The 72,089-nt window shown below is 37.9% G+C and overlaps 2 protein-coding genes across 2 annotated transcripts in view; both read left to right on the top strand.

Annotated features, from left to right (window-relative positions):
* Positions 1-14,880: 14,880 nt before the first annotated feature.
* Positions 14,881-50,509, top strand: SPTLC1 (serine palmitoyltransferase long chain base subunit 1). The gene is made up of 15 exons (XM_084224559.1): positions 14,881-14,960; positions 16,604-16,711; positions 26,000-26,094; positions 30,793-30,886; positions 31,341-31,413; positions 35,752-35,884; positions 37,564-37,693; positions 39,513-39,602; positions 40,263-40,370; positions 41,749-41,844; positions 42,126-42,222; positions 43,717-43,771; positions 45,230-45,347; positions 46,197-46,270; positions 46,765-50,509. The coding sequence occupies exons 1-15, from the start codon at positions 14,892-14,894 to the stop codon at positions 46,856-46,858; spliced, it is 1,434 nt and encodes a 477-aa protein (XP_084080685.1). The 5' UTR covers positions 14,881-14,891; the 3' UTR covers positions 46,859-50,509.
* A 19,576-nt stretch (positions 50,510-70,085) lies between these two features.
* Positions 70,086-72,089, top strand: part of ROR2 (receptor tyrosine kinase like orphan receptor 2) — a 139,084-nt gene continuing 137,080 nt past the window's right edge. The window contains exon 1 of the mRNA XM_084224912.1: positions 70,086-70,290. Coding sequence (XP_084081038.1) covers positions 70,197-70,290 — 94 coding nt within the window. The 5' untranslated portion in view covers positions 70,086-70,196. The remainder of the gene's footprint in view (positions 70,291-72,089) is intronic.

Genomic DNA, 72,089 nt, shown 5'->3' with positions numbered 1-72,089 from the left:
CCCATACATTAGGGAAGATAAAGAAGACCAACAGCTTTTGGAAGTTCTCCTTTTAAGTACTGCAGTAAAAGGTTTATATCATCGGAAGTCCTGGCATTTGTTTTGCAAAAGAGAAACTAATTTCTCATTTACATGTGTAAAGGCACACAGATGCCGAATCTGTGCAACTGTCTACCAAGAACAGCTATAAATAGCTGATCCTTTAGCACTTTCCCCTTGATATATTTCTGCACTACAATACTGCACACAGTCCTTTGCTGCACGCTCCTTATAATATAATTAGAGAAGATACCCAAATAAAGCCAGCTGATCCCTGCCCCAAACAGGTAGCTGTGTCAACCGCTGAACATAATTACAAGGGTGAGGGAGACAGACAGATTGTTCTCTATAACCAAAATCATCACAGAGCAGCAGCTGCCTAACTACCAAAAACATGATATGCTGACACAGTATAGAAGATGTTCTCCATGAAGACTTAGAGAGGGCAATAAAATTGCTTTTTGTTTGCATAAAACTCCTTGCATTTTGCAGTACTTGCAGATTTCTGCTATGACAAGGCTCATCAGAGGCCTGTGTGAAGTAGACACAGGTATTTTGTTTCGTGTTAAGAAAAAAAAGTAGTTATGGCAAACTAGGTTCTGGGGAAACGAACTGTTCAACTGTGTAAGAACCAGACACCTTGCTGTTCTCCCCCAGATATATCTTAGATGGCCCCTGTCCAAGTGTCTGTTGCTATTTCCCACAATATTATATTCCAGCAGGAAAAAAATACCAGCAGCACTAAATTTAAGTTTATCTTGGCTCAAAGTTATACTGTAATGCCAAAGGATACCAATTAAATGCAGAAATATTTACATGAGGATGGATGTTAAATTCAAAGACACAAACTTTTAATACAGTTTGAGACTTGAAATTTTAAAAAAATCTGGAGTTTACTTCCTGTGGAATCACTGCTACAAAACAGTTCAGAAAAGTACCTGAATTTTCTGATTGGAGTACCCAGGACAGTTAAGTGGTAAGGAAATATATGTATTTGCAGTTCCCTGGCTGATCTGTTTACATACACATGGTAAGTGTACAAGGAAACCTAATGCTCTGCCTTCATAAACTGACAGTGTAGCTCAGATCTGAGTTATACACATCACCTTTTGTAATTAACCAAGGATTTCCACTGCTACTCACACTCTCTGACAATGGGATATTACTACTTTGTAATCTTTCTTTTGTACAGTATTGTTTAAAAGCACTTGCACAGCAATAAAAGATTTGCATTAAGCATAAAAGGCTGCCCTTAGCTAACCATTCTGAAGTTAATATATTTTTAAGTCACTGCTTTGCATATGTAGTATCCCATAACTGTAAGATTAGTACTAATATAACTTGATGTTTTTAGGAAACATTGGGTCAGACACACTTGCAGCACTTCCTAAGGACTTGAAAAATAGTCACAGCACTGTTGCTGACAGCATAATTGAGTCCAAAAATTGCTATCATCCTGGGCTAATGTTTTGCAGGAGGTCAAAGAGAAGGAAGCTGGAAGACATACATATATGCAAACTAAGGTTTTCACAGGGGAGTCAAGTTGTAGTAAGACGTTTGTATTAAACCTGAGAAGGTGAGTGGTGATCACAAAAAGTAGAAACATTGAACATCAAACAGTGGAGAAGTGAGGGGAGACCTCATGGTTAAGACAACATTTTTCACATTTTTTCCAGTGAAGTAGTGTCAACATTCAAACCTTTCTGGCTTGGTATTTTTCCATGAATTTGTTGTTTTTTGTTTTTAAAGTCTCATAGAAAAATTGCTCAGCAGCATAATATAATTGGCAGTTTGAGCAATAACAAGAGATAATCTTTTGAGGGATATTAATTGCTTTAGGACTTGCATGTTTACTGACTTATAAGAAAATATAAAGCATGTTTCATAAGAATGAAAAACTGTCTTTACTGTCTAAGCCCCCAAAACTGGGCCCAGAATTATAATCTGGCTTTTCTTCTGGCATCCACTCAGTTTCATTAAAAATGAAATTTGACAACTGCAATCTTTTCCCCACTAGCTAAAATATTTACTAATCCCTTGACTTGAACATAGATCAATAATGCTAAAAGAGAAAATATCCAACCTCTTCTGTTCCTGTAAAAACTCACAAACTCCTCCCTCAAAAAGACCAGCAATGAAAACCAAGAAAAACCTTTCATTTATATTAAATTTAAGCACATTAAACAGCTAATAAACATTTGAGGGCCAACTGTGTAACTTGAATAATAAAAACCAGGTAATGGATTATTCACCACATGTTAAGCTCTCCATTCGACAGTCTATTTCCCTATAATCCTAGCAAAAATGTTTTCTGCAACATCAGTGTGTCTTTCCATTTCAGCACTTGCAACCCCCCTCAGAAATTACCTAAAGATCACTGTTCTACTGTTCATTCTCACTCAGCACCTATTCCCATGCTGTCTGAGCTTAAACAGCATGGATAACATCAACCATATGTTGTTTGTACTTTCATCCTTCCCCCAGGGAGGAAATGTACTGTAAAGAGTTCTGTTTTCAAGGTGGTTTGCTTTTATTGTTGGGGTGGGTTTTTTGTAGCCCAGGTGAAAAATTATCTTAGCCAAGATTTGGTCCAAAAAATGGAAATTTGTTCAGACTCATCCTGACAAACTGCGTTAGCAGTGTTCCCTTGGTGGGCGGCAGAGCATATCTCACGGGTCTTCCAGGTGCAACTCCAGTATTCCCTTGTGGGTGGGAGATGGTCTAACCCCATTCACTGCACTGTCAGGGTCAGAGATAAAGCTCCAATAGACAGAGTTTCAGGTGGAAACCAGAGACACAACTACTATGGACTTTGTGGAAGGCACCAAGCAGGGAAATGGTAAATTGCTGAGCACGATTAAGGCTAAGATCTATGTACCATGTGTATGGTAGTCTAAATTTGTGATGTATGCATATTTTTTCAGTCATTAACACACTAAATCATAGATGCAGTCTAGAAAATAGGGCTATTCTGAGCCTTTTCTTACACTCCTTTGTGTTTTGTGGGGTCTTTTAAGGTTGATTTTTTTTTTGGTTAGTTTTTGTTTTGTTGGATTTCTTTAAACAGAGCCAGTCAATATTGTTCAGAACTCTGGTATATTTTTCACTTTTTTTTCTGATCCCCATGATTATTTTGGTTTCCCTTCTCTGAAATTGCTTTAACTTGCTGAGCTTGAGCAGCTCCCAACTGCTACAATATTTTCATCAACAAAGCACGAGATAGTGTTTAGAGTTGTTTATAGTGAACATACTGACAATGTGCTGCACTCAGAAGTCAAAAGATGTTTGAAAAATCCTTTTGACAGATATGAGCAACACAATTGTATTTAACATTTCAGTTTTGTCTTTACGGTACATTGTCTGTTTCTTGACTTTTAGGCTAAATGCTCCAAATTAATAGGGATACTCTTACTGATCAGAAAGGCCTTTTCTTAGCCTCCTAATTAATAAAACACCATAAAAAATAGATAAATGTATGTTTGAAAGAAGATTCAGCAGCTGTTTAATGTGTGGTACAGATTTTCCAAATGAAAAACTAACATAACAGTGTTTTATTAAAATTACACTACTAAAAATAGACAAAATATCAAGAATAAATAGTAAATAATTTTTTTTACAGTGAAATATCACTTTGCCCCAATCTAAAATTTCCCTGACAATTGCTCTGACACACTTTCCAAATTGAACAGAATTTTAAGAAGTATGTTAGTATTGCTCTTGCCTTTTATCCATTGATGTATTTTCTTGGTACTGGATCAAATCTGCTAACCAATCCTACACAAGTTCCATTTACATGAAAAATAATTTAGTTACAATGGTTGATGACATCTGTAACTTTTACTTTCCTTCAACATTGTTGCATGAACTCAATGTTCAAATGCCTTGAGTGCACTCCCTCTTGCGGGCAGCAGATGTCCTCTTGTGCCCAACATTTTGCATTTGTAAAAAAGGCTAGTTGCAAAATGGCATGAACAGTTGCGCAACATAATGTTTTTACTTCATTCATTTCCACAAAGGTCTGGGAATAGGCAAAATGTGTTCCTTCTATGTTTGTGTAAATGTAAGACTGAAGGATCGGGAGAAAATACCAAAATTCCGTAAATCTCAATTCAGTTTTCACTTTATGCTTTGAAACAAACAAACATACAAACAAACAAACAAACAAACAAAAAAGGAGGAGGATTATTCATAGGTAACTTTTCCAATTTGCCACAAAAATAATAAGTCAATATTCTTCCCTAGGATTCCTTGGTTGGTATATTTCATCTCTAACACAGAACCTGAATTTTTGTATTTGATCCCCTAGATACCCATCCTTACAACCTGATTTTGGCAGATGAGGGATCCAAATCAGAAAGCAAGTCCAAAAATTGGAAAATTTTGGATTTTATGTCTTTTACTTAATCCTGCATTTTTGAGAGTAGCTGTATTTCCAAGTGTGTGCCACTTAAGTAAGCATAAGCTTGCTGCTTTGGATACCAGGACACTATGGCTCGTCTAAGATAGTGAGAGCAAGAGTAATCCTCCTGAGTCAGTGATTGCAGACAACTGGCTGCTAGAGCTACTGCTAGCTGCTAGAGCTACTTCAGTGAGGTTATAGAAGTCTATAGTACTCATCAAGAATTGCTTTGTTGGTGAGATTTCAGGATCTACCTAGCAATGCTATTCTTTCAAACCTTGCTTATTCTTTCAAACCCTTAAACATATGTGTGGTTAAGGGCAGGGAAGGGGGGCAGTGACAAGCCTTGTTTCTGTAGCTAGCCACATATGTCTGATTTTGGTTAAAATATTTAACAGAAAAATCACTTGGAAAATGTACTGTAATTTTCCAAATGTTTTAAAGCATTTTTTTCTCCATATGGAATAAAGAAATGTGTCTGGGAATGCTGGTGCCACAATTTCAAATTCTTATTGTCTCATTCACTTCCTGATGAGATCCATATACAAAAGCCCTGAAATATGAAATGACTGTAACAGCTCCTATTGCAAAAGCCACCCATTTCATGATAAGACTATTGACAATTAAACAATGTGCTATTCTTCTTTCACCAGTTGTGCTTAGAGTAGAAAGAAACATGGGTAATGTTACAGCATCACAAAACTGAACACAGAATCTTCAGGCACTACTTAAATGCCACAGAATTTAACAAGTGGCTTTCTTTCCTTTCTACATAACTACAGACACATTCCAATGAATCATGCCAAGACTTTTTACCTACCAGGTACAAAAGGAACTAAGATTTGCTTAGAAGTACCTCTAAAATTTATCAGTTGTTTTCTGGCTTTGATTAAATGTAAATGTTTTATAATTGGAAAAATGTGGCAAGCCTAGGAAGACAGAAAGTGACTGTGTTGCTTTACTTCCTGGTTTTGATAGCAATTAACTGAGATGGTAGAGTTGATCAGCTTCTTTGTATGGAAATTTAGTAAAAAGTATCTTTTCCAAGGGTAAATAATTTACCAGACTTTTCTCCAAATTTTGATTCTCCAAATTTTGATCCAAATGATCAACTATTTGCATTTGAATCCGTCAGTGTTCTCTGTTACAGATACTAGTTGAAGAAAGGAAGCTCTCATCTCACACTCTTTTCTACTTGTGAATTGCCCTGAGAGTGAATATGTTTGTCCTTTCCTGTCCTCTGGAAAAATCAATCATTATATTTGGAGTTGTTCCATTTACTATGTTTAGGCGAAGACCAACTGATTATAAGATGCTTTTTCATCTTACATATTAATTAAGACTACTGTTGTATTTTAAAATAATCACTGAGAATTTAACTCAGCAGCATAGAAATAAAATTTGCAAAGAAGAATTAGCAACTGAAAATCAGCTTTTTGTTTTTAAAACCAAAAAGGCACAAGCTAGGTGAGCTGCAGTCCACTGCATTTCTCAGAACACTATTCTAAGACATCAGCAGTCCTATTTGTAGTGTGAATTTTAAAGTGAAACAATGGTATAAATGGGAATTTATATTTAAAAAATCCTACCATTAGAACAACAAAATCGAAGCCATTTTCTTCAAGAGAAGGGGTAAAATAATCTGTTAGGGTAATTCAGGAATAATCACGAGAATATTCAGATGGAGCACAAGCTATGTTATGGCAATTTTTTCACTTGAAATTGTTCACTAGCTTCAACTACTGGCATAAATAATTGCATACAGCAAACTGTTTTCCAAATATCTTACAGAAGTGAAGATGTAAACCCACTGTTTTGTGATGCACTTTGAAATTCTGAAAAGCTTCAAAAACCAAGATATTCTTTTTTGATTTCAGCAGACGTAGGTTTTCAGAGGTGTCAGAAAGGTAAGATTCTGTCTTATAAGGGCACCAACATTCACCCATTAACAAGGACTTCATTGTTGTCTCAATACCCTGTTCAGGTCTCTCTGAAAGCTGTATTTCAGCAATTACCCTATGTTTGGGAAGTCTTTGGAGAGGTTCTCAGTCACTTTATTACCCAATATTATAATTTTCCCTAGTTATTTTATCTTTTAGATGTTAACTGCTTACAGTTACTTAGTTTTGTGAAATACTTGGGATGACTATGGAGAACAGCGATTGTATTCCACTAATTCGCTACAAAACAGTTGAATGCAGGACTGTGCTTTTACTCAGGCCTTTCTCAAGTAAAATCATATTATTTAAAAGCCAGGTAAAAATTTCAGTGCTTGATAGGGCATGGGTCTATCAATTAAAAAATGGTTTTAGCCACACCTGATCTGAATTTGTAGATGTGGCAACTCTCTGAGTAACAAATATATGAAAGGTGTTGCCTGTCAGACTAGACTAGCTCTGCCAACACATGCACACACGTTTTACCTATAACCACAAAGAATTTAGCTAGTGCTCTGGTATGCATTACGTGGATCTGCAAACAATACAGTGCTTTTTTGTGCTTCAGTATATTGGCAAGAATGATGATCTGGCAAAGGAATTCTTTGTATTTTTCTGGATGAAATTTAGTTGCCTCTTCCACAGGCATTTTTACATATGTACCTTCAGGGAAGCAAACTCTGTGGTGGAACACCATGCATTAAAAAGCTGGTTTCCATGACTTTTCAAACTTCTCTCTATTCTGATAATATCACATGAATGCTGTTACTTCTAAAATCAAGTATGCTAATAAGGCACACTGCAGACAGCAAATTGACCATTAAAATACAGAGCCACCTAAACAGCAAAGGAGCTGAACTAAAGAAGACACAAAGACAAAAAGTCCCACCATCTGTAGAAGGTGTCAGGGAATGCATTAGTAATCAATGCTTCCTTAAGTCAGCACAATGGTGTTACTGGGAGCATGTTATTCTGCCTACATCAGTGGTGAAACCCAGTCATTATGGGGAAAAAGACTGTGTTATCATGGACAGCTTTATCCACTCTAAAGCTCCTGGAAAGAGTTTGTGAAGATTTACAGTTTGCTTAAATGCTTAACTTAAAACAAACATTCAGACTGAGGTGGTTAAGAGAGAATGGGATTCTAAAACGCTTCAATGCCCTGCAGTGTTACATGGATCTAAGAAGCTACCAGATATTGAGCCACAATGAACGTATGATCAAAAGCTGATTTTGCTTTCAGCAAAATCTGCAACTATCTGCCATCTTTATATTTTTTCCCAAAGCTGACAAAAACAGTCACTGCACAGAGCACAATTTCATCCTGGTTTTGATCCAAGTTCTGCAATATTGTAGACCTCAAGAAGTTCAATAGTTCTTCTATTTTTCATCACAAAGATTTGCTGTCAACTAACTGCGGCAGAATGAGAAGGCTAAATCTGTTGCTAATATTTAAATATTATCAGCTTACTGAATGAATTTAACATGCATGTCTGTGATTCCTGAGCCAAACCAATTCATTAACACTGGTTATGGAAGATAGGTATCTATTGCATTTCTGTGTATTAAGAGGACAAAATCACCATTTTAATCTTAAAAATTCAGCTTTAAACCCACACACGGTTCCCATGAGATTTGCTACATCTGAACCTAAATTTGCTACTCAAAACCTAATTTTGGGGAACACTTACAATCACAGTCCAGTACAGGAAAGAGCTTGTCTCTCATATGGATACCACCTTTCACAGATTCTGCAAGTTCTCTTGTAACTGTAGTAGGATGTAGCCACTACCTATAATATTATGATTGTATAGTCAACTATTCATCTTCCTATTATTTGTAGGCAAATGAAATCTACAATACACACTGCAGCATTTTTGAAAAAAAAATTATCTTGCTTCAGAAGATACCTGTATCTGATAACAACAACAAAACTCTCACTTCATCTCACCTTATTTTTAGTGTATCCTTCTCTATCTAGCTGCAACTATGTGAAGACTGCATGCATCACATTTTCATGTTTCTCAGTACAGAAATTACAGTGTCTATGCCTCATAAAACCTTCTGTTCCACTGTTTGTTGCTGCAGAAGAAGTCATTAGAGACCCCACTTTTATACAAGACAACAAGTGGATAGCAGTGCTGTAAAAGTAGAGGGGTTTGTATAAACCCGTGTGACCTCCATGTAAACACACAGAGGATAAAGGTCTATTTGGGTTCCATTAGCACACGGCCTTTACCTAGTCAGAGCATCAGCAGATGAAATACTCCCTTGAAATTTCTACATCAAAACAGTAAATATGAAAAACACTGATGACAAGAGAGTTTCTAAGACGCTTTGTATGAGGCTGGAGTCCGATTCTTCATGTAAATAAGTGTAATTGACACAGGATTGCTATCCCTTTGCTTCTCTTCCAGTTTCAGTCTTACGAGAGGAGGCCTGTATGGCAATAGCTAGAAGACATGTAGAATATGAACCTTTGGAGCCAAACCTCATAAGCTTCTGTTGGACACCTAACTGTCAGTTAGAATTCATGCCAATTGTGGTTTTATTTCTCATCTTGCAGTTCTCAAGCTCTACCTTGCCTACAATGCATGTTGTACGTGTTACCCAAAATTAATATCCGATTAGTCCATTATACCACTTCCAAAAAGCATAGTGTCGTGGTTTGAGAGGAAGTAGGTTCTTTTAGGATGCTGTGGTCAAACCAAGAGGTGCTCAGATTTGAATATTGGCATCTGGTGTGGCTACTGAGGATATGGATACCCCTCTGAGAACACAGGGGGTTAAAAGCTGAGAACTCCTGGAAGAAAATTCTCTTGGTTCTGTGAAAGAGCTCAAACCTCCCCTGCCCGGCTCCAAGCTGGGTGGGGGAGGGGAAGCCACGAGGCCTGAGTGAGGTAGGCTGGGCCTTGGACAGAGAAGGGAGGAGAAGGCCCTGCAGGATGGAAGGTGGAGGAACCCGGAGAGCCATTGGACAGCCCCCCCTCTGCCGGAGATATGAGAGAGAGAGAGAGAGCTGGAGTCTGTGCCTGTGCCACCTTGAGATTTGATAGCACGGCCAGCCGAGAAGGAGAAGGGGGGCGGGTGGTGAGAAGGTGCCTGGCAGGGCAGCGTGGGAGTTCTGCACAGGCCGAGCCTGAGACTTTTAACCCTTTTTTTGGATAATAGGAACCATACAAATGCTGATTCCTCCTGGAGTTGAATGAGAAGAGAGATCGAGATGAAATAACAGGAAATGGGCAAGTTTGATGAAAGTCCGTGCAAGTGAAAGATGTCAGAAGAGTTGAGAAGAATCCTAGGTGGGAGGAGCTGATGGAGTGGCCTTTGGCTGTACTTTTCTTGTATAGCCATGGACAGAACCATTTCTCCTGTGACACAGAGACTGCATTTAGGGGGAGGCAGTGACTCGGAGCCAAGAAAGTGCAGTGATGTGATGTGAAGGAGTGTGTGAACAGAGATGACAGGTGAGGAGGGTAGTGGGTGGTGGTGCCCTCCAGGAAGAAGAAGAGGATCTCTGTTCTTGAGACCCCTCGGCCCCAGGGGGTGAAATGTGGGGAGGACATGTGCCCCAAAAGTGAGGGACTGTACTTTTTGGAACTGGGCAAAGCATCCTTGAAAAGGAAAACCCTAGAAGCAGCTCTGGTCCATGCACAGTGGTGAGAGCACTGGGTATGGAGGAAAGAGGTCACGCTGGCAGATGATCTCTGGGTGGTGCCACCTGTGACATGGAAACACAAGAGGTTTCAACTGTGTTTCCAGGGGAAGCCCGTGGTGCAAGAGAGACTCCTTTCTCCTTGATGATTTGAGAATTGATTATCTAAAGGGTGGTGACAGATCGAGAGTTGATGATTTGAAGGGTGGATGTATGGGAAATCTGGTGGGGGGAGGAGGAGGAACAAGACATGTAAGGTTTTCATTCCAAATTGTGTGTGTTTCTCTTTATGTAGAGTTGTAGGTTAATAAAGTTTTCCCTTTTTTATTCCTAGGCTGGAGCCTGCTTTGCTCTATTTCTGATCACATCTCACAGCAGACACTAGGGAGGAAGTATTTTCATGGGGGCACTGGCATTGCGCCAGGCTCAAACCATGACACATATGAAAATCACTTTTCAGCCTATAAAAACCCAGTCTCATGCATACACATGATATTATTACTTATCACTCTGCATATTGAAGTTTGGAGATTTTGTATTTGATGAGATGACAGCATTTCAAAACATGCTGCATTATTTATTTTGGCTGAATTACTCTTGCTGTGGTGATCTTGACTTCATTATGGTCAACTTGTTTTAACTCCATTAAAATGATTTTGAGTATAAGTCTGTTCATAATGTCTGCTATGTTTCTAATTCAAATATGCTAAGAGAAACAACAATTAGTCAATTCAGTATAAGCAAAAAGTAGGACAAGAAGAAGAGAACACAAATTTGAAATATTCTATTAATACAATGCTTATGCTTCTAAAATAAAAAAGATTTAGACTGACACAATTTGGAATAGAAATGTCCTGTTTGGACTAAGGTTTTGAAGTAGAGGGTAGACAGCAGTTCAATTGCATATTGAGGTGAGAGAGAGAAACAAATGAGTCATACATCTAGCTTGTTCTGCAGCAGGGACAACCAACCCAGGTGAAAGTTCTGGGCTGCAAATACCCAATCTGATTATGTCTGAAGGTTTGAATGAGAGATATGTGAGATCTAAATACACAGGATACAAAACATAACTCTGCAACAGAAATACTGCAACACCACACATGGTAATTAGTTCTCTGCAAGGGAAACATTTTCATTTAAATTGTGTATGTTCTGTCAGTGGCCCCCACAGCTCTTGAAACTTCCTAATACAAGTTTTCTTTAGTTATCACAGAGCTAGGCCTACCTGGTGTCAATTCCATTTTAAGATGGTTAGTTCAGCCATGAACTGGAAATTTCGACGCTTAGTCCAGTGCTGCCAAACCCACATGGGGAGCAAGCATTGAGAAAAGAGGAGGCAGACTGCTATGCCTATATCCATCTCTCTGTCAAGTGAGCTGTTCATTGCAAAGGTCCACCTTTGGCTGAAAATAATTTAAAAGGAAGATTCTGGTCACTCTTACATGTTTCCAGTAGTCGTTAAGTCAAAACAGTTGAGGTTAAATTTGGTCCTCAAGGTATGCCAGGAAAACATTACAGCAGTTCCCCCTTATGCCACTTGGTCACTACAGCTGTTCAAGGTGCCGTGGAAGACTTTAAGAACAGCTAGAATGCACCACTGCTTTGAACACTAGGTGCTCCTATTCTTTCACTAATCTTGAGTCAAAGTTTGAAATCTCTAGATGTTTCCCATACAGACCTGAGAGAGGTTTCTGCTTTCTAATTTAATAATTAATTCAGAGCTAATTCACTATAGAACTTGGATTAAGCACATTTCTGAGATGCAATGGTGCACAGATTTAGATAACACAAAGTTTATCCTGTGCTCTGCTTGCCTTGCGCCCAATTGCTCCTCCACATATTGGGTAAATGACAGAACCTGATATTCCAGTTCTTCTTGGCACTTGCACAGTACTCTTGCAACATCTTTGGGCTTCCTATTAGGAGTTGGGACACAATTTCTGGCTTAACAGACAGCTTTTAACTGACTTTGAAAGTTTTCTGTGCTTGCTGCCAGCATCATCTCAATGGAGCATCAAGTTTCAAAGACTAAAAAAGACCAACTAGTATTATCCTGCTACTCCCCTTGCCATTTTGGGATTGCTTTCCCAACACTTTATTTTTTTATAATTTTTTCAGGGTAGTCACAAACCAACATGTTACAACTAGGAACACAAAACCCACAATAATCTAAACTAAGTTTTCATCACCTAGAATGTGTGAGAATAGCAGCAAACACTCCCTTATGTCCTTAATCTCCAACACCATCATCCCCCTTCTGTGTGTGTGGTTGGAGAAGGCAGGGGAGAAGTAAATGACCCTCAGGAACTTTTTCCACCAGTTCCCTGCCACATTTTTCTGCCTACCGCACACATATCTCCAACACAGCAATCTACTAAGATGGCAGCAAGTACCACCATCCCTTCACAGTTATGTGCCACTTCCCAATGCCAGTCTCCCCTTCTCAGTTGATACTGAGCTATACTAAGTCCTATTTCTCAGTTTCTGGAGTTACCAGAGAACTACAGGAGACAGCTGGAATTCCAATGTTGACTCAGGGGAACTGAGCTGGGGATTCAAAGCAGCGTGTGAGAAATGAGTGGGTTGGTGAGGAAGATCCAGAATAAGAGTGATTTAGAAATACTGTGCAAATGGAGAATATGGAGGGAATACAGAATTTGAAACATACAGACCAGGAATTCTTATAGGGCACTATCTCAATAGCTTTCATCAGGTCTTTAATTTCAGAGATATTTTTCCTCTCCCCTTTCTTTCCAGTCATAAACTGCTATTGAGAAGGACTTATCCCTTTACCTCCCTGTCAGGAGTAAAGCAGCCTTAAGCGATTAGCAGCAGTGGCCCTATGTTGAAACAATGAAACTGCTGAGCAATAAGGATAGGCTCATTATTATGAGAGACCCAGCACCATGATAATCCAGACCAGGAACTCTGAATCCACTGCTAGAAGAATTACTGGTTAGTATGTTATTAACTTCACTTCGTTTCATGCTGGAAACAATTCATCCAGTGTTTCACAACATCAATTTCTTAGTCTCCCTATTGTACATATATATGTTAAATACTGAAAGTCACAATCTGATGAGAGCAGAGATGTGACTCAATCTGCTGCCCACCAAGACAACTCATGTGGCCCACTCTTCTGGGGGCAATTTGGGACTGCATACCAGACACATTTTCTGAGGCTGGTACTAGCAGCCTTCTCCCAAGAGTCCAAGACTCCAGCATGACACAATGACAGAAGTATTAAACAGTGAAGACAAGAGTCTTCATGCAGCTAAAAGCCAAAAGACATATTTATTGTCTCCTTTGACTTTTCAGATAGCCTCAAACCACATGTTTCTCTTTATTATGCAGAGATGGGAATTTGACAAGAATACCACTAAGTTCAGAAACTCAGGGAGATTAACTGCTAGGCATTTCAATTGGTGTAAAAGTGAAGTTCACTGATTTTAACTATCCACTACTGTAAAATTGTTAGCTACTGTTTGTCTGTAGTTAGCAACAGCCACAGGTTTTTGCTATCAACTGTTTCATTAACTGTTGCCCCAGGTTTCTCTCATCCAGCCACAGTGAAGACTAGTGAGTGAAAACCCAAGGGGTGTGCTTCCATTTTGTTGTCCAAGATGACCATCAGAGACACTCCACAGTTGTGTAGCTCCACAGAAACCATTCTCAGACATTGCCTTTAACAGCTAGCTCACTTCCCAAGCAGTCTTCTTTCCAGTTGCCCCTCTTCTCCACTGACTTTTAGCCAGTTGCTCAGGTCCTGCACAGCTACGCACAGTCTTACTCATCTCCCCACACCCAGGTGCATCTGTGGGGAGAGTTCAACATTACTCTTTTTCTTCACGGCATTTATGTCTCCCCAACAGTCTTTGGCTTTTAGGGCTGCTCACTTTGGCAAGACTCTTAATGCAGTAATTTCTGCTCTTATTTGAACTTATCCATTATTTCCACTATACTCAGGTTTCACCTTTGCTGCTCCTTTCATTAGCCAAGTATCTGAGCAATTGTTCCTTCCAGCAATGAATTTACTAGTTACAGATACAGAGGTGACAAGTGTAGTATTTGTGGATGAGACACAAAACCACAGGATCTGCCCCTTGCCCCATTCCACCAAGGGCAGCATGGGCTGAGGAGGCCTGTGTGTATGGAGGAAGCAACACCAAGCTAACTCCAGCAAGTTCAACAAATGGGACCAGGTTTGAAATGTTGTGAGGAAGTACGTATTAATACATCCATGTTCGTCTTCTTATGCAAGTCCAGTTTGTGTGTAACTTTGTTTAGTCAACACTGAAGGGTTTATCTATGTATATAAGTGTTTAAAGAAGGTGACAGCATGAGAATGGAGTCTGCCTGTTCTCAGAGGGGCTGAGCAATAGGACAAGAGGCAATGGGTGGAAACGGAAGCACAGGTAGTTCCACCTGAACGTGAAAACTTTACTCTGCAGGTGACTGCACACTGGAACAGGTTGCACAAAGAAGTTGTGAAGCTTCCCTTATTGGAGAGATCCAAGAACTGTCAGACACAACCCCATGCCATGTGCTATGGGTGGCCCAGCTTGAACAGGGAGGTTGGACCAGATGACCGGCTGTGGTCCCTTCCAATCTGACCGATTCTAAGAGTCAGCGATTCTCTGATCTTCCCAGTCTAGCCTCGCTCCCTGACGAAGCTCACCACAGGACACAGCAGGTCGGAGCCATGACGGCCCGGCATGCCCAGAGGAAGGCCGCACACGGACCGACAGACGCCGCCTCCCTGAAGGCAGCCGGGGCCGCGCCGCCCGCAAGGGGGCGCTCTGTGCCGCGCCGGGCCCGCCCTGGCGCGCGTGGGCGGAGAGGCGGAAGCGGCGGTGCGGCCATGGCGGCGGCGGCGGCGGGCGTGGGGCAGCAGTGGGTGCTCGTGGAGATGGTCCAGGCCTTCTACGAGGTTCGGTCGGGCAGGCGCCCCGAGTGGGGCGGCCTGAGAGTGGCTTGGGAGCGGGGAGCAGGGAGGTGTCGCCGGGAACGGCGGCGGTGGGCGGTGCTGGGTGGTGAATCGGGAGCTGGGTGCGGGTCGGTGCTGCGGGGTCGGGCTGCGCAGCCCGAATCGGGAGTACGTGTGAGTGCGCCACGGCTGTATGTTGAAAATATACACTCACGTCTTATTTCACCAGGCTTATAAAACGACATTTAGGGCGTGTAGCAGAGTATTGAGCCTTAAGGTTCACAGGATTTTACTGGGGTCAAGGTTTGTGACTTAGAAATGTTGTTTGCAAAGGAAGAAACGGCGTTTAAATGTTTGAGCTTGAGTTCCCTCCTGGAAGACATCAGCTGTGCGTGTTTGTACCCAGGCTTTGTTTCGTGGTGTTAAAAAGGATGTCCTGATGATAGGCGGTGTTTTTGTCTCCCTTCCTTTGGCAAAGGGTGGTGACTTTTAAAGAACGTATGCAAGATTTGCAGTCCAAATATAGAAGTGCGCAGCTAATGAAGCAGGTAGCACGCTCTAGTGCACTGAATCCAGGATAACTGTAGGCACTGAAAAGCACAGGCACCGTCATGGTAGTGTACTGTGTGTTGCTTAGATGTTGTGTCATACGTGTTGTGTATGTATTCTTAATATGTTTGGTAAACAGAGAAGTACTCTGCAATAGGTAACATTTGTTATTTGCAGTTTGATACGCCATAGGACTCTTTACTCGTTTTAACAGCTTGCATCCAACTTACTTTAGTTTCTGAATGGATGGTAAGTTCTGCTTGTTGGCAGGTCAGATACCACCAAAAATGTTGATGTGTGGGAGCAATTCCCCTGACTTGAACAGGGACTATGCTAGTTTGTGTGCACTTATAGTCTTTTACAAATAATAGACAGGAGCCTTTCTGAAATCACTAAACTCACTGTTAATACTAGGTGTCCAATAAGTCCACATCTACTTCAGACTAGCTGTGGTGCCAGAGCAAACTGATTTTTGTTCCCCAAGCACCCAAAGAAGACAACTTTGACTTGCATTAACTCTGATTTGCTTTGTGTATTCCCACACTTTGTGTCCACACAAGAGAGTAAAGGACACAAGGACAAAACCAGTGGAATTGACTCCGTTGTTTTATACCTGATCAAAGTGCCTGTAAAATGGACAGAAGCTGCCTATAAGAACAGAATTGTCTTTCCTTGTAAATACTGGCTGTCCTTGCTGTCAGACTGTAGGTTTCAAAAATGAAGAGTTGAAGTGGCTTTGTGTGGATGACACAGACTTTCAGGCTCTCAGGATACTTCTGCTTGTTTTGAAGGCTGCCTGTGTTCACGGGGGCTGACTGGTGCAACATGTATGACTTAATGGCTTTACTCTTGGTATTCAAATTATGTGTATGAACAACAGAATAAATCCATTCAAACTTAAGTTAATAGCTACAAGTAATAGTTGAAAAACATTCCACTTTCGTATAGTTAAAATTTTTACTGATTTAGAAATATATCAGCTGATGATCAGCTTTGGGTTTTTTCTGGGTGTGCTAGTAGGGACAAAATGGTTGTGTTGTGTCACACAGCTTCAAATAGAACTCTCTCTAGACTAATTTTTGTACTTTTGTTTTCAGGCTCCAGCTTACCATCTCATTTTAGAAGGAATTCTAATACTATGGATAATCAGACTTCTTTTCTCCAAGACATATAAGCTTCAAGAGCGATCTGATCTAACACTTAAGGTATGATGAAAAAATATTTCTCTTTAGAGAAACAGTTTATAGCAATTGATGTATTGGATGTTGAACCTCTGCTGCATTATAAATGGTCCTGTTTTTTTTCTTTAACTTCCAGGGGTAAGCTTACTTTGGACTCCAGAACTGCTTGTTGCTTAAACATGTCAGTTTGTGCTTTTAAAGTTGCACTGTGTTTGAGAGTCTGAGAAATAGAAAAACTGATATGACAATGACTGTTAAGCTATGAAAAGCTGTCATTAGCTCTACTCAATGGAGGGCTTTATTTTAAAAATGAAAGAGCTATGTTAAAAACGCCCACCAAGTAAAATGAGCTGTAAGATTGTAGATGGTAGGAAAATGCTCAAGCTATATATGTGGTGCCTATGAGCAATAACTCCAAGAGTTTACAATGGGTTCCACAAAAATTGTAGTTTAGCAACAGTTTTCTTCTTTTGCAATGTCATCCCAAGAAAATAAAAAAGCCATACTGGTGAAGACTAGACTTTCTTCCTGACTTCTGGCTGTAGACTATCACAAATGAATAAAGTTTGTTTTGAAGATGTCCCTGGACTAGTTTCAGAGTACTGATATCCCTTATAAATACGATAAAATACTGAAATTTCTTCATGGTCCTAAGAAAGTTTGTGAAAGAGATTTATGGGTATTTGTAATGGGTATATGTAATTCCCTTCCATGTCATGTATTTGCATGCTTTTTGATCTTATTCTCACTAATGATGCACATTAAGGATTTGTGCTTAGTGTAATTCATCAATGGACAGGATGCAAAGACTGCAGGCACAAGTCTATAATTGTGAGCAAAACTGCAGGCAGTGTCCTCATTTGGGGAGCACTTATTAAACGAGCCTAAAGTGTTCTAGAGAGCACTTCAGCAGGTATTTGAGACAGCTGGCATGGCTTCACCAAGGGCAAGTCCTGCCTGACCAACCTAGCCTTCTGTGATGGAGTGACTCCATTGGTGGACAAGGGAAGGGCTACAGGTGTCATTTACCTGGACTTGTGTAAAGCTTTTGACTTGGTCCCCCTCAACATCCTTCTCTCTAAATTAGAGAAAAATGGATGTGATGGTAGGTAGATAAGAAAGCAGTTGAACCATCTCACCCAAAGGGTAGCGGCCATTGTCTCTGACTCCAAGTAGACGGGTGGTGTCTCTCAGGAATCTGTACTGACATCACTGTTATTTAATATCTCAATTAATATCTTAATTTAATATCGTAATTAATGGCTTAGATGATGGGATCTAGTGCATCCTCAGCAAATTTGCACGTGACACCAAACTGAGTGCTGTGGCTGACACACTTGAGGGAACAAGGCAAAGAAGTGAGTCCATGGGAGTCTCATGAGGTTTAACAAGGCAATGTGTGAGGTGCTGCACCTGGGTCAGAGCGACCTCTGGTATCAGCACAGGCTGGGGGATGAACAGATGGAGAGTAGGGGAGAAGGACTTGGGGGTGCTGGTGGGTGAGAGGCTGGACATGACCCAGCCATGGGCACTGCCAGCCCTGAAAGCCAAACGTGTCCTGGGCTGCATCCAGAGCAGCGTGGGCAGCAGGGCCAGGGAGGGGATTCTGCTGCCCCTCTGCTCTGCTCTGGTCAGAGCCCACCTGGAACCTGCATCCAGCTCTGGGGTCCAGCACAGGGAGGACATAGAACTGTTGGAGGTGGTCCAGAGAAGGCCACCAGGATGATGAGAGGGATGAAGCACCTCTATTATGAGAAAATGCTGAGAGAATTATTTGGGATTGACTAGCCTGCAAAAGAGAAGGCTTAGGGGTGACCTAAGTGCAGCCTTCCAGCACCTGAAGGGAGCCTGCAAGAAAGATGGAGGGACACTATTTATAAGAGTGTGTAGTGACAGTACCAGGGGGAATGACTTCGAAAGTGGCAGGTTTAGATTAGATACTAGGAAGGAATTCTTTGCTGTGGGCATGGTGAGGGACTGGCACAGATTGCCCAAAGAAGTGTTGGATGCCCTATCCTTGGAAGATGTTTAACGCTGAATTGCATGAGGCTCTGAGCAGCCTGGTCTAGTGGAAATTGTCCCTGCCAATGGCAAGGATATTGGAATTAGATGTCCTTTCCAACCCACACACTTCTATGACTGGAGGCAGGAAGTGAACTAAGCAGGAATTAAGAATGGCTGGTTCAGTTTTGTGCATGGAAGAGTCTGAATTGATTGTGGGATACTCAAAGTTTGCCATCTTTGATTAGAAAGCAGAGGAGGAATGAATGCAAAGGGAGCTCCAGTGTGGTACAACACTGAATGCTTATATCATCTAGGAAGACATGCTCTGCCTTAAAGCAGGCCCCGATTGTCCATCCAGAAACTAGTACAGTTCACCTACTGCATCAGGTAGTCCTCATTCCTAGAATTTTGGAGGATATGGGTTTTTTTTGGTTTTAAGAGTAATTCTCTCTGCAGTAGAAGGCAGGAAAAGGCTCTTTGCAGCTCTCGGATAATTGGTGAGCCAAAAAAGATGAAATCTGTCTTTTCCTTAAAAAGTAAGAAATTGGCTCATATATCTCTATGTGCGTCTTGGATTTTATCATGCAGTTGCAGGTCATCATCTTAATTTGTGACTGACCATTTTGTTGAAGCTGAGGAAAGTATGCAGACAAATCTCTAGTAATGCTGTGCGGGGAAGAAAATTGTTCTGTGTCTGTTTAACTGAGGGCAGTGAGCAACTGGGAGATAGCGCATGTAGCCAGTCTGCTAGAGTGGAAGAAAGGGTTTAGAAGGGCGTGAGGAAGAAAAATGTGGAAATGGCTTAGGCATAAATAACCTTAGTTTTGCATGATGACATTTATCCGTAGTATTAGTATTAAAATCACTGTCAGGACAGCTATTAACAGGTTTTCTGAAAAATAGAAGCATGCATTGTTGTGATGTTATTGTTATTGTTGTGATACTTTTGTTGAGATTTATAAAAACTTTTCAGAGGTTAAAGGGTGAAAAGGAATGTGAATACTAGCGAAAATGCAACCGGCTGTCAAGAACTACCCTGTATATAGACTAGATACATTGATTCACACTGCAGATTACAGATGCAAAAAGTTGCAGAGTGCTGTGAGCCTTATTGCAGCAAAGGGTTTGGCTGTTACAGACAACTGGCTTGTTACCTTTATCTTGATGGCAAAAAAATATAAATAGCATGGATGAAATGGTCTTTGTTCTGATCCTGTTTTCAAATTGGCTAGCCTTGAAGATGGTGCAAGTTAGAGTAGCTGAGTATCATTGAGTTAGAGTAGCTGACTGTATCATTGACCTTTGAAGATGGAAGCAGTGGTTGCTTTAGGAAGAGCTGTATTTGGAAGGGAAAGTCTTCTCTGCAGGTAGTTCACTGAAAGTATGCATAAACGCAGCAGTGTGAATAGTGTGAATACATCTACAGTTGGAGCAGTTAAGCAAACTGATACATCAGTCACAGAATGATTCTATTTCTCTTTCTACAATGTAGACAATTCTTGTGAAGAGAGCTCATGTATTTTGTGTAGGGGAATAGCTGTGAACACAGAGAGAGACATGCGTTCTCATTAAATGTCCTGAGAAATCTGCACCTAATTGGCACTAAATCTGCACTAGTCTGTGTTGTGGATTAACCCCAGTGGGCTTGAACGCTATTCAGATGCTCACAAAGCAAAGGAAGAATAAAAGCAAGAAAACTTGTGAGTGAATGTAGAATTATTTAATAAACAAAGTGTAAGAAGACAGAAAACAAGACAAGTAATATTGCACTCACCGCCGCCAGTGGATGGACCAATATCAGACAGTTCCCAAACAAAAGGTGACTAAATTACTTGAAACCCCTCTTCTCCTTTTTATTGCTGTGTGGCATCATACAATATGAAATCTATTTCTTGTTAGTACAAGCCTGATTTTTGTCCTTTCCCAGTCTCTTGGGCAGGCACCACTCTTATTCACTGTGGGAACAGAGTGTGAACTGTGCAAAGGCTTTTCAGCAAGAGATACAACTTTAGCATTTTACCAACATTGTTTTGGCCACTGTGTAAGCTGCTGTGAAGGAAATTCCCACCATCACAGCCAGACCCAGTACAGTCTGCTTCATATAATACGGGATCCCATACAGCCAGACTTCTGTATGTGTTCATGTTCAGCCAGACTTCTGTGCGTGTTCGTGTACATGTAGAAACATGCCAGCTGTTCAGTGAGGAGACTGCTAGTGGTTTGCTTTCTGTCTTGTTCTAGTTTGAGTCATGCTGTAGTCTTTACCACACCAGAAAGAAACACTAGCTTACTCAGGTGCAGCCACTGGAGACAGGCCTTCTCAGGTGGTAGAGCACACACTGCCTTTGTGCCAGCCACTCATGTAATGATACCAGAAGTTTCTTTGTGAATTATTGTTGGGAATGCTGCCAGAGCAGAGATGGCTCCATATAATAAATATTAACAAAGAATACAATTACTGCACAGCCATCTTAGTGATCTGTTAGGACAAGTCAGTCCTGGGGAACAAGAAGGAAATTATATATTGTGCAACCTAGTGCACTTAGGAGTCATGCTTCTAAAAGCCTGTAGAACTCCACCCTGAATTCTAGGTTCAGTTGTGTGTAGCAAATGTGTAGCAAGAGTACTGTGAAATCACGGTGCAGAAATCACCATTCAACTGGCTGACTCTCATGCTTTGGCAATAGTGTTTGTAAGTATTCCTACTGCTTCTTTTAGAAAATAGCATCTCCCAGATCTTTAACTAAAAGGTGGAGTACTTCTTTGATACTGTAAGTTCCTGATAGCTCAGTGTTTTAAGAAACATAAATAAGTGTGTGGCCATACAGGGTGCTAGAATAGATTCTTATGGGCTTTCACACAATGTAAAATGTGTGGAAAATGATGAAGTGACAATGAGGACTGGAGTGGGCTGTAGAAGTTTGTATGGCAACATTTAGCTATGTGCGGAAGGAAGGTGCCCTGCAGGTCTATCTGTCTTTTACATTGCAGTAAATGGTATGATACTGAGCTTTTCTCTCAAAATCTGTGAAGTACTAAGAGTCACATCTTGCCATGTGCAAATGGGAGGAATAGTTTTTTTCTTTGGTTTTAGAATTTCCACTAAATTGCTGTAGTAGTGTGGGATGGGATGCATTTTATTTTAGCGATACTAGTGAGGAAGCTGGAAAATTCCTATTGGAGACAAATGTTTAATGTATGGCTGAGAAATAAATTGACCTTGAGAACTCCTTTGCAGGAACAGCATAGACTAATCAGATGCTGTTCTGTAGGGAATAGCAGAGGTAGTCTGCTCTTGTTAAGATTTTCAGTAATTCTGAGCCAAGACTCCTTAGGTAGGTACAATTTCTCTTATGTGTGGCATACATACATACTTTGAAAGAAATTAATTTCTAATTGGCATGCCCATTATTTGCGTCAGTTACATGAGTCTAGAAGTACTGTTAAATTAAAGACGTATATGAGGACCAGTAAATAAAAAGTTTTATTAATCTTTTGATATTAATGTAGAATATATATGTATGACATCGTTTCAGAACACTAGTGCTAGCTAAGAACTGTTTTCATGAACAGAATTGCTACCTTTTCTTAAGAACCTGGGTAAATAAGGCAACTTTTTTAATCATTTGGGTTGAATGTGTTTACACCCAAATAATTTCCTTACCCAAGGTATATGGCAATTAAAAAGTAAAATCCACAATAGGATGCAATCACCCAAAACCATTGTATACATTGTATATGTATGTGTGGATATCTGTGTGTATTTAGATAAACAGATTTTAGATGTTTTTATGTATAACTGTGCACAAATGAATTCAAGATTCTACTACATGTAGGGTTAGGCTTCAGAGAGCCAGAAAGTTCAGAGTCCAAGGGATACTGGGGCTGGAAAAGTCATGCCTAGGAGATCACAGCAAGGTACCAACATTGCTGCCTCCACACCTGTCTAATATGGGACATCCATGGAGGTGAGGACTTCAGCCTCTGCACCAAGCTTCCATTATGGTTAGGGTTCAGAGAGCCAGAAAACCTAAAGCTAAATGTACAAAAAGGTATGTATATTGTAATTTATGAAATATAGTTATAAACATTTTACAGATTATATTTTCATGTTTATTATGTATTAGCCATAAAATAAAATATATACATTTCATAATGTTATGTATATTTTACTTATTGCTTATATAAATAAAAAGTCGTTATTAAAGGGCAAGAGGAAAAGCTGAGGGATGAGTTCACATACACTGCAGTCCAAGAAAGTGGAAACTGAAAGTTTTGAGTTCATTCTCTTCATCAGGTGAATATTTTCAGTGCAGCAAACTAAGGAGATATATGCAAATCAAGTACATATTGAGGATGTTGCAATGTGAATGAAAAAGACGGTTTCTCTGTATGTTTGAAAATTAACTGGTTTTTTTTATATTTGTGTGAAATTTTATCGGTTTAGGAGGTAAAAGATAAAAGTACTCTGATGTTGGGTTACTGCATGACAGTCTGCTTCTGCCCTGTCTTTTTGTTGAGAGGAAGATGGTCATGTTTACCCTGAACACTCAGAAGGGCAGGCCAGTGTACTGAGGTATTTGGTGAATGGAAGGAGGTGTTGGAACCCAGGAAATTCCTCTGACTGCCCTGGAGACTCGAGACCCTGACAGGGGGCTTGGAGACCTTGGCACAGAGCCCAAGACACCTGTGACTTTGATTTTGACCCATGGAGCAAATTACTATCTTTATATGAAGAATTACAAGTCAAGAGAGTTTAAGTAGAATAATAGTTTGTCATGGGGTGAAAAATAGATTTTTGGGGTTTTTAGAATGGGGGTTCAGGAGGCAAGATGGAGGAATCTGGGCGTGTCCAGTCTTTCTTCTTCTACTTGGCCTCCATCTTCTGCTGTGATGGTGGCACTTTTAGGTTGGTTTAGAGCAGAAACTCACTGTCTAACATAGGTAATGGGTATTGGGAAGTTATGGTGAATAATGTGCACGTAGTTTTTAGTGTAAAAAGATAACATTCCCCCAAGGGCGGCCAGTGTGCCTCAACCCGACCTGCCAAACAGACCTCAGCAGGTCAGAAAAAGGATGTTATAGATAAGAAACAATAAACAACCTTGAGACCAAGAACTGAAGAGCTCTGACTCCGTCTTCGACAGCGGGCTGGGAAAAGAGACTTTCTAATGTATCTCAGGGTCACTCTGACCAGCAGAAGACCCGAGAAGGAGGAAAGGGTTTGCAGTGTCTAGTCTGCAGTGGTGGGTGGCTGGTTTAGATTGAGATTGGTGCTTATTTTAATCATCAGTGTCTCCAGTCGCCTCCTCTGCTAAGAGCTTATGGAAACAGACGACATGAGATGTGAGTTTGCAAATGTTTGTCTGTGTCCATGAAAAAGCACAATGCTGTGTAATAGATGAGGAGAATGAATGTGAGCTAGAATTAATGAAATGGTGTTGTTTGAAAGACAATTACTCCTGTATATTCTAAGAGAATATACAGGAGAAGAGAAAAATTAGGATGTTGCCCTGTCTCATCTGTGGCTTGTAACCTATGCTGTTCAGTTTGTGTGCAGCAAAGATTTTAATTAAAGGGAAGAGTAGAAACTTCTTAGAAATGAATGTGGGGTGGGGATAGGAATACTAATTAGGAATTGCTTGTTATCTTTATGTTCATAGATCTTAACTGCAATTGGGATGTGCTAGTTTACTGTAGTTACAGTGTCCATCTATACATAATTTTTTTCTTTCTGCTTAACTCCCTGACAAAAGTATTCTAATTGAGTTTGTGTCCTCAGTAGCTAAGCTGTTTGATGATATTTTGCACACTTAGCTCAAAAAATTGACTTTAATGAAAAAGCTAAGTACATGCTTACACACTTTTAATTTTTGAATAAAATGAATTTTATGTTGCTTGCTCTGCCGTAAAGCTGTTAAAATGTTTTGTATTCAGGTCCCAAACAGAAGAAATACTATGTAGTCCTGAAGGACCTGAAGTCTTTCCCTCTAAGGCATTTGATGTCAAATAAAGCTTTTCTTATTTATTCTTCCATAACTGACAGGCTGCACCCACTTTTCACCTGATTTATTCTGCTGCCTAATAAAAACAAAACCCAATAAACAAAAACCAAAATGAAGCACTACACCAACCAGCAGCCCTGTGCTCCAAAATGAAAGCAAAACTCTTGATTCTAGATACACTATACATTAGGGATTTGGGGCCTTTCAACAACTACTGCAGGAGCAGAGTGAAGGTTGCATGAGCATATGTCCTGCTTTATGATTGTCAGGGGTCTTTTTTGGACTCTTTTGGAAAGGTAAAAGACACTACTAGGCAACTGCAACACAGGATGTATTTTCCCAATAGCATCAGCCAGTCTAGGTTGGGACTGGGACTCTTGTGGGTTCTAGTTTAGATATATATCCCATCCTGCTTTTGCCGACTTAGTTTTCATCTGGACCTGAATGAGGCTTTTGTCTGTTTTTTGTTTTTTTTTGACTGCTTCTGCTAGCACAAGAAGCAGGAATGTTTGGGTGGGAGAGGACTGCACAGTAGCAGTTGCTGGCTTGCAGTGTCGTGGATCAGCACCATTAGTGTAAAATTATGTGTTTGATTTTTTCTTTTCCACCCAGATGGTAATATGGTATAGAGATGCCCACTAATGTTGGGAGGATGGAATTTTCTTTCTTAGGCTATGGTTGTGGTTCCACTCTAAGATTAACCTGAATTTAGGTGCTACTTTGAAAATTAATGTGACGTCAGTATTCCTCCATGGTCAGGTGCAGAATATGTGGTTTAGTAGTTGTTGTTACCTTTTCTTGAGACTTTTACAGTTTTTCTCCAGTGTATCCTTCTCACATATTTGTTACTTTGTTATTTTCATGCTGGTGTTCTTGAAACAGCGCTGTTGAAGACTTCAGAATGTAAATAGAGGCAATCTATATAAATTTTTATGTAACTGATATTCAGTTGCATAAACTGTGGAGGAGAATTCTCATATTTAACATGTTGAATGAAACAGTATTGATTAAAATTTGGCAGGGACGTCATGTTAGTATCTCATCTCTTGATTATAGTGAAAGATCTTTACTACACAGACACATCTGGTCTGTGTTTCTTTATATCTTATTCCCATTCTATTTTCATAATTGCGAGCCTCGCATTTAAAGATCCTGACATAATACCAATTTTAAGTGTCTCAGAAAGGTGACATGTACTAGTATACATGTTTTTTAATACAATTGTTATCAACTGTTTATTAATGCATAATGTATTTTCTAGAGGAATTCCCTTCTTAAACAGTATTTCTTTTCTCCTGATCAGGAAAAAGAAGAGTTGATTGAAGAATGGCAGCCAGAGCCCCTTGTACCTCCTGTGCCAAAAGATCACCCAGCTCTCAATTACAACATTGTTTCAGGGTAAATGTAACCAAAATAGATTCTGTTTACTTATTCAACTCAAATGCTTGATATCCATATTCAGCAGCATATTGCTCATTAAGTATTTCCATGTCCTTAAAACCTTTAATGAATGAGTTGCACTTGGAGAGAGCAGGACTGAATTTGCCTCTGAAGAGGTCTTGGTTTTGTTACATTATCAAGAGTATGTTACTAAGAAAATCTTTCTTACTTTAAATGTGGTCTTTGGTTTGTTGGTTGGTTTTTTTTTTTCCCCCCACATTGGGGGTGGGAGAAGGAAGGTTGTATCTTTGGTTTAATTGTGGTTCTCTATTGTTTGGTAATAATTTGTTTCATATTTCCTGAAAACATAGACTTAGACCTCCAAAAGTGGCTGCTATCTTCTTACATCATCACTAATCATTTTAAAAGAAGCTTTGTGTGTAGCCACTTTTCTGTGGTTTAACCCCAGCCAACAGCCAAACCCCATGGCAGCCACTCACTCCCCTATCAGTGGGACTGGGTAGAGAATTTGAAGGGTCATGGGTTGAGGTGAAGACTTTTATAGGGAAAGCAAAAGCCATGCAAACCAGCAAAGCTAAGCTAGGAATTCATTCAGGGCTTCCCATGGGCAGGCAGGTGTTCAACCATCTCCAGGACAGCAGGGCCCCATCACATATAGCAGTTACTTGGGAACACAAATTACATCACTCTAAATGTGTCCTCCTTCCTCCTTTCCCCCATTTTATATACTGAGCATGTCATGTGGATGGACCCTTTGGTCAGTTTGGGTCACCTGTCCTGTCTGTGTCTCCTCCCAAACTCCCATACACCTCTAACTTCCATGGCAGTATGAAAAGAGCCTTTATAATAGGCCTTGGCTCTGTGTAAGCCCTGCTCAGCAATAACAAAGTAATCTCTATAATATCAACCCTGCGTTCAGCACAAATCCAAAACACAGCCCCATACCAGCAGTCATTGTCAAGAAAATTGACTCTACCCCAAGCCCAGCACACACTTCATAAAAAGCTGTTTTTCTTTGGACAATCAGAATTGGAAAGGCTGTATGGTAAAGCTATTTTGTGAGGAAATTTATGGCTCAGTGTTGCTTTCTCATGTTACAAGGCTCTTAAAATGTCTGATGACTTTAAGCAAGTCACACTATTTCAGAAATTGCTTTGAAGCTTCTTTCCACAATCTTCAGATTTGCAGGTCACTAGCTTTTACTTTGTAAGCATTCGTAATATCCTTCTATTGACACTAATGATCTGAAATAATTTAGTGTCATAGTGAGGTCCATTTTGATGTTCCACTACCGCAGATAAGTGCCATGTAAAAGTGATGTTTGTTTTAATTAACTGTGATGTGAACAATTCTTCTGTTATTCTCCAGAATTTCGAAACAAGCTGTACGGTAGAGTTAAAGGAAGTGGTGACTGTTTAAAAAAATAGAACAAATACATCTTTTAGAGTGATTCAGAAAATGTTTAAATTATTAGAACTTTCTAGTGCTTATAGCTAGGACAGAATGTTAATGTGTTGTGGCTATTAAACTGAACAGTGGCTGTGGGGAAAACTTGACATTTGTCTTGTAATATTTAAGCTGCCAACTGATTTCTTCCCCACAAGTTGCTCAACAGCTGTTGACTGTAACTTTGACTGTAAACTTAAAAAACGTTTCAGAGTTGATACAGGAAGAAAAATATCTGCATCCTGATTTCAGCTCAAGAGCATTTCCCCGTTTTAACCAGTATCCTAGGGAGACCCTATCTATTGAGGTAGTCTTATTTCAGTTATTTTCCTGTCTTAATGTCTATCATAATTGGTGATTTACAAAAATCCTAATCATAAATCTGTTTATATTTGAAGGAACCTTTAAAGGTTATCTCATTTCTACTGTTGCCGTTTGGACACCTTCCACTAGACCAGGTTGCTCCAAGCCCCAGCCTGCCTGGTCTTGAACCCTTTCAGGGATGGAGCATCCACAGTTTCTCTGGGCAGCCTGTTCTAGTGCCTCACAACTCTCATTTAGCTTTATAATACTGTGTGTTTACAGTAGTATGTGGGGATTATAAAAGCTCATAACCACTACAGAAAAATCCAAGTATTTCAGTAAAAAATTTGACTTGCTCTGTGTGTGAAGCAGATTTTCTCCTACCTCAGGAAGCTGTGCATTTTGTACCCTGCGTTCATAGTCTCCTTTCTGCATAGTCAGGTAATGTTGCCAGATGAAGAGGAAATCCAAAACCTCAGACATGTCCTAATCAAAAAAGTCATCCATCTTGAACCAATGCTGAAGAAGGTACCCACAACTGCTTTCAGCAGAAATTAGTTACTGCTTTTGGTAGCCTTTCTGAGAACTAATCTATGCAAAATAGCTTAGTTGTATGAGATCTCACTCAGGAAATGTTAATCTCTTTCGTAGAACAATACATCTGAAAAATTTTCATGCTAATTCTTCTTCTGCTTTAAAGTAGAAGTCACATCATCGGTACCTTCTTAACTTTGTTTTCTTCTGCGACTGATTTTTTCAATACATGAAACACTTAAGTAGAGGCCCAAGAACAGTGGGCATGCTCTCAGTCCTTAAAAGACAATTTCTGAAGGATTTGCTTGCTTGTTCTTTGAATATAGCTTGAAATGATATTTTAATTTACTGTTTAAGCTGGATCATTCATATCTCATAACTGTTGTTCTTAACTATGACACCTAATGAGCTCTTACACTAGGGAAAGGGAGATACATGAAAAGATAAAAAAATTAAATGGTTCAGGGTTTTCCTTTTCCAAAGACTTACTCTTTTGTAAGGCAGGGTTTATGATGTGGTCAATATCACATACATTATTATATATTATATAATATGTGTGATTATATATTATATAATATAGAATATATTATAATATAATATATTATTATATCTTATATATTATAGAAATTATTCCCTGAAATACCCATTTCCATTTATGTTTTTGTTATTGTTTCTTTAGAAGTTGGGGTAAAATTCTGATAGCAAAGGGTGGCCAAGTTTTCATGAGGGCTACAGCTTTATAGTGGTCAAGTTATTGGGGAACATTGGTGTGTTTTCTAGGTTTGAGAAATAGAGCTGTGAGGGAAATTGTTGTAAATTTACCAGATTTGATAGTGTGCTGGGAATATACTGAATCTCATGTTAGTGACAAAATGTATATATATGTAGAGGTCTGTGAAATTAAGTAATTATTTCACTTATTAGGGCATCCAGACTTTGGTACAGCTCATTGATGATGTAGACAGAGGGACAGATCCAGGTATATTTTTAGTGGCAGTCAGTTCCCCAAGACAGTTTGCTGCACATTTGTATAGTGCTACTACTGTGCAGAAGATGCACCGCTGTAATGCAGGACAGCTCCTTTGCAGGACAGGTTCAGCATTCAAAAGATGAGCATGCAAAAGATGAGCTGTGTTAGTAGAAGGCTTTGCAAAGCTGTTTAGTAAACTTTTGCAATTGTTTAATTGAAGCAACATGTGCTGAGTTTTTTCAAGTGAACAGATATAACACAAAATCATGGAATTTTTTAAGCTAAGTTCAGGCAGTTCATAGTTTTTCTTAACTTGCTGTGAATAGCTTGGACTTTAAAGTTATTTGCTCTGCAAACCTAATGTACCCATTGAAATTTTGTCAGCCACCAGATTTGGAACAGCTGTGCACAGGCATTTGACATTTGAGCAGCCCTGTTTAATTTTGATAAAGAAAATTTCCCAGTGCTAGTTTTCCACATGGGAAAAGCTTGTGGAAATTGCTGTGTCTGAGGAATAGCATAGAATGTCATCTGTAATATTTGACAGCAGATATAGAAGTGGGCAGACATAGGGTTTTGTTTTTCGCTTAGATTTGAGACTTCTTAACACTCCAAGTGATTAATGAAAATTTTTGAACTTACTGTATTGATGTGTATAGTTGCCAAAACAGGTTTGCTTATGGAACGCAGTATACAGATATGATACTTGTATTTAAAGGGATAATATTTTACTTATTCCAATTTTTTTGTTTGTTTGTTTTTGTTTACTGAAATCACAATTTTTTTAGGGCAGAGAATTTTTGCCCTTTGCTTCATGTATATTAATACTCTTGTTCATTTGCTAGTAGTGTGTGTTTTCAGACTTTCTCTGTTTCCTGATTACACAAATTACTCAGACTATTACAGATCAAACTGAATTGGAAACTTGAGATGATAGCTAATACAATAGTTTAATCTGCTTACCGCCACTACCTATATTTCACTAGCTATATCAGTAGAAGATAGGTATTCTGGGGTTGCTTTATGACAAAAGCATTGCTTTAGAATTCATTTTTCATTTGGAAGTAAGAGCAATGAGGTATCCTTTTCGTCTTTAGTACTTCTTGAAAATAGATACCACTTTGCTTTTAGAAGACAAGTTTATGTATCTCTTCAGGGGTCGTCTTTCTATGAATTGAGTTTTCAACAAGGAATCATTAAATATCTCAATAAACTATTTACAGTTTCTGTATTAAATTACAGGAATATAGGTTTTGTTGAGTATATCTGTGTCTTGACATTGAACTTAAATACTGTTTGGCAGCTGCAACAGAAGTAGTAGAAAGAGGGTATCTTGAAAAACTTGTGTGCCTTCTATTGTTGAAAAAAAGAACTCCTGTATTAACTGTTTATGAAAATGACAACTCTTTATTCCTAACAATAGGTCTGTAATTTTTTTTCAGTCCTCCCACCCATATAATCACTGTTAATGGCAAGGAATGTATAAACTTTGCATCATTTAACTTCCTTGGACTTTTGAATAATGAAAAAGTTAAGGTGAGTTCTTCCAGTTATTCTATTTGTGTGACTATTATTCTTTTACTTTGTATATTATCTCTGGATAAAGAATACTGAAAGCTTGAACTTCATCAATAACATACTGCTAAAGCAGGAAGTAAGATTATAAATCTCATAATGTTGTGCTAGTCAAATTTTGTTTTTACTGAAGTTTAATCCAGTGTACTTACTGCACACCTAGTTGATTATCAAGTTAGATTAGTATTTAATGTCCTTAAATATTAGAATAAAATGAGTGGTGGTTAAACAGTTGTCTAAAGTAGTTTTGAGGTGAAATTAGTTATAGAATTCAGTACATTATTATACTTCCTGTGAAGCAGGTCATCTTATATGATAATAAAAGTCATCTGTGTACATTGGTGTAAAATTTTCAGTGTGAAATGTATAGGAAAACTAATGTAGAAATATTTAATGTAATTCTTTCCTATTAAAGAATGCAGCCCAGGCTTCTCTGAAGAAATACGGTGTTGGCACTTGTGGACCCAGAGGATTCTATGGCACTTTTGGTGAGTAACTTTCTTTGATCTGCCTTTAAAGATGTTCAGACTAGTTTGCTAAGCCAGCCAAAATTGTCCAATATATAAGCAAAAAGTTATTTCTGTTTCTCTGAAGAACAATTATCCTCTAACACACACTTTACTGTAGTTGTTGAGGATTGGCAGTGTTTATTCTCTCTGGCTTTGTTTCTTATTATTTTATCTCTTTTCTTACTCTTTCTAATGCTGGTCTTCGAAAAGAATTGCAAGGTTTATAATCTGTTCTAGTTCTGGTAACCATAGTAGAAAGAGAAAGTAAACCTATTAGAATGTAATAATTCACGGTGACTGGGAGTGTAAATCTAAGTGTGAATTAAAGTTTCTACGGACACCACAAGGGGGCAGTCTGATTTCTGTGATAACTAATGTGACCACTTCTGTCCCTACTAATGCTGTAGCCAGGATGAAGTTTTCCACTACTGATAACTTTAATGTTGTAATTGAGATATTTTATTACCAGCACAGGTGTTAATAAGGAAAGGGTTTTTTTTCATTCTTTTTAAGAAGTAGTAAGTTCTTAAATATTGGGTTCTGGACATAGTTCTTCACAGGCATTTATATTTGGAAATATTGTATGTAAACCAAAGAGTTATACATTATTTGCTGCACAGTTACAGGCTAAAACCATCAATGCATTTTGTGAACTTTCCAGTCTCTCCCCAGAGATGATGGAATTCAGAGGGGGTCTATACTCAAATTATTTCATGTAGTGAGCTTCCTGTAGCCTTGATTTGAATTCAAGACAAGCTTGGGCTTTTCTTGGTTAGTTCCATAAGTGATCAACTAATTGCTATACCTAATTTGATTTGATATAAGCCTGTCTATCAGAACAGGGTTAAATTTTCATCTCAATCTAAAAATTAGTTCATTAGCTTAGAACCATAATTTGTTTCTAATTAATGTACTGGTGGCCCACTGATTATTACAGAGAGAGCTTATAGGAAACTAGATTCCCTCAATGATCAGCAGTGGTCTGTTAGAATTCATATAGGCTTTTTCCCTCCCTCCAAAACAGTGAAGTGCTCAAAAAACCTTGTGGAATAATAATCACCTTTTGAATGCAAGCTAATTTTAAATTTTATGAAGTCTTTTACTTGGTTTGTTTCTAGTAATTGTTTGAAACAGACAGGTGAAATTTGATTTTTTTTTTTCTGGTAAATGAGAGATTCTTCAGGTTGTTTCCTGCCTTCTTTGGAGGGCTAATCCTAAGATATAAACTATAGCTTTTGCTATTCATTGGCTCCTGAATTTTTTCAGTAAGCGCTCCATTTCACAAAGCAAGGAATCTAATCTATGGCATTGCTACTTGACATCAGTAGAGAAGAAGTGATATTATACTCTCCCATTTGAGGTATCATCTTTTACACATAAAATAATGGAGGCTTCATTTTGAATGGTACACTGACTCTTGCTGTGCTTGTTGAATCTGAAATTTTCTTCCTGTTTTTTCACCTAACTTTAAACATTGGAGTATGGCAGGATTATGAGTCTATGAGAAGAAACACTTTTTGCATCATTGTGTGCCTTAAACATTTAATACAATTCTTCATGTACTGGGACTTTGGTAAATGGGTCGTGTGCAAGACTGTACAGTTTCCTCTTACATTCCTATGTGGAATTTAAGTGATGGTTGTTTGTTGTTATTGCTCAGATTTACCCCCATTAGGAGCTGATATTTCTTATCAATATTAGAAATCTCTATTTGAAACATAGATACTATGGTATAATTTATTTTGAATGGAGATTTGGCTCTTCATATCTATGCCACTTTGAAGGTAATGAATAGATTTGGTGAGTCCCTTGTGAGACATTTTTTATTTTGTCTTGTATCTCTGAAATATGTATCTGTGCCTTTATCCTGTAATAAGCATGAAATATTTGTATGTTTACACATACATTTGTGGGTATAATCTCCATAATTCTCATTCTTTTCTTTTTGACTTCCATGTGAGCATACACGAGGCGTTAAACAGGCATTTCATAACAGTTACTAACAATATTAGCTTTATTAATGTTTCATAATTGCACAGAAAGCTGTTTCAGTGTTGTCTTTCTCTGTACAAATGTACTTCAGGCAGTGTTTGCAGTTTCATTTAAGCTAGGCTAATCAAAGTGGAGTAACCAGACTAAAGCAAATCATTGCAATAAAGGAGACTCAGATAGTATTTGGATTTTATTACAATGAAACCTTACTATTGTCTTAGCACTTTTCAACCTCACGATTAAACAAAGCATTCATACCCTTATGTAATGATAGGCCAAGTGCATGTAATTTTGAACTTACATGTTCTTGCCCTTGGCAAAATTTACTTAGGCTTGCAAAACTTTTTTTGGTAGCACAAACCTGAATATATTCGTTAGCTGCCCTTCCTGACAGTACTTGTTTTGCCTTGTTTTGCCTAGTTTTTTACCTAGACCTTGCTTAGTGTAATGGTGGTTGTTCCTGAAAAAGGCTTAGTGAGAAGGATGCAAGTTCTGATTTTGAACAGTGGTGGTCTTGTCTTCTTTTTCACTTAAATTGTGTAAGTGGTCACTCAAAACATTTTTCTTCATTTGGCATCAATAGCTGACCACTCAAAAATAGTAGTTCAGTTCTCGTATTTCCCTAATTTTTTATTCTCTACTGATGAGGCTTCAAAAATAAACACTTTGATCTGAATGTTGTTTATATTGCATGTTTTAAATGCTGTGTGGCCAGTCTGTTTTTTAAAATTTTGTTATTGCTGATTTTTGTTGGGCTTTTCTTTCAATAAACCAAACATCATCCCACCTGTTTGGAAGCCTGATTGAAGATTGGTTATTGATTCTGAAGTCCATGTAGCAATGACACAAGAAAAAGACACAAATATTCTGGAAATGAACTATTTGCAATCTCAATCAGAAAGCAGATGAGAATTCCAGTCAGTATCCTCCCTTCTGAAGTCTTTGGAGAGTAAAGGCTATTCCAGATATCCTTGAACATGTGGTATATCTAGTGCAGTTGGATCAAAATAATAGGGTGCAACTGAAAAGCTTGAAATAATGAATGATTAACTGTTTGTTTTCATTTAAAAGCAGTGAGAAAACCAATTTCTTTCTGGTCTATTTTTTAATGCCCAGGTAAACATCAGGAAAGGATTGTCGAGGATTTATATTTTGCGTGCTATGGATAAAATTGTTCTTCCTGTGATTGGGAGGCTGTTGTTTGAATAAATACCCTTTCCTTTAATTAATAAAAACATCATATGGCTGTGTCCTTTAGGGGAAGGATTATGCTAGATATGTTTACTATGGCAAAATTGGGATTTATACAATAACCTTCCTTTTGCACCCTTTCTGTTGGTGTCTGGTCAGAAAGAGCAACACGCATAACCATGCCCCACAGACTATTGGGAGAATCTGTACATAAAACTGATGTTGCTTTATTTGATTTTAGTTTCAATGAACTTCCAGTAATTGCAAAAAGGTAGCACTTGGCCACTGGTGGTCTTTCAAATCACACAATAATGATCTCTATTTGCATTTTGATCTTATTTATTTCCAGTTGACCAAAGGCATAATTATCTGTCTATTGCTAGCAGAAGCAGATAGTGGCAAGAGTGTTAGGCAATGAAAATATTTTGCTTAGGCAGAATACTTCATGTTGTGGTTACCTTTCTGCAGCAACAATCCAATCACATGTGGTATTGCAATTTTTGTATTTTGATTTTTGATATGGGTCACTTTGACCAAATTGGTTTGGGACATGCTGTATGTTTGATTGTGTCAATATATCTTAAGAGCAAATAATCTCTGGCTTTAAGGTGTGACCTTTTCGATGGGCTAGAGTGTGTTCAGGAAATTATTTATGACTTGTAGTCTGACAAGAGCAGTGTTCTGTTATAATGATAGCTATGTTTATGTAGGGGAAGCATCAGCTTGGAAGGACTGATGGTCTGCCAACAGGACCTCATTAATTGCTATAAATGACATAATTTGTTTTCTGACTGCAGTAACTGTGCTTTCTAGTCGCAGTCCAAGAACGCTGCATCATTTGTGGTCTAATCACAAGTAGATTTTAACAACTTTGGCGTAAGAACATTAGAGAAACATGGTGCATAAACATTTTCAGATCTGCCAAAACTTGTGATTAATAACAGGTTACTTCTCAGTTAAAGTGAAGCTGGATTGGTTGCAACTGGGTTTTGGGAAGTTACTTGTTTTAATACTATTCCTACATATAACTGTTCTGTTTGCTTCAATTAGGTGATTTCTAAAAGTAATGACAGATTTTTTTAATATGAAAACAAGCTAGCTATCTAATAGATTTTTGATTTTTCTCTCAAATAGATGTGCACTTAGAATTAGAAGAACGGCTAGCAAAATTCATGAGGACAGAGGAAGCCATTATATACTCATATGGATTTGCAACAATTGCCAGTGCTATCCCTGCATATTCAAAGAGAGGGGACATTGTGTTTGTGTAAGTATTGTTTTCTAATTGCTTTCTTCTTATTTTAATGATTGCTAAACATATTGTTGAACATTTTAAAATATTACTGGTTTTGATCAAGTTGTACATTTTGTAGTACAAAGTTCAAATATTTTTTTCTGTGCCAAATATTACAAATGAGTTACTGCATTCATTGTGAAAGCTTAGATGTGGGGACTCAGCTGCAAAAAAAGCAAAATAACTTGTGCATTCAAATACTAACGTAATTCTAATAATTAATTTTTTTCTCAAATGATACAGTTACACTTGCTTTTCTCCTGTCTACTGCTGGCTTTTCACCTTTCTTCCAGAAAGGAGACTTGTTCCGCTCATGTCTATTTGCAATGGAGTAGTTGGATAAATATTGTTGCATATTAAAATAACTGAAAAATACCCATGCAGAAGTAAATAAATGATTTGGCAGGTCTAGTATCTGGTACCTAAGAACAGCTAGTCATGATTTATCTGGGGAAGATTTAATAGCTGGGAGGAACAATGTAACAATACTCAATTTACTGTGCAAAAAAGAGGGTTTGGATTTAATAAGAACTGATGGATTTTTCTTGTCTTCTGATTTTTTCAGTAACTTAGATCTTTAATGTCCTCAGTGTTTCTATGACATGCAAATGGTTAACTTGAGCATTTTATGAAAAATATGAAGAAATACCTGTTTCAAATATAATACCTCGTAATTTCTATTGATGCGTTGGTTTTTAGACAGGGATTTTCCCCATGCATTTTTGCCCTGGAAGTAGGGAGTGTCAATGTGGGGCTCAACTGCCTGCTGTGGTTAAATTAAAACACAATGGTACTTTTGTATTTGTCTGCCAAAACCTGTCTTTGGTGCTCTCTTTTCTAAGTGCAAGGCTTGCAGCCTATTTGACCTCTTTACAGAACTTCTTTCATAATTTAATAATGTTTTTGATTGTTTTTCATTATCTTCTGGATCAGTGTTTTTGAGACAAATGCCCAGGATTGTGCACACACTACTCAAGGATGTCACTGTACCTGGGATTTATTATCTGATACTGTTTCAGCTTCTCATTGACAAAAGATCTAACTGTATTTGAAAGCAGTTGAAATTACTGCATTTGGCATGTACAGGTTTAGTTTAGCTGCCACTTATACAAGATTAATTCACCTAAGCAGCTGTGAAATTGCATACCCCAGCATAGTTGGAAATTTGCTGTTCCAGCACTTAAAAATGGGGGTTAGTTCTTTGGATATGAAGATATTATTTCTCAAAGGATATTAAAATGGACGTTTTGATTCTTTGGAGGACTACAGTAAATGTTAAGGCACATCTTTGTGCTTTATTTCTAAGACACAGAGAAAGAAGTGAGAGGTTTCTAGGATGATTACTGGGGTACTCTACATGGTCCATAGAATGCAGTGCTCAAACTGCTGTCACATACAAACAAAAGGATGAGAGTAGATTAAAATAAAACAAAACCAAAAACCTGCTGACTTGCTTTTAGTGTCTGTAGTTCATATAAAATTGAGAAGCTTTGAAATGAGTTTTCAAAATGTCAATAAAATATACAGTGCTTTAAAGCTTCTGGTTTTGTATACACCTAAGTACAAATATCTGCTCAAAAGAAAGACAAGCGGCTTTCTTTGAATAATTGTACTGTGTGTAACAAACTTAGAAGGGTTTGCTGTATTTACAGAGATGAAGCTGCCTGCTTTGCTATTCAGAAGGGATTACAAGCATCTCGTAGTAACATCAAGTTATTTAAGCATAATGATATGGCTGACCTTGAACAACTGTTGAAAGAGCAAGAGAGTGAAGATCAAAAGGTACCATTTCTTTGAAGAAATATTTGTATTCTTTTGTGCCACCTCCCCCACATTTTTTTACTGAGTCGTGTAATTGAATGGGTGCAGTGCTTAAAGGCAGTTACTTGGTTTTCATAAGTCTCTATTGAGCAGTTAATGTTGCTTATTTAACTAAGATAATTTTCTTAAGAAAAGTATTTATTTATTTGCATTTTTCTTCTTAACTGTTAGAACTGAGCTCCCAGGCATTAGTAGCATGGGAATATCTTTACAGGCAGATGACTAACGTGAGATAATGTTTTTCTTTTCTTTAAAAACTATTGAAGAGTTTTTTTTTTATCTCTGAGAAATTTATGTAACTGTATTTACCTAATACGTCATGCAAGTTAACTGTCATTTTGAATGCCACACTGTAAAATCAGCACAAAATGGCTAGTCCTTTATAGAATCAATATGGTTGATTTTTTCCTCAGTCTTCCCCTATCATGCATTCAACTCTAAAGATGTTCTCTCGTGAAAAATTTGAATCAGTTTGATGGCTTGCTTCTCATTCTGATGGTAATGCAAAAGGATGTCCAAAAGCAGTTACTAAGATCAGGATCAGAATGTACAGATAACTTGATTAAATGTGTTTTAAAATAATTAATTGAGTAGCTATCATGATTGTATGGTTTGTTTGCAGAATGCTGGCAAGTTACAGACAATTGAAAGGATGCTGATTTTATGATAAGACCTAGAAAAAGTAAAGTAGATAAACTGTCAATAAACAACATCAGTGTAAATCAGTAACGGATCTGATTAATAGCAGATTTATAGATAACATATTAGTTAATGTACCTTCATGGAAAATACATTTTGTCATATAATCTTTACATGAGTTTTTAGATGTGGTTTTCAGATTAATTTGTGTAACACATTTGGTTTCTTAAAGCAGAGTGCTTTGAGTTAGCTACATGGTTAAAGTTTCTTACTGTAATTAGCTGAATGTGAACATATAATTGGTAGGCATGAGCTTAATACAGACCATGTGTGTATAACTAAGGGATACTGACTAGAAAAGGGTAGGTCATATCATTAGAGCTGGTAAAGCCTGTAGAGCCTATTGTGACTAGTTTGGTACCTACCACATAGAAAAGTTAAATAGATGTTTCTGAATCTTTTTACAAGAACTGAAAAATGAAAGAAGTGTGACTAAATATCCTTGATCAGAAAATACCAATAAGGTTCAAAGTAAATAACAGAGGAATGGCATTTTAAAACAGCAAAACTAAAATTATAACAATTGAAATTTAGCAGAAACAAGTGAGAGATATTTCAATGGTCTGTATTGTATCCAGAGATCAGACAAGGACTTTGTAACATGAGTGTTATGAATACTTTTGCATTGTGTTTTACAAAGGCACTACTTGTAAGAGGTTTGTGCTGCATTGTGAATGGTGCTCAAAACACTTGTCGAAAAGTCTTCCAAATGCTTAAAATAATGATGAGTGTAATAGGGACCAAGATTTGTAGTATTTGTTCTGTAATTACATTGGATGAATTTTATTCATAAAGTTCAAATGGATTGGTTATGATTTGTTGCAAAACAAGTCCTCCTAAATCATGTGTAGAAATCAAAAGCTTTGAAATTATTACACAATAAATGAAATAAAAGACAAAAGTAGTCCAACTGAGTAATTTCAACTTCTGTTACAGATGACAAATACTAAGTTTAAATTTAAGTAACAGCTTTTTTGAAAAAGTGGCCATTCCCTTCAGAAAAATCTTCTCTATAAAAAAAGTATTTAGAGCTTTGTTTAGTAACAATTAATATAAACTAAAACCATATCTTTCCCTGAAGAATCCTCGCAAAGCCCGTGTAACTCGAAGGTTTATTGTAGTGGAAGGATTGTATATGAACACAGGAGACATTTGCCCTCTTCCAGAGTTGGTAAGTGGTTTTAGTTTGCCTTTTGAACCATGTGGTTAGAAAGCATGTGGCTAATGAAATAGTAGTGTTGCCTACACAGAAAAGTTCTGCATGATTTTCTTTTGTTTACCTTCATGCTTTCTCACATGTTCATGAAATGGTGATTCCAAACCTTAACCTTGTTTTGAAACTTCTGCTTAGGATATTGAAGCTATTGAGACTTAAAAATAATGTAAATAATGTGTTTTCAGCTATGCTGTATGATACTAGACAGTTAAATTAGGTTATTTCTTAAAAAAAAAAATAAATTAAAGAAACCTTCATGGAATTGTCAGAAATAGACTTCAAAAAAAAAATTTGCTATTCAGCATAAAGTGGCTTTTTATGCAGGCTCTATTCTTGTAGATGATGGAAGAAATGGTGTAAAAATGCATTGTCTTGAAAGTACTTGAGAACCTATTAAAAAGAGGATTTTTAATATATGAACATTTATGAAATTTGTTTTAGTATTACATGGTGGAATAATTTTGAAGGCTTTTAAAATGTCATAGTGACAGAACAGAACTCTAGAACTGACTTTTATGCAGTATTCAGAATGCTGTCCTTGTCTTTCTTTTATCTCCCCCATGCATATTGTCACCATATTCTGACTTCTATTTTATAAAATTTCCTTTGTTTTAGATAAAACTGAAGTATAAATACAAAGTTAGGATATTTTTGGAGGAGAGCCTTTCCTTTGGAGTCCTTGGAGCAAATGGAAGAGGAATTACCGAGCACTTTGGAATAAATGTATGTACTTTTTTGTTGTGAATGAAAGATTTGTACAGAAGCAAGTTGTGCAATTTTTTCCTAATATCTGTGCCGTTAACAGATGCTTTTGCAGTGTACAGTAAATATTTTAATATAAGGGGTTTTAAAATATATATATATATATATATATATATAAATGTATTTTTTTTTAGCAGTCCTAGAGCTTTCAGGTCTTGTCAGTCTTTCACGTGCTTACTTGAAATAGTTTTATTTATCTTTAGTGACGAAGATAACAAAAGAATTTTTACAATGCATAATTCTATCTTTTTTTTGGACACTCCATGAGATAATGAATGCTGTTTTTTCCAGCTACTTACACTTAAAAGTGTCACTCTGGCACAGAAATATTTGAGATCTTGGTGTAAATAAGAAAAATCTTTGCAGTATATAGCTATCCTCTTTTGCTCTGTTGTCTTTTACTCCAGTGGGGAAAAATAAGATAAAGCTTCATATGGTTCTTTGAAAGGTGTTACTATAGTACTTTATCAGCAGATTCAGCCAAACTATTTTTCCAAGGGTCTACTTTTCATGGTGTTTATGCAGCTGAGGAGTACTTTGGAAATCCAAAATGGTATTCTTGCTGCTGCTTACTACCACAGTCCCCTGGGCTGGGGGGAAGGGAGAGATGCTTTTTGTTTGCCAGTGTTTGTGTGGAGCATCTTTTACATTCATTCAGTGTCTGTATTCAGTTGGGAAGTGAAAAAACAAATTCAGAAAATTCATTCTGTCTTCCCCTATGTCCTGTTGTTTTCGCTTAATACCAAACTTGGAAAAGAGAACTTAATTTAGAAAAGGAAACAGTGTTACTGTGAAACATGCCAACTGCTATCTGATTAGCTGATAGCAGCTAATTAGCAATGTTAAATCCTTTCCAATTAATTGGCTTTTAAATTAAATTCATTTGCAGACAAAATCTTCTGAAGCCTGGCAAAAGAAAATATTTGCAACTAGCACATGAAATAATCAGGTCTCTAATATTCAGACTATTTTAATTAGATTTATGCATAATTTTTATCACATTCTACCTCCTAATGACTACAGTGGGGCTACTTATACTCTTAAAGGACACTGACACACTGACTGCATTTTCTGTTTGTGTTCTTCGCATTGCAATGCCTGGAAGAGAGAGCTCATATGCTATTTATTTACAGATGCATAAATCTCAATTTCTCAAATGTCCTCTCTGTATTGATTAAAATTATTATTTCAGTTGTACTTTCATTTTATTATGTCATGGTTTGGTAGATCTTCTCTAATATTCATGGTAATATGAAACAAGATGTATCTTTAATAAATTAACTTAAAGTCTTGATGTAATCAAAAGCATCTTTTAATAATTTGTTAATTTAACTGACAGATTGATGATATAGATCTTATTAGTGCAAACATGGAAAATTCACTGGCTTCTATTGGTGGATTTTGCTGTGGAAGATCCTTTATTATTGACCACCAGGTAAGACAGATCTCTTTATAAATAGTCTGGCACTATTAGTTACTTATATGTGAGAGGTCATTATTAATATCCATTTGCAAGTATGATATAGATGATTATGCTCTATTTGATTCTACACAGAAACTGGTTCCTGTGAAATATTGTAGATAAATTGGGGACTTAGTTTTATACCTTTACATGTACCTGTAGGTGTGGAGGAGAGGTTTTTAATATGCACGTGAATTAACTTTTAAAACATTGTCTGCATTATTATAAATTTTTTTTTTCCTTTTCTCCCATAGCGATTGTCTGGTCAAGGCTATTGCTTTTCTGCCTCCCTACCTCCTTTGTTAGCTGCTGCTGCTATTGAGGCTCTGAATATTATGGAGGATAAGCCAGGTACTTAATTCAGGAAAATGTTATGCTTCAGTCTTTCTTCACCCCAAACTAACTTGTCCTTCTCCCTACTTTGATGTCTTACCTTTTTACTCTGATGTCCTCTGATGTTTTGCTAATTAACTTTACCCGCATGTTTTTTCTTAATGTTATTTCCCACTCTGCTTCTCTTCTTCAGTGTTTCCATCCTCTTCTGTCTTCTAGCTGAAAATAAGCAAATTATTTGAGGCTAAGAGGGACACAGATGGTTTTTAAAAAGCAAATAAGACATTTTCATTCCACTGTTTAGATCAGTGATAAGTCTCTTTGCCTCTTCCTTAAAAACATATTCCTTCAGCACAAATGAAGGAAGAGAAACTTAAATAGAAACAAATTATAATATATTTCCTCAGGACAGAGCAACTCTCTCCTTTCCATTTGCACTGTATAATTAGGGTTTTTTCCCTTCTCTAGTTAAGCATTCAAGCAGGAATCTCAGGAATCATCAGGGTGCAAACTGCCTTTGAGTTGCAGGACCAGATACAAGGTATTTCTATAAAGTTGGCAGACAGAAGATTCTGCTCTGGGAGTCAACTAGAAAAGCCCTTAAAGATCATCTAGTTCAACACCCTTGACTCCCTAGACCAGGAGCTCCATCCAGCCTGGCCTTGAAAAATCTTTTTGCTGACCAGGAGTTGAGGCCAGACCACAGCAGTGCCAAATCCCAGCCACTGGAACACCTACTGGGAAAGACGTTTTTTGGGTTTTGGTGTAGTTTTAAGGAATTGGAGAGAGGCATACAAAATTGGCCAAATTGTGTGAATTTGGTTTTAACCTTCATTTGCATCAACAGATTGAAGGGCATCTCCAGAGATAAACTATTTAATTTTTGACAAATAAATGAAAATAACTGGGTAGCCCATGATCAGTTGTCTGAAGTGAAATAGAATCAAGAAAAAACTAAGAGTAAGTTGAAGGCCTGTTAGGTGTAGTGGAGGGTTAGCCTTCACCAAGGAAAAGAGCCACAGTTTGCAAATCTAGGAGTCAGTTTTCCCTTTAAGACTGGCAGTGAATTGGGAAAAGGCTCAGCGAGCAGAGTCTACATGGCTATAGATATTTATGGATATTTATAAATTGGACCTGCCATTTCAGTCCCATTACTAAGTGTTTATGTCATCCCTTCCATATGGTCATGAACAGCAGCAGCTCCATATGCAACTGGAGTAATGAGATAAAGAGAAATAGTGCATTTGTCAGACTTAAAAGCTTGTCATTTCCTGGCAGAAATAGGAATCCAGAACATTAAGAAGAGTAGTAAAGAGACTTATTAAGTTCAATGGATATACATACCTTTGTTTGATTCGAAATGCTATATTTGAAATCTTAGAGAAAAGTAAAGTAGAAACAGGAAATCTAAGCTTTTTTTTTCTGTTTTGTTTTGGGTTTTTTTGTGATTTTTTTTTTTTTTTTTTTTTTTTTTTTTTGTTGTTGTTGTTGTTGCTTTTTTTTTGTTAACAGACCTTTTTCAGACTCTCCGGGCTAAATGTGAACGGATTCACAAAGCTTTACAGGGGTAAGTGTGGGGTTTGGGGCTTTTTGGCTTTTATTTGACTATGCCTTTATAATGTGAACTTTAAAGAAACTCTTCTTGCCCAAATCTGTTTCTGGTTTTACAGATTCTTAGACTGAGATATGCACACTCAATTGTGTATGTATTAAAGTAGAAAAATTGTTCTTTCCCAACTCTCCCTGTTGTGCTACTAAAAAGAGTCCAAGTTTTTAAAATGCTTTACAAGTTTTGAAATGAGATTATACCTTAAGGCTATTGAGGAATGTTGCAATTTCTTACACATTAAAATCGTTAGGAGAGTGTGATAGTTCTCCATGACACAAAGTATTGATAAGCATTTTGAAAATAAACAAATAAAAGCATTTGGGATGAAGCTTAGCAGATACTCTTTCAGACAACTCAATGCACCTTTCAATCACCTTGAATACAATACTGTTCTTACATATTTGACTTGAATGTTAAAATGAAATAAAGCACCCGTTGTTCTGGAGGCACAGAGAAAATGGCTAGAATTTATCTGAAAAATAAGGTTTAAAATTTCATAATACTATGATGTTTTTAAAGATGGCTATACCAACAATTCTGTGTTTCATATTACAGAAATTAATAACTTTTAAAAGCACTCACGCTAATCTCTAATGCATGATTGATTATATTAGTTTCTTTGGAATGATACTACTATAAAATGAGCCTGATCTTTTAAAAATGTGTATTATGCAAGCTTATCAAAGTCCAGAAATCAAAATTACACCTGGTAGTTGATATGCATTTATGTGACCTGTTAATTTTGGGGACCAGAGGTCTTGCTTGGATATTAAATACAGATTTTTGGATGGGAATAACTCAATCCTAAGTGTGTGTGATGTGTCAGGACAATGACAATTAAATGTCGGTCATTCAGTCAAATTCTAGAAACCCAGTTAACAACTGTTCCTATGTACAGATGAGGGATCAATTGTAGTCCTATAACTAAGTTTAGAGAACCTTCTGACTGACAGATGATGCTGTAAAGAGTTTCTACAGGAAAGAATTTAAAGTCATAAATTTTGACAAATCTTGCAAAACCCCCAGCAGAACATTTGTTCTTTGTTATGTCTTAAGTGATAGAAAGGTGACTTGACCCAGCTAGCTGGGTTTTTATCAGCAAATTACAGGCCTAACAGACATTTCTCTTACATCTTCATAAGGACTCCTTAAGAATTTCTGAGTTATTAGTCCTTTTTGCAAAAGGATGAGTAACTATTCTTATACAAACTTACTGAAACTCCTTAGAAAAACATTTGCTTGATAACTTGGATATCTTTATGTAATGCAAGCTGAAATGCACGTGTTTTGTCTGCATTAGTATAAGTAAAGTGAAATATCCATCTTTCATCAGCACCTAGAAAGGAAAAACAATTATCTACAATTTGAAAATGTCTTCAGGTACGGTGTACATCAAAGGCTTTTTATTTCTTTTAGGATTTCTGGTTTAAAAGTAGTGGGAGAATCTTTTTCTCCAGCATTGCACTTACAGTTGGAGAAGAGCAGTGGATCTCGAGAAAATGATGTGAAGTTACTCAAAAGAGTTGTGGATTATGTAAGTGTCACCATAGTAATTAAAATATATCATTGCCTTTGAATGTTAATAATGAAGAAAGGGTAGGGAGGCTTGTTGGGTAACTTGTTGAAAGGTCTTGCAGAAATGCTGCAAGAAACTTAGTTTCTGTGCTGATCATATGGCTCTATTAAAGATTGCCTTCTAACCATTTCTTGCTGCCTATAGTTAGGTCTGTATCTCTGGATTAAAAAATATGTATTAGACTATTTACTTCAGGAAATAGTTATTTCCTGTTATCTATTTTAATGCTCAAATCTGCATATAAAACTGTTGCTTAGACAACTTTTATGTTAATAAGAAGAGTGTTCTGGAGATGCATTTTAACCATTTAAGGTCAATTTTTTCTTCTTTGAGTCCATGAATTTTCTTTTTTTATGTGTGAACATTCTCATATTCTATATATACTATTTTTCCCTTCTTCAATACACGTTGGTAATTTTTTGTCCCACATGAAGAAGGAAGGGTGGATATATCTTTATATATCAGATGGCAGGTAAACAAGACTACTCTACAAAAAGAAATTCTAAAGTTGAAAATAGATCCTTGAAAATATGCTTAAATAGGATTTAAATGCCTGATAAATCTGGTATGTTTGCCTGATTACATGGAGTTTAAAATTAAAGGCACTGTATCCTAAACTGTTTTATGTGTAAAAGCTGTATTGAAATTAGGAGATGATTTTGCACAACCTTCACAACCTCCATTTGGGAAATAACTTGCATTTATCTTGACATCAGATTAATAGAAGTTAGTTATATGTATTTGGTGATCAAAAAGATATGCTATCAGAAATTTCCAGGTTGACTTGCTGTATTTTTTTATTTGTAGTGCATGAATAGTGGTATTGCGTTAACACAGGCTCGCTATTTGGAGAAAGAAGAAAAATGTCTTCCTCCACCCAGGTTAGCAGAAAGTCATCTTGTTACTTGATTCTTTTTGGCTATGGCCATCTCTTTTCCATACAACGATGGAGTTCTGTTCAGTAGAGTGGACCGAATAGTTGGTTCTTGGAAAAATGGGAGAGGCTCCAGTTTTGAGGTATATTTTCAGTGACTGTTACAGGATGCTAGTACCATGAAATAACTGTATCAAAACTACCTGTATCTTGGGGATCAGCATGTAGCCTGTTAGGCCCATTTCCATGAGGAAAATTACTCTTACTCTGTAGGTAAAAAAGATAACAGATTTCTGCAGTGTGTTTGGTGGGGTGGTAGAGCAAAGGCAAAAAGTAGTCCGATCACATCTGTTTAGTCATATATCTTGTTCCTGGTTGGATTTGAATTAGTAATAATTTCCCTACATAGTGATCTTAAAGTGTTGAAATTAATACAATACAATTCTAACCGGAAGGCTAGGAGTAAAGTTTACTCTCTGTGTTCTGGTTTTCTTTTTCTAGTATTCGAGTAGTGATAACAGTGGAACAAACAGAACAAGAACTGGACAAAGCTGCATCACTTCTTAAAGAAGCTGCACAGTCTGTGTTGAATTAGACTGCCGTTTTTGGATTTCTCTTTCCCCACATTATCAGGATAAGTGTTTTACACTGTACAGTGACTTCCAGATTCTTCCACTGATGGCATTGAAAGCTGACTAACAAAATTGTTCTAGAGTGATACAAATGCAGTGCAGGGAAGAATGCTGAATTTTGGAGTTAGTGAATGACACAGTGTTGTTGCAGTTCAAACTCTACCATTTACTCACATTAATTAAAATGGGATATCACTATTGAATTCATGAGTCTTTCATAAGTTAGTATAAAAAGTTTAAAATTAATTTCCTCAAACCCTTAAACATTCTCTAAAATGTGTATAAACATTCAGTTTCACCCCAAACCATGTAAAATGTGTTGTTTTCTTTCCATTTTCTCAGAATGTGGGAACTTCAAATAAATTTCAATTATCCCTCCCACCTTCCGAATGAAAGTACACTGTTCCTAATATTACCAAAAGGATAACACTTTAAGATATAATTTTGTGCTATATTATGTCATTTATTACTGAATTATAGGAGGGATGACCTTCAATTCTTTTTGTTTATATATCTTTCTCTTAACCATTTTTGTCAGCCAGGTTTTAAGAAAGCCTGGCCAGAGAGTAAATCCATATCAAATGCTATTTAATTTTTGCATTCCATATGTAATTATATGCATGTTTGATATTATGGGTGAGGTTTTTCATACTATTATCTTTAAAATATCTAAATTCAAACCTCTGCATTGTGAAACTGGTGTAATTTCAGTATAGTATGTTCAGATAAGCTTTGTACCAGTCTTGAAGAGGAGTAATAAGCAACATAGAAAATGAACCAAGGCTTTGAAACAGCAACTAAATACTAGCTTAGTCAAACTACTTTTAAGCACAAAAATGATGTGTGCTTAATTTTCTGTAAACATCTATACCTTAGAAGGGAAGACTTACAAATAACTACTAAGAGTTTAGATGGTACAAATACTACTGAAACACAAGTCAATCTGTGCACATAAAATTCCCAAGTAACTTGAAAGTAATTTTTAAAGATTGTGTTGTCAGGATTTTAAGTAAGCACAGATGGACATTACATATATGGACACTTTACTTCAATCAGGAAACTGGTAAGGAAGTACGTATCTTTTTATAAAACAAAATACAGCTTTTTATTTCACAATTTTGCTTTAAGAATGCCTGTCTGAAATTTTTGTATTCGGCCTAATATGTGTTGAGTTGTTTTGTACTTATGTGCCTTTTTGGCTACTACAAGAATTACAGGACTATTTTTGAGAAACATCATTGTTAAATATAAAGTTAATCATGTTTGATTCAGATTTTTACTTACACAATTGGATTTTGTAGCATGGTCGACCATATATTGTTAAATAGTCTATGTGTTAGGTAAGCATAGTCTATGCTTCCTCCAGTTCAAAGGGACTGTTTCTATGCTGCCTTTCAATGGTTTCATCTGTGTACATTCAGATAGAACACCTAAAGTTGTGTTGGGGCACTTCTATGATTTTTGCTTGACATTTGAAATAGTCAAATCATTATCTGTGCAATGTAGTGAAACAAATCTCAGTGTGAAAGAGAATCCCTATTTCATTGGCATTTATGTTTTCTCTGTTAACTGTGAGTAAAAACCAGTGGAAGCAAACAACTTAGAGAAAAAAACTGGAACTGAAGTGCAGAGTAGTCATCTTGAAGACCCTCAGAGACTGTGAGAAATGGAAATTAAATGTTATGGCTCTACTTTGAGCTTTTGAGCCATTTTTGGCTGGATAATTGAAAACTGCAAATTCGAGTGAAGTCAAGCCTTTGATGTATAAATTTGGAACAAATTAGGTACTTTGATTCCAGTGCAGCATATTAAATGGTTTTGGAGTTAAGATAAGCCTGGGAAGGTAAGCAAATAACCATTGGCATTGAAATCCTAGGTTGTAGAATCTGTATTTAATTCTCTCATTTTATTTTAGGTTGTCTGCAGATGGGGTGGAATTTTTGTTGTGCTTTGTGAGCTAGCAATAATTTTTAGATACATGGATTTGTATTGTTATTTTTGTTCTTGGTTTGTTGGGTATTTTTGCTTTTAAATGAAGTGATGGCAACTAAGGTAGAAGCAGAGTGAAATTTCTAGCAATTTCAAATCTGTGACTAAGTAGTTCTGATGAAATAAAAGTTTAAAAATGTTGCTAAGAGATGCCATGATCTAAGTCATTTGACAAACACATACCCACCATTAAAACGTTGGTAAAACTGCCTTTGTCGTTTTTTATTGTTTACCAGTATATAGGAGAGAAGCATTTAGATCACAGTAAAGTTAATACCTTGGTTGATAGCAGCTGAAGTGCTCTTGTAATATGTATTTTACTGAGAGGTTATATGCATAGTCTCTGTAAGAAATTAAGACACTCATGAGATGTTACTGGTGGAGAGGGAAATCCCTGATCAGTTTAAGCATATCTGGCTCCTCTTCATTTTGACTTTTTTGATAAATGTCTCTCTCATGGCAAGCAGATGAAGAAATGGATGGCTCTGGGGAAAAATGTTGATTTGGGTTAGGGAGACAGCAGGTGATTCTTATTAAACTTCTGACATTTGAAAAATCAGAAGCCTGTTAACGTGCTTAACTGTCCAGTGCTCTTGGCTGATAAATATATTAACAAATCTGTGTTAGTTGCTTTGTAGTTACATTTGGATGAATTGGTATTTTTCCATCCATTTCTTCAGATGTGGGCATGAGACTGGAGTGCAGTGTAAACTGATTAAGTAGGATACTGTGAGAAGAATCAAACATAAGGACCTTATCCAAAACATCAAAGTATCTTTTGAAAATAAATTTTGTTTCAATGAATTTATGTATTTCACTTTGCCACATACTTGGAACAGAGTTGCAGCTAAGTGGATAATAAATCCAGTATTTTAAATAGTGCAGAAAAATAAATGTTGTTAATTTTTTAAAATTGACTATTAATATCTGACAGTTGAGAAGGAGGGCATTTTAACTGTAAAATGTTGGTCATTTACTGAAATTGTCTTGATGAAACAAATTTTTTACAATATATGAGGACTGGGATGGACTGGAAAGAATTTATACTTTCAAAATATTTTAGCTTGAAGAAACATGTCTACATGATATATATATATATATGTTCATATTTTAAAGAGATTTATTTTCCTTGAATATTTAAAAATAATTGATTGCTATTTGTGTAGTTTCATGGTTTTTATAGGAAAAACTACAGATGCCTTTTCTGTTTATTATAGTAATCATTATTCTCGGAGAGGACGTGAAATGCATAAGGAGGGTATTAAGAAAGAAAGAGATGTATGGCTGAATAACTTTGATTTTATTTTTTTTTCACTGTTGAAATATGAACCCAGTCAATGCACAGAATGGTGTACTGTCTCCTTTCTGTCACTCCATCTGGACTTTATTATTTTAAACAGGGTTGTGGAGTGTTGGCATTCACTGATCTATGATGTTGCTACCACAGAAGTGTCTTGCATCTTAAGATGACTAGAGAAGTGCACATGTAAATGTACAGAGCTGTAAATGCTGCTTAAACAGAGGAAATATTTACAACTAACACAAAGCCATTTGTACATTAAACTGTTTCAGTGTCCTAATAAAAGGAAATGTCTGGATAACATTTCTTATAGTGTTTTTATGTTCTTTGGCAGTTTTCATGGTAATAAGGTAACAGGCTTACTCTGTCTTGCTGTTGATAGATTTTCCAGATTTTAGTTTCCTGTCCATTATGTACTAAGGTAATAGCAAAATATATGTAGTAGAAATCATAGAAGCTACTAAATCTGCTGGAGAGTACCTATCAGGGAAGGACAGTTTATACATGTCCAGTCTCTAAAGTGGCACACACTTGCTGAAAACAGCTGTTGAAAGTTAGACACTGGACCAGATACAGTTTTGTTGTGATTCAGAATAGAATTTCTGGTGTATCAACAAACTTGAGTTCGGATGACATATGCCCCAACTTTGAGACACCGTTACAGAATAAAGTGCTGCAATTTTGCCTACCATATTTTATGGATAAGATTTTCTCTGCTATTAGAGGTGTTACCACTTAGCTCAGTATGCTGTTTGTATGATGGAGTCGTATCTTCCAGCAGAGGATTCTGAACTGGCAAAAACTAGTCAATATTGGAGTTGAAGGACCAGCTTAAGTAGAATTGGAAATACATAATCCACTGTTTAACTTACATTTTATGTAGGCCAAAAATAAGTGGTTGTGTCACTCTAATCAGCATTTGTCAGACTGTGCTTCTGTTCTGGTATCTATAATTCAAGGACAACAAGGACAGGTTGGAGAAGGTCCAAAGCAGGACCATAAAGATGACCAAAGGGCTGGAGAACATGCCCTGTGAAGAAAGAAAAACTGGAGGACAATTTTCCAGTTCTTGCACAGTGTCTACACAGATGGCAGAAGCTCTCTTCACAAAAAGCCACATAAAGAATGGCAGTAGAACCATGAAATGGGTTGGGTTGAAAGGGACCTTGAAGATAATTTTAGAATCAGCTGTCATGAGGAGGGGTGCCTTCCACTAAACGAGGTTGCTCCAGCCCCGATCCATCCTGGCCTTGAATAGTGCCACGGATGGGGCATCCACAGATTACATGGGCAGTATAATAGGATAGAATCATTAAGGTTGTAAAAGGACCTCTGAGTTCAAGTACATCCTTTGACCAAACACCACCATGTCAGCTAGACCATGGCATTAAGAGCCACGTCCAGTCAATTCTTGAATGGCCCCAGGGATGGTGACTTCACCACCTCCCTGAGCAGTCTGTTCCAATGTTTGGCAACCCTTTTCATGAAGAAATTCTTGCTGATATCCATCCTGAACCTCCCCTGCCACTGCTCTTCACCAGCTTGGCAAGCTAATGAGCAAAGAAAGATGCTTTTCTTCTTGTCTGACAGATGGACGACATGAACCCCCAGTAGACCTGGTTTCTCAAGATGAGTCACAGGGAACCTGATATATACAAGTTGCATGGGGAAAGGTTTCATCTTTTATGGTGAGGAGAATGGTCAATTACTGGAAAACCACCTCCTCATGGATTATGGGAGATTTTCAAGATGTGGGTGGACAGGGTGCTGGATAATTTCATCTAGCCTTCCCTTTTCAGAAAAGGTTGGACCCGATGATCTTTTGAGGCCGCTTCCAGCTTTGCATGTTCTGGGATTCTGTAGTTCTGTGACTGTAATTCTGATTCCTGTTCTGTGACACTCAGAACAGGAAATGGAAATAATTTTTCACCTTTGGTCTTATTAAAATTGGATTTTGGTTGGAGCAAGCCTGTTGTTGATCACCAATGTCACATTAGGTATTGGGAGAGTACATGGGCAAGACAGTAAGTACAAGTTAGGCTGATGACTGAGAGGATAAAAAAGGTAATGGAACACCAGTACTTCCTGATAACCTGAGTGGTGGCTTTGAATTCCACTCATAATTCTTAGTAGTTTGGACTTTTTCTATTCTTTCACATAATGAGGGAAAGAAATGGCTGTTCTCAACAGGTAATTGATGAAAGATCAAAGATGATTTGTTTCATTTTGTTTTAGCTTTGTTCAGGATTATATTTTTTAATAAACTAGCCTCAGTTCTAGGTATCATGTTTGTACTCAGTTAAGATTTGCCTTAGTGTCAATAGTGAATTCACATTCACTTTAGTTACAGATCTAAACAGTCAACAATACTCCTTTACCTTTGTATGCAACCTCTAGGCTTGAAATGTGGGAGTATTTAAGTGGCCTTTAAAGCAGCTGATAGTGAGGAATCCTCAGTGATAATGAAATTCCTATCTATGACAGTTCTGATCGAATATTTTATTGGTGAAATACTATAGGTCTTTTTTTTTAATCCAGCTTTAGATTTTCAAAGACAGGCTAAATACAAAGAATCACTACTAAACAGTAATCAGCATTTGCAAGAATGAATCTCCTGACTTCCGTATGGACAAAAGAACTTGGCATGATAGTTTTACTAAAATTTGCTTATTAAAATTTTTTAATAAACAAATTTAAAATCCATTACCTGCTCAACTTTAAAAACTGCTTAACCTTGATTACTGTTTTGAGAATAAGAATTTTAAAATGTTTAAGGATTTTAAAATATTAGAACTTTTAAATAGGTTGCTTTCTTGTTTCTTTAACGTTTTTGATTTCTTGCATTTTTGTTTTCCAGTCATCTTCCTGCTTTATTTCCTTCATTTTTCAGCATAGATGCCAACACTAAATGCATTACTAGATGCTTGAAAATTACCCAAGTAGGGTTTGCTTTAATATGATTGTGCAAATTTATTTTATTTATTTGATGATGCCAATGAAAATATAGTGACCTGTTTCCATGGTGCATAGTGCTGGTGAATGCTAAGTGTCAGTTGAAGTCTGTGGAAACAAATACTCAAGGTGTCAATGATCACCTCTAGGTACAGAATATTTTAATGTTTTTTTCTCAATTTGAAACCATAGAGTGTGGGTAGAATATCAGAGCTGCATTGTCAGTTATGCTGGAATTACAGGTCAAAAATGGAAACATTTTTTGAGTATTATGAGGTGAATATGGTGGAAGATGGTGTTTTTTACAAAGATGGAATATGGTAGTATTTGAAGAGCCTTCAATTTGAGCACAAAACACAAGTGCTCATTAGATGCTGGTCAAGAGTAGTAAATTGACTGCAAGGTGCTGCAGTAGAGCTGCAGCAGATTCTGTCTGCAGAATTGCAATTCTGTCTGCAGTTTTTCTCCAGAATTGTTGCCCACCCATTGTTGGTCCCTTCAAAGTCTAGGCAGTAACAATGTACATTGGAGAATGGTGAGCTTGTACTGTGAATTGTCACATAAGCAGAAGCTGTTTGCAGGATAAAATAGTGTCTTACCTCACAGCAAAATTAGATTCAGTTGCATCACAAAGAAACCAGCAAATTAGTGAAGTTATATATATGTTTTGCAACCTGGGGGAAGAATTTGGTGTGTAATATCAAGGGGAATTTATTAAGTATTCATATATCTTTCTATAATTACATTTTCTCTGCTGGGTTAATAAAAGAGTCTACAGAATCGTAGCATATCCTGAGTTGGACACAAAAGATCGTCTAAGTCCAACTCTTTGACCTGCCCAGGACAGCCCCAAGAATCACACCATATGCCTGAGAGCATTGCTCAAATATTTTTTGAGCTCTTGCCAGGCTGGTGCTGTGACCACTACCTTGGGGAGCTTGTTCACCAACCACCCTCTCAGGGAAGAACCTTTTCCTAATACCCAGCCTAAACCTCCCCTGATACAATTTCAGGCCATTCCCTCAGGTCATGTCACTGGTCACCATGGAGAGATCCCCTGCTCCTCACTTACAAGACTCCCTTCAGTCTCCTCCAGGCTGAACAGACCAAGGCACCTCAGCTGCTCTTTGTATGGCTTCTGCTCTAGACTCTTCACCTTCTCCACTACTCTCCTGTAGACACTCTCTAATAGTTTTGTATTCTTTTTATATTGTGACACCCAAAACTGCCCCCAGCACTCAAGGTGAGGCTGAGCAGAGCAGAGTGGGACAGTCCCCTCCCTTGCCGGGCTGCAGATGCTGTGCCTGATGCCCCACAGGACACAACTGGCCCTCCTGGCTGCCTGGCTGCAAGATGACTTATATTCAACTTTCCCTCAAAAAGGACCCCTATGTGCGTTTCTGTGGCACTCCTTTCCAGCATCCTGTTCTCCAGTTTGTACATCCAGGGTTGACCTCTCCCTGGTGCAGAATCCCAGACCTTGCCTTGTTAAATGACATACAGCTGATGATTGCTCGGTCCTCTGATTTGTCAAGGTCTCTGCAGGGTCTCTCTGCCTTCAAGGGAGTTGGCAGCTCCTCCCACTGGCAAACTTAGTGTATCTTTAAATCCTGAATGCAAGTTCTTCATGGAGATATTGAAGAGAGCTGGGCCTAAGGTGGAACCTTGAGAAACCACAGAAGCAACCAGTCATCAGCCTGGTGTAACCCGACAAAAGCTGTTGAAAACAACTGGACAAAAAACCTCTCCATAACCTCCTAACAGTTTTGATAGAAGAGAGATAGAAGTTGGTATCAAACGGCAGGGTTTGAACAATTTTCGGCCACTTCAAGCCTTAAAATGGAAAAACCCTAAAAGTTTGGTGCATGTGTACTGCTTTAGCCAAAGAGATTTTTTGCAGCCAGCAGGACAGAAGAAATATTTAGTGACCTAACTCATGGATTAAGGAGTTTTTGTTGTAACAGGTGATAAAATAGCAGCGAAGTATTTGCCTTTGGTGTAGTTTAATGTGGAACTGTTCTTGAGCAGCATGAAATTTGCACAATGCCCAAGCTATTTAACATTTGAATATGTTACTTGGTGACTGAAGGGACTGACTGACACAGCCTTTTACTTTCAGTGAACAAGAGTAGTCTCAGCAGAATCTTAGACTGCTAGTACACAATGTTGTGTGCTTGTCTATCACCCCTTAAAGGGAGTATTGATGGATTTGAGGAGACAACTGGAAGAAGAGGGCATAATGCACCCATGAGGACAGGCTACATGAATTCACACAGAAGTACGTAAATTAACAAGCTTGATTTTTTGGCTGCTGAATGATTGTGTTGATGGTGTTTCCCATTTGTCCACACTCAAATGTCTAAACAATATACTCAGCATCTAGTATAGATATTTTGGTCAGTTAAATTTACTCATTTTTAAAAATCCTGCCTCCACTTGAAATGTCTCAGCTACATAGAGGTGACTAGAATGAAAATATATATTATTACTTTGAAGTGGCAATTGTTATCCTCTCCAAAGCACAGCCTATTAGGAAGAGTGCTCTGCAGCAGAAATAATATCTTTTTTTGTGTTAAAGGAAAATAATCCACTGCTTGTGTTAAGTAAAAATCAATAGAAATGCACATTTTTGTGATATGAGAGAGAAAATACACCTTTTTTCCCCTCTTACTGCATCTCAAGTTTTTTTATACCAGCAAAGATTTATCATGTGAATGACACCCCATGCAGATATATGTTTAGCATTGAAGCAAATGCAGTTATACACCTGCAACTGCTTTTTTAATGACATATGTCTTCAAAAGTCTTATGTGTATTTTGTATATTCAAAAGACATATGTATATTTTGCATATGAATCTGCAAAAAGAAGCACATAGTCTTGTGCATTATCAACAGTTAAAATTTGTGATATTGAATCTGTGATATTGAACCTACATCAGGGATGTAGGTTTTCCGGAGAAGTCCTTATTGAGTGATTACACTGATCTAGCAGGTTGTCAGTTCAGTCATATAGGGGAAGAGAAATTTTAAAGCTTGTAATGAGATCACATGTTATTTTCTTTGTATTTAGAATCAGTTAAAATAATAGGTATGTGTTTAAATTTTAAAAATATACATGTCTATTTAATATTAGCTTTTAATTTGCGTTAAAGCATATTTTAAAGTACTAATATAGACCAAGTTTATCATTGGGACAGGAGAATCCTTAAAACAGAATATAAGGGAATATTTTAACATTCTGAAAGACTTTGACTTTACTGCTCTTTTATGTGTTAGCATAAATAATTTTACTCATTCTTGCGTCATTATCTTTAAAGTTTAGATCCTGGATGGGTTTCTGTCTAGCACAGGGGTACTGCTATCCAGAGTTTGTAAAGAGTCATACAATTCTTTGTGGCAGAACTTAATGAAACTAGTAATTTGCCAGGTGGTTTTTAATTGGACAGAAATATTTTGCTCATTTTTGGTGTTATTCACGTAAGCACTCTAGTTCTATAGAGAACAAACCAGTTCTATAGAGAACAACTGAGTTAGGAGGTATGCCAGGCAAGTTTGGTGTACTGTGAATAATTCTGAGTATGTAGATTCCCTGCTTCATGGAAGTGACAGTATTGGTTTCCAGTGAAGCCACAGTTTCACTGGTTTTGTGCATTTATTACTGCTGATACTCACCCCATAAAGGAAGTGAACTGATGATCTCATTGTGTGCATAAATTACTATGTTTGATCTGTCTGTACACCCTTTAGGTAAACCACATACAAACTTAACACTGTAGGATTGGAGCAGTTTTTAGTATTTTAATCCATATACTGTAGCTAAGACTAGTTGTGCTGAGCACTGATGTTGCATTTTACCATCAGTGTATCTTAATTTTGACTGGGAGGTGTGAGCCCTCTTGGCCAACTGAACAGTTGACTGAGAGTGATGAATCTCTCAAGGTCTATCCAGTCTACTTGTTTCCTTTTTCTTGGGTTTTGGTCCTTTATAGTTATTTATTATCCTGAGTTAGAATAGCTTTTCACTCATGTAAGCAAGACTTGCTTTTATGAGATTTGTCAAAAGATCCTGAGAAACTCAAAGGATAGGAGCAAATTGGTGTTGAATATTTTGCGCAGTCCTGTTGTTAACTGCTGCAGTGGTTGGTTTGAAAACTGTAGTATGGGAGGCAACTGTAGTATAACAGCTAGATCAAGAAAGCAATTCTTTTACCCTCAGGCAGGTGGTTGTGTCTTTGACCCAATATAGCTTCTTTAATCATTGGGCTACACAGCAGATCTGAGAAGGCTCCAGATGGAGACTGAACCTACGACCCCCTGACATAAAAACATCTATGATACCAATTACACCATCTGTTGGTCATAAAACCACATTCTCTATCTTTTCTTGGCTCTTGTGTTATACAAAAGCTGAAGGGTGATATTTGGAGCTGTTTGAGTTTATCCATGCAATTTAATGCAGAACACATTTTTTCACAGAGAGGGAGAACAAAGCACAATAGCACTAAAGTTCAATTTACATTCTCAGTCAGTGAAAACAAAAATGAAAATAAAAAACAGTTGTCTGAGTCATTATTTATACCCACACTATGGCTTCAATTGTAGACTTTTCACAGTTCTTATGATTTAAAAAAACCTAAAGAATAACTTCTACCACCATTGTCCCAGCTTCTGAGGGCCCTGATTTGAAACAAGATCTGTAATTGTAAATAGAAGATTATGGCAAGATTGAGGAATATGCAGACCACATTATTAGCCAATATATGCCTAATAGTATGCTTAGGGATTTGTGTTGTGTGGTAGTGTTTAGAAATATGTATTATCTGAGTGTGGAGTACTGGAAAGTGGGAAATTTAACCAGTACCCACATACCACTTCACATACCCCACAGAATCCCACTGGATAGAAGTCCTGTCTGAACTTTATGCTCTGGCTCATCAAACTGTTATTCTGAAATATTATAGAGACTTTGAAATGGCATCTCAAAGTTTTTCCTTTTATCAGTATAATAGTTAGCTCTAGGTGATTTATTGTGGCCTCAGAATAAGAAGTGATGTACTGAAATACAAGGTGTCATGTATTAGGGATAAAACTGATGCCATAGGTCCATCAAAGCAAGGAAATGAGAGGGAGTTTGTTACTGGTGCAAAATGGGTAACTGTGACAAGGTAGGATTAACATCTTTAGAAAGAATAGAAAGCTAAAGCCAGAAATACATGGCCTATGCATTCTGGTGCCATGTCTGACAGATGGTTCTGGGCTTTGTGGTCAGTGAAGTCCCTGCAACATTGTCTTTAAGAAACTTTGTGCTCTAATGCCATCATTTATCTGTAACACAAAAATAAATGTTTGCTATATTATATCAGTAGTCTAGCTACACAGTAGACAGGGAAAATAATTCTTAAAAAAAGCCCAAAATCCCCGCACCTGGCCAGTCCTTTTATGTTATGGAAGCTAGCTTCTGATGATGAGAATGAAGTAGTGAATAAAGGACAGTTGACTTTACTGTTACTACATTGCTGTTTTCTTATTATTGCACAATCATTACTTTTTAATAAACCATTACTTTTTCTTTAAGAAAAAATAAATAATCCATACAAATGGAAGGGAAAGAGCTGAGAACTGGAACTGTAGAATCTTTGCCATTGGTTAAACCGATGAAAATATTTGAGTTTTCTGTTTGGAGGTATTCTTTTTGTGGGTGTCTCCATAGGGATATATCACCATCTTGGCAAATAGAATTGGCTGTGTTGAAGCAAAAAAGAAGTGGTGAAAAAGTGACAAAAGCACAGTTCAGATGTATTTTTCTTCTGCCATCAGAATGATTGGGCATCCTGTCATCAGAACCTTTATCCTTGGTTAATTCTGACATGTCCCTTAAAAGTTATTTTCATGATTTGTGATAGAATCTATACTTGATGGTGACATGTAATGATATGAAATAAAAATAATGATTGTCACCAGTTCAGACTCAACTTCATTGTATTCATCTTTATAAACAAACTTTGATTCTTCACTGTTTATTTATGTCAGTGAAAAACACTTTTCTGGTCATAGAATTTAGCTTTTCAATGTGGTCACAGAGTGATTTTGTATATTTTTGTATATTAACAATAAGACCTATCTTGCTGTTTTTATAAAAATTTTCTTGGAAAGAATCTCAAGAGGGTCTGTAATCTGTTTTGAAGCTGAATCAAATACATATTAATAGTTGTCAGTAAAGTCTAGTCTTAATCTGATACTAAAATACTTCTGCTGAACATAGTTAATTAAAGACTAATCATACTGGATCCAGGTCTGTCTGCCTAGGAAATAATCAGTTTGCTGTCTACAGCAGACTAAGGAACACCTATAATAAAGATGAATTTAGCCTCATCTTAAGAATATCCTTTCAGCTTCCTAGAATAATAATCTTAATCTTAAATCTTTAATAATCCTAAATGTGCAAAACAACATTTTAATTAGTCAAATCCTGCAGTGGTGGTCTCATTTCCTTTAATTAATATCACTATAAATAATGCAAAATATCTTTTACTGTCTCAAATACTCTTCTTGGAGTTCTTTCCATGTCTGTAAACATTGTATGCTGTGTTTTTAGGTGTTCCCTTATGCTTCCACATTACTTTCTAACCCTCAATATGTTAAAATTAATGCAACTGGAGCTTGGCCGAGGAGACTTCACTACTTGAGTAGGAAAGGAAGGATTTTTTTGTGTGTAGATGAAGACAAGTCTTCTGGAGCACAGATTGAATGTCAAAGTAGTATGCATTTTAATTTGTTGATCAGAGACACAGGTTTTATTTCTATTATTGTCACAATTTCTCTAAAATATTGATCAATGTTCCCATGGATTATTAATCTTTAAAAAGTTGTTAACACAGCTTCTTTAATTTTGCCTTGTATATAGTCATGTTTTCATAAAACTTTGAAAACCTCTGGACCAATAAGTTACATAGTATTAAATATTTATTATGACACAGTTCTCTATTTCAAGTCCTATATCAGCTGTGTAATTTATAGCGCATCTTTAGATCTCTTTTGGAAAGAACTGTTTCATCTGAACTCCTTCATAACTTCCCAGAGATCTGTCTAAATATCAAATTAGATCAACATCGATAGTTAAACTGTAAATAAATTTAAATGTGGCAGGTTGTGGTGGTTATGCTTATCAGAGTATGTATTTTAGAGAGAAGAGTTTCTCATAAGGTTTAAGAAGACCAAATAAAGGTAGATGGAATAAAGCTGTTAGAATGACATTGTGTGAATGTCAATGTAAATATAGATTTCACAGTGGAAAATAGTGAAAAATGACCTGATGAAGAGATATATGTCGGAAGCTATTTTGCTAATTGGCTGTACATTTTTCTCTAAGTTTAATGCCATCAGATTGCACCAAGTTCCTATAAATGGTAGTTATAAAATGTAAATGGCAGGATTTAATCCCTTTGTTGGAAGGTACGCATGTTTTTGTTTATATAGAAGCTGGTAGTATTACTTTGTTAGGCGTGTCTGATTAAAATATGCTAAGGAGGTTGTAGAATAGTTCCCATGTGGATACTAAGTTTCTTTTTATAACATTTCAGATTTTATTGTTTCCATAAGTTTTCAACTTCATTCAAACCTTTGTTTCATGTCTTCCCAACAAATTTTAGTTATGATTGTTCAAATCTTCTTTGTAATATATTGCATCAGATTTTAAAGCAAATGCTGACAGCAGCAGTATTTATGCCCTGCATACCAAGCAGATACCACATGGTTTGAATAACGGGCACCCCTGCTGAGTGTGGATGAAATCAAAATCTTTCATAGTCATGTAAAATGCACTGATAGAAATCTCTCTTTAAATGTGCCTTCTTATTTATATATTAATTCTTTTTGAGTTTATCTTGACACTGATGCATGTATGTGATTCCCACAAGTGCTAACAAAAACTGAAAAAAGTTGTAGGAAGTCATCCCAGAAGTCACCCCAACCTCATAGATCACTGAATAAATAAAATAAACTCAGTGGAGTTTATTGTAGGTAATAGGAAGGCTAACTTTAAAGCCTTAAGCATCACAGTTCTTTGGCTATTATCAATGCTAAAGACAGCAGTTTTTTGATTAGGCTTTGCCCCAGAATTCTTAACACCAGTTGCTTCTTTTATTTTATTTTAAATACTGAAATTGTAGCTAAAAGTAAACAGAAAAATTTAAATTTCCAAGAGCAGGAATAACTCAGTCATATTGTAGATGAGGAAAATATTTGTGTTGCAGCTAATTATTTTAATGGGAATTTTATTGCCTGGGAATGCAATAACAGAATTTTATAAAATTCCGAATGTAAACAGAAACTGGTTGTAGAACAAATATATGCAGAATTCTGTTTTATCTTCTCCTTACTGCACTGTTAGTGCTGTCTTCTTCCTTTTGATTTAATGGCATCGTTTCCAAAGAATTTAAATAAAAAGGGGGAAAAAAAAAAGTGAGTTTAGCACACTCGTGGTTAGTTGCATTAGAAGGTACTGTAAGATTCTTTATTTCAATAATATACAGATGAGTATAAGGTCATGTCTCTGGTACATCATTAATAAATACCCAGTATATGGTCTGTGTGTCCTAGGAACTCAAGCTCTTGTCCTCACAGAAAATTAATCAATGAGGTTAATATCCAAGGAAAGGTGCCAGATCCTTGCACATCTCCACTGGCTGCAGTTTTACTAAAAAAATACTGAAGCTACACACACACATGCACACACACATTTTACAGTGGAAAAAAATTATTTCTCATTATTCCTTCCACCCAGATATATTTATTTAGTTGTTTTTATTTCTATTGCCATGTGTGGCTCAGAAGCCCTCTGTTCCATTGAGGCTCTTTTCAGTATGAGCAGCCTGTGAGTCACAAAAGAACAAAATCTTCCTCTCCTACCCTTTCAAAAGTATATGTATATATATATATGCTGTCTTTTCCACTTCCTGTTGAATTAAAAGCTGTGCAAGGGTAGAAATGCAGAGGTTAAATAGATCACCTTCATATGTTTTATGTTACATACTAGAGCAAACTTTCTGCCAAATCAGTCTACGCCTTCTTGCCTGATTTAGCTGCTATTAAATACCAAGTACTTCAGAACAAACCACACAGAGAACTAATATTACCCTCCATTGTCTTTTGCTTTTCCTATTATCCACAACTTGCAGGCAACAGAAAAAGTGCTGTTCAGATTCTTCACATTTATTTTTGACATTCTCAGAGGACTTCAGTTCAGAGTTGGAAATGAGCTGTCCTCTTTCTCCACTTGGTATTTTTCTTAGGTGGGTTGATTCCCACACTGCTTGGTAGTTGCTGAGAACATGACAGGGGACAGTGGTGCACAGGGTCTAATTTTTGCTGGGCCAGCATTGCCTAATGTTAGCTGTTGCACAAGGCAGAGACTGGCACATGCTGGAGACTTTTAGATGAACTCTTCTCCACAAAAATTACAGTGGTGTCTCAGAAATATCATCAAGTCTATGCAATAGCTCAGAGCATCTGAGTCTAATTTAACTGTGCTATTTAAAATAATTACAGATTTGTTGTGAGAAGTTGGCTGCTGCTGCTGTGGTTGGTTGGTTGGGAAAGAAAGATTTTAAGAAGTCTTCATTTGAGAGGCTTTCTGATAAGGCAGATAGACACTTGCATAGCGCAGCTGCTGACATGGGGCAAGTAAGATAAGCCTCTATCAAAATCTATGATATAGGAAATTCTGACCAACATAGAAACCAAAGTAAGTTTTCTCTCCTACTAGATCTTGGTCAAATTATAGCTGCTTGGGACAACGGTAGTGACTGAACTGATAATCCATCCTTGCCTGTTTGCTTAAAGTGGGAATGTTGACTGATGCCAGATGAGGGCTATCTCACAAGTCTGGAAGGGAAACAGAAGATGGTGTCATCAAAGCAGCAGACCAGCTACAAAAATATTGATTCCCTAATAAAAGGGGAAAAAACTTACTGACTGAAATCCCTTTACCTCTTGTGTATGGAGATAATCTGCCCTTAGGTTGAGGCAATTGCCTATCTCCCTTGGTAGGTCAGACTGAGTTTACAATTAAATGTAAGACAAAACATGAATCATTTTTCTATTACGTGTCTCCAGTCTTGTTGTGTCTCTTTGGTGAATGAGGGGTTCAGAATGTAAAAGGGATGATGATAAGATCATGAAGGAAAAATGTATCTAACTAAAGTTTCTATGCTTTTACACAGAAGAGATGGGACAGTTAGATATTAAAAATTTGCTTCAAGGAAAACAAAGCAGTTCTAAAAGCTGGCCGGAAAAGGAACAAACTCCTTTTTGAAGTTGTTTAGTAACTAACTATTCAGTTTGCTCCAATGCCAGTAAAAGGAATGAGAAGAGGTAGGGAGCCTCTTTAAGTAAACAGAAATACCTCTCTTAACTGTTTTGTTTTGGTGTTTTTTTTTCTTGTAAAGTCTTATATATTTATGGGACTGCTGCACAGACTAAAAAGAAGGAAAAAATACTATATAGAAGGTAGTAACACTGCAAAATCAAACTGATTTGAGAGACAATTAAGACACAAGTAAATTGGATATAATGAAAAGTGTATTTTAAAATAATTTTACTTGTTAGCACTATACTGCTTTTAATAGAAGTGAACCTCAATGATTCACATAGTAGCTGGGAATACAATGTTTGGTTTTGTTCCAGGTGATTGGCTTTGCAAATCTCTCTGAGGAGGAAAGTTGTCTTTAAAATGTTTTAAAAGTACAATCCAATATAATCACATACTCTTTAGTGTACTTCAGGTCTTATTGTCTATATTGTTAACTAGTTGTGTGTGTGGGGGGTGTGTGTGTTAAACAGTTTTATTCAAACTTGCAAATCTCTTTGAGCCCAAGTCATTCTCACAGGTTCCTATTCTTTAGGCATAATGTATGTGAACGCTGTAGAATACATTATTAGCTTATGGTATCCCAAACATTTTAATATTCATCAATATACTGGCTCTTCTTTCCACATGTTTTGGAATTCATACTGTAGGCAAGAGAAGGGAAAAATGTTGCAGACTGTCTTCGTCAGGATTGCAAGCCAAAGGGAAAAACCTGGGGAATGTGTACCAAGAGCCAGCAGCACTCACCTGCTCCATGCCACGAGCACAGCAGCACAGAAGGGATTACAGCTGTATTCATGCTCCTGTTACTGTTTGTGTGCTGCCTTTAAAGTTCTTTCTGAGGCTGCTCTTGGTCCCTGATGTGTGTGTGCAATATGTACCCCTAAGTCTGGGGGAGAAGAGGGAAGGTTTTTGTTTTACTACATGGCTGATCCCTACTGCAGTATTGTAGTGTGTTTAGCTTGCCTCTGCTAGACTGTTTGTTGTCTATCTGGGGGTCTTTTGGGACTCCAGAAGCAAAGGAGTTGCAAGAAACTTCATATCTATAATATAAGAAAAAATAAATTGTGATGACTACTTCTGGTTTCCTTACAAATTTCACCTCTTTCTCAAATATATTCATCTGTCTGTGGGCCTGAACCTCCATGTTCCAATCCTGAAGATAGCCTGTTCCCTAGCTAAGACTACCTTTAAAAAGCAAAACAATAACAACAAAGCAAACACAAACAAACAAAACAAATGAAAAACCACTAAAAAAATCCCCCCAAACACCAAAAAACAAACAACAAAATGCCCCCAAACTCAGATGACAATGAATTTTAAAAAAATTTAAATCCTTGTCTTTTATTATTTTCTCTCTCCCAACTTTCCCCATAACTGTCTTCAGAAACTGACAGGTACTTCCAGGCTCTCAAAAGAACATTCTCCATAGTCAATACCCCTGGGATGCTAATTTAAATTCTTGGTTCAGTCCAGGTTTGTTTGATACCTTCACATCTGGATGATCTTTCAAAATGAAATAATATATAGCTTTGTAATGACTTGCAAAAATCTGATGCATTTTTAAATTGAACTGTATTTTTATCCTGCAGGGTGTATGAATCTTTGGTGCAGGATCCACTGACATGGTTGTGTCTGTCTCACTGACATAATGATGTATTTTTGCTCTTGCCTTGTAAACTGCAGCACTTAGCGTTTTATCACAGTGATAAAAACTGTGAGCTTGGGTGGTACATTTATAGTTCTTTATGAACTCTGGAAGTAACTTAGGGTGTCAGGGATGAATAGACAGACTTTTTTTTACTTTGCAGTCAGTCATATGTCTGATGGTTGGTGCTCCAATTTGACAGCCAGAACTTGCCTTGGAATTTACATAAGTTAAATAGCTGCAATTTTAATTGTTCACATGCTATTTAGAACACTGTAGCATGCTAGTGACATGGGATGGCTGACATAAATGACTAAAATAAATACACATAAGTAATTCAGTACAACCAACAAGATGATAATGAAAACTGCATGATAAAAGAACCTCGGTTTTATATTTTTGAGCATGAGACTAAATGCCAAGATCACCCTTCACTGTAATCATAACAATTTCAAGGAGTATTTGAGTCCTAAATTAAATTAAATCAGACACTCATGTTCTTGTCTAATTTATATAATGAAAACCTAAGCCTCAGTCCCTATTCAGATTTTTATCTTCAATAAGTTATTCTGTAATTGTTTCACATGTTGGAATAATGGATACAGAAGAGAGAGGCAGCTTTTTCCCCCTTTCGGTTTTTATGACTCAAGAGGTTTGAGGGTGCATCACTCTGAAGACACTGCAGGATGCTCAAACCATTGGGTGAGTGTGATTTTACAAGTTAGGGCAATTGGCTCTGTTTTTGGGAGCGTTGTCTGCATCCTAACTTAGGAATCAAACAAAACACTTTGTTTATTGTTTCCTGTGGTTCTAGGCATGAGAAATATCCTTGGTGATCTTCTTTTAATAAGAATGTTGATGGTATGAATGCTTGCAGATTTGTTTATTCTGGTGGGTTGGCTCCTGTAGCAGTACTACTTGACATGTTTGTGTATGTTAACCTGGAAACAAAAGCAAGGACATGGCTCCTAAGAAATGGGTGAAATACCTTTCTCCTGGTAGAAATTTTTTTTTTTTGGTAGGAAAACATTTTATAATTACTGTTAAAAAAAAAAAAAAAAAACTGCAACAAAACATCAAACCACAGAAATATGCAGGTAGACTCTTAACATGCAGTTCTTTATTTGAATAGCTGCTCCAAAATATTTTCTTTTTATTTCACTAACTGTAACATTTATCAGGTGACCAACAGTCTCATTGAATTCCTACATTATGCTCAGTGTCTGAGCAATCCAGCTGGGCTTTCCCTTGTGCCTTCCCACTTCCATCACAAACTCCAGTTTGTTTGCATACAATGGCGGAGCTCCAGTAAGTGGAGTAGAATGTGTCTCACTCTTCTGCACAGTGTATTGTGACCAAGTCATTCCCCGAGGACCTAGATGTCAAGAAAGGTCAAGAGCCCAGCTCTTCATGGGTTAGGCTGGTATTTGCTGGGCTGATACAATAACACTGAGCACGATCACCTCAGTTTTCTTCCCAAATACACTCTTCAGAAGATAGTGACTAAAATTGGATGTGTGGTCAGAATCAGGCACAGTTTGTCAAGAATCTCAAGTGCTGCAGCAGGAAAGTTTCTGGATCTCTGTGGAAGTGATTGTTCAGTTGCTGTGGCTGGGGCAGTTCTGAACATGTATAACTGATCACATAAGGAATGTTTACACTTAACAGGATTCAGCTAAGAATGAATGTTCAAGAATAAATAGGTGCATTTTTGCACTACGAATTTGGGGTTTAGTGTCTGAATCCTATGTTTTATTTTTGGCCAATAGTGGGACTCTATGCAATGTGTTTTAATACTGGAGAATAAAGCCCAAGAGGTGATCCTGAAAATGCGAAACATGTAGGTAATGTTTTCTGTGCTGCTTTCATCACAAGAATAAAAGGATCAGGTGAGGAATTAATTTTTTTACTAAAGAGAGTGTACCAATTAAAGCTTATCTAACCTTGCAGGATGTTTATAGACATACTGAGACCTTCAAGTTGCAACCACATTTAATCTTACACTTTCTTTAAAGTTACTTTTGTCATATTTATTATGAAAGCAGACAAAAATGGCATAGGGAATCCACCCAAATTCTGTCAGGGATTCCCCAGGAAGGTCATGCTGAATTCCAGCTTTGCCCATTGCTTTTAACTGCTCCTATCAGGCACATACCATATGGTCATGCAAACAAATACGTGCACAGCTTTTTTTTTCTCGGCTAGTGACAAAACAGTTTGAGACCATATGCTGCACAACACATGTGATCTCTCTAATGGCTTTTGTGAATTGGGGGAATCAGCTCAGAACGTGCAATTGTTCCATGTGTCTTTGCTGCACGTTTTTCTACAATACAGAGTGAGAATTTGTGCTGTGGTTTCTTCACTGTAGTGACTTTACTTGCAATGTGAAATATGAATAGCAGTTTTTGTGGTTAGCGACAAAATGATTTGTGGGACTGAAGATGACTTAAATTCTCAGTAGCTAACTTGGCTAAGTCATTTAACCTTCATGAAACAACCAGTTTCCCTTCCCAAGTCAGAAAAATTATTCACAACTAAAGTTTCTATCAAATGCTGATTTATTCCCAAATCTAAAAAGTGGATCTATATCGCAGTTATTTTGTGAGATCTTTGAGACCCTAAGAGAAAAACCGAAAACATTATTTATTGGGATGATTATGCAAAGTGTAGCCTTATTTGTGCAGACTTTTTAATTTCCTATTAAGGCTGGAAGGCAAGTGACACATATGTACTATCATAAATTTCAGAGGAATATGGAGTTTGAATTTGTAACACTTTAAACAAGTAATTGTTACAGTTTTTTAACCATCTAAACTTTGTTTTAAAAGTCATAGCACTGTCTTTGCTTTAGTTTCTTGGGGACACTTCTTCACACTGGTTTTATTTATCAATGTGCAACCAAATTTTTTCTTGATGCAGACCTAAGAGGTGTTCTTAATAAAAGGTGCAGAAGGAACTTATCTTCATGAATTGAGCTACAAAAAAAGAGGAGGGGGGTGGATTAGTGAGATCAGAATTTTAATGCAGGTCTCTGCTGTTAGTTACACACTGGAAATTATAAAGAAAGAGGGAACTAGATTTTTTAACTCATCATAGTATACCTATAACTGGCAAGGTGCTGTAAATCACTGTTATGCATCAATCTTTTCACCCCAGAATGGAAATTAAAAGTGCTCTAGTAGAAAAAGTATCTCCAGCACTGTGTTGACCTTAAGCCACTCATCATCAGAAAGATTATATCAGACTCACAAAATTTTGGAGGAATAGGGGATATTCAGCGTGGCAGAAAAAAGGATTAGGGTGATCAGGGAACACATAACTGATCATTTCAAAGGAAATGAAAAGATTTAGGTTTTTTTAGTGTAACAACATAAAGGTTGAGGCATGAATCTGTCATTTTATGTCATAGAGAGGGGAAGTGGGAAGGGTACTAGTGGCACACGGGAGAAGGAATATAAACTGATCTGAATATATACAGTCTGGAAGTTAGGAGCATGCTCCTAACTATCAAAGAAGCAAAGTCTGGAGTAGCCTTTAATCCAAGGAATGGAGTTTATAAAAAGGATCATCACTACTTTTCCCTTAGGTTTCATAAGTTTATGAAAGGGATTTTAAAATGTGTTGTTGTGATGGCAAGAGGCTGAATCAGTCAGTCCTACATTCCTGCCAAAGAGGGATCAGGACCTCCCTTTGTCATTCTTAGGTGCCAGAAGAATTTTCAAGATGGAACTGAAAACTTGAGAGGAAAGAAGCCGGGTGCAAAAGGAGGAAGAAAGAATATGTTGTAAAGTTTGCCTTTGTTTGCGTTAAGAAGTAAATTTATTGGAAAATTAATTTCACTAAAATTATTGTGAATTAAGAGCTTGATTTGGAGAAGAACTTAAAGGGATTTGTATGTATTCAGCATTACTCAGCATCAGATCTTTAGAATTAAAATCTAAAACAATAAAAACATATTTGCACAGAAGACATCTAATTAAATATGTTGTTAAATTATGACTTTAAAAACGCATCAATTAATTGGCTGAACTGTGTCCTTGGAGCTTATATGAAGCAGTTAAAAGAAGCCTGCTGACAGTTCTGCATTATCTTGGAGTACTGATTTCTTTGGACTGCAAAAGCAAACCAGGACAACTCCTTCTTCCCCCTTTCCCCCATCACTGAAACATCACCTTAAAAAGCTTACTTAAATTATGCTCAGAATGCTCTTATTTCTGGAAAGAAAAAACTTGGAAATATTTTTAAACTACCGGCGGCAGAATGTTTTCTGCCTGCTAAAGACAGAAAGCAAACTTTGCTTTTGACACCCCATCATGAGAGAACCGGTGGAGCCCAAAGAAGATCCCAGCCGCACTAGTTCTTGCCTCTCGGAGTACGTGCGGCGGGGCAGACGCCCCTGGGCGTTTTGGGGGCAGGAGAAACTGTGTTCATAACTGTTTTTAACGCTGCAGGGGTGCAAAAACTCTTCAATTGTGCAGCGAGGAGGAAGAAGGCAAAGGAGAAAAGCCGTAGCGGTTTTGGCCGATGTGCCTTTCGCCCGCTCCTTTTTGTTTTAATACGGATTTTTGTGAGGAAGGTTGCAGGCTCCTGAGGCTTCTGGGAGCAGGACTCGCCTTTCAGCGGGGGCCCAACTCCTGCTGGCTCCTGGTGATCGTCGAGTGCGGAGGGAAAAGTGTGCGCGGATCCGCCAGGGGCCGGGGCTGGGGCCGGAGGCTGCTCCCGGCAGAGGGTGCCGGAGCGATGGGACTGTCCTCGTTCCGTCCGCCCCCCGGCGCCGCTCCCCTCCCCTGTGTCGAGTCCCGGGTGACGTTCGGATGCTGGGCAAGGAGGAGGAGGAGAAGGAGGAGGAGGAGGAGGAGGAGGGGAAAGGAGCGCAGTTTCCTCCGCCCCCAGTCGGGGACGGTCCGTTAGCGGGAGCGCAGGGCCGGGGCGGCGGAGCCCGGGACGAGTTTGCGGCAGCGCCACTGGACCCCTGTGCGCCCGCAGGCGCTGCTCCCTGCGGCTCCCTGCGGGATCTGTGCCGCGGAGGCCGGGAGGGCAGCATGGACCCCACGGCGGCGGCGGGACGGCGGGGGGCGGCGGGCCGCCTCCTGCTCCTGCTGGCGGCAGCCTCGCTCCTTCGCCTCCGTGCCGCAGGTAAGGAGAGGGACCCCTGGCTGGAGGGGAGGATGCTTCTCCTCTTCGAGTAGGGGTGTATGGGGAGAGGGGGGGCAGGGAAAGTGGCTCTTGCTCCTAGGAGAATTGCGCGTATCCATTTGGGACAGGCGGACCCGCCAGCATCCCCAGGTGGTGATTCATGTTGGCTACTTTTCCTTCCTTTCTTACCTTTTTAAATTTTCTTTTTTTTTTTCTCTTTCTTTTGTTTTATTGTCTTTCTTCCTTTCTCGCTTTCTTTCCGCCATCCTTTTTTTCTTTTTTTTTTCTTTCTTTCTTTTTTTTTTTTCCCTCGGTTCTTCTTGGCACAATGGAAACCTGATGTTGTGTTCTTTACGAGGGGGGCGGGGGTTGGCAGGAGGCGAAGGCAGCTACAAATTTTACCCCGAGCGCATCTCCGCGCCCCTGCCCCGTTAGAGGGGCAGGCGCTTCGCGCCTCTTTTCGGCCGGCTCAGCGCTCCGAGGCTGGTGGTAGCCACTGGGGGGGGGGGGGGGGGGGGGGGGGGCAGGGTGGAGGGAGAAAGAAAGAAGGAGAAAACAAAGGAAAAGTTCGGGGTTTTGTTACTGCCGAGGGTGGATAGCAATGAGCGGAGCTTCCTCCTTCACTCTGCCCGCCCTCCAGCCTCTCCTCGGAATGGTTATAATAATGCGTTATTATTTGGGACGTTAAGTGTTGCCGAAATCTCAGCGGGAACCAGGAGGGGATTAAAGTTGAGTGGGCGAGGGGGCAGCCGCCGCGCTTGCAGCTCACGGAGGTTCGGCGGGGTTTCTTTCTGTGTGTTTTTGGGCTTTAGTGGGTCCCATTTTCTCTGTGTACCTGGCCGACCCTCAGGGGCTGAGGAGGTCAGACTCTCCGCTCAGGAAATACTAGGACGCGCGGTTCAGTGAGCTCCGCAGTTGTTTTTAGGGCTGAATAAATTGTCCCTATTAACATCTGACCTTGCTCCGTGGCAGCAGCGATGCGGCTGCTGAATAGATGCCAGTTTGTCCGGCATCTTCGAGGATAGCGCCGTGATTTGGAGGCCTTAAGGGAACGTGTGGGGTTGGAGAGCCACGATGGTGTAAGACAATTCCTGTAAAAAAAAGCCGCATAAACTTTAAAAAAAAAAATTTCCCTCTCCCGCTCGCGCCTAAGTTGTGTGGGGCTTTAAGAGCAGGAAAGGGGAGGCTTAACGTTTTCGTTTCTCTGGGATGTGAAATGCACTATCGAGGTAGGAGCTGCCGGATCCAGCTCTTTGATCTTTCATGAAGCCATTCTCTGGAAAATTGCCCTCTCCCCCTCTGCAGCCGATAAACTTTACTCTCAAAGTCCTTCCCCGGAGTCTTAGCCCAGGCACTGAGGAAGCAGATGACAAGGCTGCACCATTTCCATGCCAGGTTTGTAACCCTCCCGTTTTGCCCTCACCGGGCAGCGCGGGAGCTCGGCGGGTTAGCCGTGCCTTCCTCCCCCGCCTTTCCTGGCTTTAACTTAATTGCACCGACGTGCTGGAGGAGACCGATGATGTCTTTAAGGAAAAACAGTGATGCTGCAGATTAGAGGGGACTTGTTAATCAATTGCACGTTTGAAAGAGCTTTTCTTCCCTTTGTTGCTTTCGCTAATCCATTTAGCTCTCCCCGGGAGGTGACAGATGCCTATATTTCCTGTTATTCAGCTCCGGGGACCGAGGTCTTGCCATTTGTTGCCTTGCCATGAAGGGAGAGGGACAGCAGAAAGCTAGAGCTTTCCGGGGCGAGAGCAGGAGGCGGGCATGTTACAGCTCGTGGATTTGGGGTCAGTTCC

This window comes from Fringilla coelebs (assembly GCF_963513975.1).
Source record: "Fringilla coelebs genome assembly, chromosome: Z".
Taxonomy (NCBI): domain Eukaryota; kingdom Metazoa; phylum Chordata; class Aves; order Passeriformes; family Fringillidae; genus Fringilla; species Fringilla coelebs.
This window is presented reverse-complemented; position numbering and strand designations above follow the sequence as displayed.

Bases quoted from the DNA above. Each gene is read 5' to 3' on its own strand.
- SPTLC1 (XM_084224559.1), top strand. From the start codon at position 14,892: ATGGCGGCGGCGGCGGCGGGCGTGGGGCAGCAGTGGGTGCTCGTGGAG. The intron at 16,712-25,999 runs GTATGATGAAAA...TCTCCTGATCAG, and splicing joins GATCTGATCTAACACTTAAG to GAAAAAGAAGAGTTGATTGA. The intron at 26,095-30,792 runs GTAAATGTAACC...ATTTTTTTTCAG, and splicing joins AATTACAACATTGTTTCAGG to TCCTCCCACCCATATAATCA.